This window comes from Cinclus cinclus, chromosome 5, assembly GCF_963662255.1.
Source record: "Cinclus cinclus chromosome 5, bCinCin1.1, whole genome shotgun sequence".
NCBI lineage: Eukaryota > Metazoa > Chordata > Aves > Passeriformes > Cinclidae > Cinclus > Cinclus cinclus.
In genome coordinates this window covers 48537078-48609166 of record NC_085050.1, presented here as the reverse complement: position 1 = coordinate 48609166, position 72089 = coordinate 48537078, and positions in this window count along the sequence as shown.

The following is a 72089-nucleotide window of genomic DNA, read 5'->3' as shown; positions in this document are numbered from 1 at the left end:
GTGTTACAGAGAGGGTGAGAAGACAATGCCAGTTGCTCTGACAATTCCTTTACAAGCATGTTGATGCTGGGTGTAGAAGCAATATGTAGCTAAGGAAAGCTCTTAAAGGGTTTTATAGAGTAATTGTGCCCAACTATATCAAAGCCAGCAGAGTGCTAGAAATAGTGATGTAAGCTCTAAAATAAAAACTGTTGGCACAGAAATTAAAAACTCAGGTTTTACAGCAATGAGAATATTCTTCTGGAATGGGACCTACCCTTGGGTGGAGTAAAGGAACATATAAAATTATTGGCTAAAAAAGAAGTGGGTAAAAAAATGTGTGTGGACAGGCTTGAGTACTGAAATTTTGAGAAGTACCAAGTGGATAATGGAAAATGGTATTTGGGTGCATAAAATTGTTTATGCTGAACAGAACTTTCATCACAGGTGATAAACCAAAGTGTTGAACAGTATCTAATGGATGTGTTGCCTCTATGTGGTTTCATAATCACTGGCTTAAGTTTTATCAAGATATCTGACTGGTTATGGATTACCTCAGTTTTGCAAATAGGTAAAATAAATTGTTTTCTTATTAAACAGTTTCTCTTGCTGAATAAATAAAAGATTGACCGATCCAAAATGGCTTGGGCTTTGGTTTTTGCTTGAATAGCCACCATTCTGTCTTGGTATTTCTTTTCAGTGTTAGCAAAATGGGAATTTCTAAGGTGTTAAATATCAAAAGAATAAATGTTTGTTAAAGTAGTAGGGTAAATTCTGGATAATGTTTGTGGATGTAGATAAACTGTATAAAGGAATTGGTCCTTGCAGTGGAGAAAATTGAAAAACAGTGTTGTGTGATGTGTAAGTGATGGTAAATTTGCTTAGGAACCAGAGGTGAGGATCCTGACATGAAGCAAACCAGAAATTTCTATCAGATACATTTAAAAGATGCTTCTCATCAAGGAGGATGCTGTTATGTACTGCAGTCCCATACTGCAACTCCTTTTAGTGCCAGGAGAAAGAAAACTGACCCTCCTAAAATAGCTTCCCAAGGAGGTCACTGTCCTTATGGCATGGCTTTGAGAGAGCTGAACCTCAAAAAACAGCACCAGAAGAGGATGAGGATATTTACAACAGGGTAGTAATGCTGCTTCAGATGTAATGAGGTCTGCCGTTCTAATCTTGCTTCTAGTCTGGCTGCTAGGTAAAGAATAAGGAAACCCTAGCTTCTTCATGAAGGAGTTCACAGCCTGCACCTGGGAAGTGCCCAGGCTAAACTCAATGATCCCTGAAATCCAGGGCAAACCATCAATGAAACTTGGGAATTAATGGAGAGGGCTGAACAGTAAGCATTATAAACACCCTTGTTCATTTTGATCCCTTAGTGTTCTTTTTTAATACATTATGAAATATAGTTGCTTTCTTGATACAACACAACAATGGTTTTAAAACAAGTAAGAAAAAGCTTGTATTCTGGTAATGTCTTGGCTTGCCTGTCACATAATCAGCACGGTGCATGTTGCCTTGAAATGCTTGCAGTGCCTCCTGTGTTTCTTGTGATAAGTGGGAGTTGATACAAGAACAAGACAAATAGTTCAGAAAAATAGCAAGTCATGAACTCACCTCAGTAACATTTTCTGTGAGCATTTATGTAAGTGTTTGTGTTTGCAAGAAAGTCCATGTGGAGTGGCGTATCCCTGGATGTATGCAAGGGTTCATGCCATAAACCTTTGCAATACAATCTGGACTTCCCTACTTCTGTTTATAAAAGATTCAGTCAATCGATCAAGGAACAATAGTGTGTGTCTTAGGTGAAGAGTTAGCTGCCAAACAGCACACAGCAAACAGGGCTGCAGGTCTGCCTCACAAGGCAGCGTCAGTCTTTGGTTACATTGGGTTGGATTATCAGGGCATGGGCTTGGGCAACACAGAAGAACAGATCAGAGCGTTGTTCAAGTGAAAGATTTGTCAGAGTTGGGTTAGTGTTGTTCAAGTATGGAAAACTCCAGGTTAATCGATTCTGAGGTTTCTTTTCTTCTGCCCAAGGAGCAAGATTTTTTTAATTTCTTTTACTTTTTTTCCAAAGGGGCTGCTTTTCACATTCTGATAAAATTATGCCCTCTAATACAGAACTCAGCTGACTTTGAGATGAACCCTGAGCTGTGTAATCATCAAAGACAGGTACTTCAGAGACTGCTCACTTTCTTGATCCATCTGAAACCACTTACAGGACTTAGATACTTTTAATTGACTCACAATGAGTCGGTTCTTCTGATCTGAAGTAGTGCCCCATCATGTCTTGGGGAAGGAAAAGAAGAGAGTAGGAGGGAAGGAGGTTAAGTTCTACAAATGTTTCTGCTGATCTAGTAGAGCTAATTCTGTCTTTGGCACAGAAATGTACTTGATTCCCTGCAAGAGCCACCAGTGCCATCCAGTGCAATCACTTTATTGGTGGTATGAAAACCAGTTCTTTAAAAAAAGTAATACATGGCACAGGAGTTGTTTAGACATTCTGTAGGCCTGACTTATGGGCCCTGCTTGAGTATTAAGAACACCCGAGTTAAACAAGTAGTTACAGATCACAGTTAGTTCTGTAATACTTCATTTCTTTCATGGAATTGGCTCCAACCATGCAAAACTTGATATTCCAAACATTATGAACATCAAATCAATTTACACTTGCACTTTCTTTTGGACAAGTAAGTATTGAATACTGCAGTATTTCAGTGTGGATAGACACAGTTACTGATGGCTAATAGGACTATAATGAGCTATAAGCCTAGTGTCGTATCCATCCAGCAGAGGAGGATGCTGATAGCTGCAAATCCTACATCTTGTTGGGCAGCCTCATGGACAGGTAGCCATTATGGCCCTATTTATGAAACCTCTATATTCAACAGTACAAAGTTAGCTCCTTGGAGACCCAAGTTAGGGCTGATGTAAAGGTCAGCTCTGGGTGCCTGTTTCATAGTGCTCACTCAGTAACATATTTGCTCCGTAAGGCTGCTGGCACAATTTTGATTACATTAAAGCTCAAGGACTGCCATGGAACAAAGTCGGCCTGTAACTACATTTGCACACATACCATCGCCTCACTGTATTCCCTCTACCAGCTGCAGCTCAGAACGTGCCAGATACTTTTTAGTGCAGAAGTCTGAGTAAGGGCAGAAGCACAATGTTTGGGAGATGCTGTAGTGCAAGTGTACAGGCAGTATATAGGGGAAATGGTGGCAGTGGGAGGTATCAGGATAGACTTCTCTGTATTCTTGCTGCCTATGGCTGTAGTGATGCTTTTACAAGCATCCTTACAGTAGCGCTGAGCATTTTTGATAAGTACCTGGGATTTTTGTTCCCCGTTGCTATACTGAGAGATGTTTGCTTGATGCATGTATTTACAGCGGATGTAATATCCGCTGTATAAGAGAAATATGTGTGCTGTAGGAAGAGTATATGTTTAAATACAATTCTGTGAGCACTGTATGAGATATACATAGTCCAATTCAAGTTTGTTAGTGTTGTGGGTTTAGTGGCATCATTAATACTTATTAACTAAACAAAACTGTATTCTGATACTCATTTTCTCCTATAAATATTAGAAGCTGTTAGTAACTTAGCTCATGGTAGCTTTTGGAGATTGCAATATAACATCACTTTTCTTTGTTTTTGTCAAATGAGACAGAAGCCATCCAGCCTCAGTTAAGTAGAAATATTTGTTGTCACAGATTGAGTACTACTTGTGCTAAAGCGTTTTCATGTCACTGGCCTGAAAAAACTATTCAAATTAATGCCTGTTTGAACTTGCCCTGAAGCTGCTGAAGGTGACAGGCCTCAATTTCTGTAGCTGCCATCTGATAGCAAGTGCCCATCACTAAAAATTTAACAGGTCATTCAATGCTAGTCAACAAAAGACCCATGAAGCCTCATTTCACACCAATTACTACTTAGCATATGTACACAAATTGATTTAAAGTATTCTCAGCGACTTCTTTATTCTATAATCTGGACACACATTCCCCTATAGCCTGGAGTCGGCTCTGAGAGCATCCCTCCTTAGCCGGTCCCATCCCTTGAAGAAACAGTGCCCCTGTGCTCTGCCATCAGACCAGGTCTGCCCTAGCGCTGCTTACACGCTCTGTTTCCAAAGGAGCACTTTGGTTTTCTGGCTGAAAAACCTTGGATTTGCAAAGCAGGTTCCTGGCCAAACTCCAGCTGGGTCACACATCTGGGGACTACTCTGTTCCTCCTGTTACCATCCTCACCCATTCAAAAGATATGGCCCCCTCCTTCTTTATTGTTCAGCTTATTTGGATGCTTTGTTAGATTTCATAGCATTTCTTGCCACGTTCCTGAATGAACTGTTATGGTAGTTTGTTGAGCATCTCAGGTATTTTCTTTGCAGTAGGAGAATAGGCTTTTATTATTTGTTGCTAGTGGTTTACGTAAATGTTAAGTTCCAATTTTAAGGCTGTAAACTTCCATCTAAACTATTTTTTCATTCTCTAGTTTTCACAGATAATTTGTAGAGAGCAAATTTGTTTAAAGCAATTTTTTTTTCTAATCAGTAGAAATAAACAAAAAAAACCCACTCAAGATAAAAGAATGTCATGAAATCATGTTCTTTTAGACCAGTGGCGTAATTTTTTAGAAGATCTCTGGAAAATCAGGACAACTGCAGGGTGCAAATAATGCTTTGTTCTTACACAGGGAGAGTCTGTGCTTTTTTCTTGGGTCGTTTTTTTCCATTTCTAAATTGCCATGAAAGTAAAGTTGCCTGCAGCAACTAGTGGGCTAAGTATTCCCCATCCATCTCCTAAGTGTCACCTGCTAAGGTGAAGAGCCTGAAAAAGCCTGGACACATTATGTATGGGTGGCCTTTTGTTTATGACAGACAAAAGCAAAATCCTCTGGATTACTGGAAGATATCATGTAACACACAAGATGGAGTTACTATTATTCTTTTCTAAGGCATGTTGTGTTTCCCTTGGGCAGAGAAAAGAAAGTGCAGCCAATCCGGGAAGGGTAGCTCCTATTAAAGATTTATGCAAGCCTGAATTATTTGGCTTTAAACTTTTTTCTCTTTTTAATAAGAGGGATGCGTTCTTTAGGCACAGCATACTGAAGGAGATGGAATCACTGGTAATCCTTGTCTTAGGCACAGAGCACCTAAATTGTTTGAATTAGGTAGATGATGAGACTTTGCTTTCTTTTTTCCTTGCCCTTTATTTTTTTATTTCTACATTTAAGGTTTCACCACAAAATTTCCCACTGAAGCAGCAATTTGTTGGGTTTTTGCCCCCTGCCTTTAAGTCTTTTTTTAGGTTGATTCATTCAGTGAAACAGCTTTGAAGCTGTTGAACTGTGTAAATGTTATATTAACATTTTCATTTGCAATTATAGACATTTACTTGCTCTTGTTGAAATAGTCCCTTCAAGGGGAAGGGAAGAAAGCAGGAAATGAAAGTACATGAAGAAATGGAAAAGTAGCCATGAGCTTGATTTCGTTTTTAAAATAAATAATTTCAGCTTTTAGTTTACACTTCTCTAAGATAGTATTTAAGGATAGAAAAACAAAGAATACCGAAATAAATAATTTCATTTTGTTCCTTTGTTACATTAGATCACTTAACTTTTGCCTGCTTGGTCTGTGTATGGGGATTTGTCCAGTAAGTTCCACTTTCTAAATTTAAGCAACACTGAGGAAATCTCTGGGAGGTTCATGTTCATCAGCCTGCAATTCACAAATTACAAAATGGCAAGCATTTCCCCGAAATAAAGATGACAAATAATGTGGATTAGGTATTAGTTCAGAGGGTTTCCAGCTCCTGTGGCTTGATTAAATTAAGTCTACTGTGCTTAACTCAAAGTGGCAATTGATCCTTTAGGAAAAAACCCTGCATAATCTAATAAATATAATGATTCTTTTAATGGGTTATTTAAAATATCCAATACACTTACTAGAATTTTTTTTTTTTTTTTGCATTTTACTGTGTTATAATTTCTAGGTAATGTAGTAACTTCTGTGGACAACTTCCACAGAACTCAAATTAATCTCTCTTCATTTATTCTCACACTTTATTGCATGTTTTTCATACCAGTGATATTTGTCCTCTGAATACACTTCGCCATGGGATAATTGTATCTGTAGCAGGATTTCTGATGGAAAGTACAGCTAATATTTCAGCCTTAAGTTTGTGTGATGTGACTCCTTCTCTCTTCCATCAGTGGTTATTATTTCAGCAGATTATTTTTTTTCTGCTGCCAAGCCAATGCCAGGAGCATATTTGTGTTGTTACTGTTGCTCAGCAACTGTGATTTCTTCACTAGGTCTGACAGTTGCTTTTTCTCCAGGAGAGCAGAGATGCAAGAAGGACAGATGCATTGATCCTCAACACATTATCAGATCTTGTCACACACTCACTTTGAAAAGCTGATAGCATCTAATAATGTTACTCAAGGCTCATTTTACACATCATTGGGCTTTTACAGTTAAACTTAGAAAAATGTATTGTCTCGGTCTGTCAAGGCAGGGAGGTCAAAAATTAGGCCACTTTCCATCAAAAAACCCCAACCAGACTGTATCCTTTTGAAGAACGTTGGTCCATATAAAATGGTATTTTATCACATTTAAAGCTGCAGATACATTAATCTCTCCATCAGTCCTCACCAATGATCTACATCTTGAATCAAAGAGAACTTTGTGTGGTGGAGCTTCTGCTTAACAGTATAAGCATGGTATCAATCAGAAAATGAGTCATATTCTTGTATTTTAATCCAGGATAACTAGGAACAGTAACTGTACTATTCTCACAGGAATGTATTACAGGTTAAAAGGCACTCCTCAAATTGTAGAAGGAATGTCCAAAAGAGAAAAAATAGCCTTACTTAGATAAAATCAAAATACTATCCTGCAGTCTAATAGGTGAAGATTAAAAAACAAATGGCTGAATATTGTTGATAATAAGTTGCTCAAACCAAATGATACACAGAACAGCAGAATTGTCTAAGCCTGGTGAATAACTGAAGAGGAAAAAAAGCTTTTAGGAGTGTGAGGGCCATAATGAAAGTGATTAAAGTCAAGCTGATGATCTTTCAGCAAGGAGGACTTGCTCTGGAGGCACTTTGTGATGCTCTGACCATGAAGACTTGTGGCTTTGGCGACACATGAGGGTACGCGTCAAGTCAAGGTTCCAGAAAAAGATATTTTGGATCAAATCTATAAAATGGATGCTACAAATTGACAGGGCCACACACAACTTACCCTGAGTTTAAAGGGACTCTGCAGAAACTTTAAGCTGTGTACAGTGGCTTCAGGCTGGCTTTGCAAGCAGGGGATGGGAAGGGGGTAAACACAGCCTGGCCCTTCTGCGAAAGGTTCAGGTACTACCCACAAGGGTGGCAGGTGTTTAAGTATGACTGACTGCAAAAATAATCTGGCATGATTATAATAAGGAAACTTATGAACACCTTGAACGTGAGATGTTAGTCAGCATTGTTCCTTCACAGGAGGAAGACAACGAACTACAACTCCCTGTAGGATTTTTGGAAACTGCCAGCCATGGAGGCTGCTACAGACTGTACTGGCATGTTCATCTCTTAGCGATCCAGGCTGGAGATTATCCTTGCTAGTCTCCAGACCCTAGAGTTGAGCTCCTTTTCATGGAAGGCAAATGCAAGCACCAACATTGCCAGGATCAGAGGTCACCTACCTTCAGGAACAAGATAACTGATCTTAAGTCATTTAAGCACTGTTCTAATTACTGAATACTGGGAGGAGGCCTTCTGATCCAGTCACTGGATGGGGAGGAAATAAAACCACAAAGAAAGCCCAAAAAACACTGAAGGAAGATAAGTTGTCATAGAACCAATAGGAAAATACTTTCATGAAATGGGAAAGAAAGCAAAGGAAGATGAGACTAAATGATGAGAAGGATAGGAGAATTTCTGAAGAGACTTAGCTAATATTAATTTTTCAATTTAAAAGATACAAACTGGGAAGGCTGTTCACAGAAGACTGTTATTGATTATGAGGGAGATAAGAATAAAAGCAGTGGTATTGCCTGCAATGCATGAATTAGGGTGTACTACTAAAAGTAGCCACTAAGCAAAAGTATATGTGTGGATATATACATACGTGTGTGTGTATGTATATAGCCATTTAAATGCAGTAAGGTTATCATGGTCCTCTGGAAGCAAAGAGGGTATGTGGTAATCCTCCAGTTATGTTTGGGTGACTCAAGGGGGAAAGAGTATCTGGAGGAAGCCAACGGGTCACTGCAGCAAAATCACATCTCAGTTCAATGCCTGTATGTGTTCCTGTATGTCTTAATTTACTTTATATATATTTGGTTAGAGATGATGACATTTTGCAAAAAAATCCTTTTCTCTCTTTGGGATGTGTTGGCCATTTATTGCACACAGATAAAAAGCAAACACATTTGATAGCCAAACATAAAACAGCGCATGTTAGATGGAACCTGGTGTTTAAAGCAGATTTGCAAATTATCAATGCTATTTCATGGACCTCTGTCAATCTGATACCATAGACACTAAGAGAGAGGGTCTTTTCCTGAACTAGTGTACAGCACAGCTAGAGAAGCAGCAGCAGTTCTTTACAGTCTCTTTCCAAAGTCAAACCCAGAACTGAAATGTCTAGAAACAGCTGTTAATTGGAGAATGGGTAAATTTTTTTGTTTTCATTAATAAAATCTAAATATTGTATTAACATTAAATTATGGGAAGATACGGAGCTACTTTGGTGGCAAAGCCCTTCTGTGTGAAGCACAGTTCTCTAATATGTCTAAAATCTCATGTTACGTTTTGGAGGGCTGTTTTAATCCTGTCATCTTTAACCATACTGTGGCTTGTGCAACATGGCTAATATTTGTGGCATCTAATTAATTCTGTACATCCTGGGGATGTTCTGAAATGTTTCTGAAGTCGGAGGAGAAAACTTAAAACATTCAGGGTCCTTTGTTGTTTCAGCAACTCATTCAGCAGATTATTTCACTTTTCTTGTTTATGTCATTTCCTTGTGATGAGACAGGAGCAGTCCCACACCACCAGCTCATGGGGAGATCACATGTTCATGTGCAATACTTACAAAGAAATCTAAAGTGAAAAATACTAGTCTCAGTTTTATCTATGAAACAAAACTGTGAGGTCTTCTGGGCTTAATTTGCTGTTTTTCTTTAGAGTTCATTGGTAGCGGGATAAGGCAGCCCCTTCCTCCACTAGCATAAGAAAGGATGGGCTGTCAACTGGAAGGAGAGCATGGGTGAATAAAAGTGGACTCCATCCATGGGTAGTCTTGCTTAAGGTTTTTTCATTGTCACTGAGGCAGACGGGGAGGATTAGAAAGAAAACAGTGGTTTAGAGATGCAGGGATGACCCTCATTGGAAGTTCATGGAAGCAAAATGAAATAAATATGAATTTCCCTGCCTGGGAAAACAAGGTGACTTTCAGTCTCGCCAAAGCCGAGAAGCTGGCTGGAAATGAACTTAAAAGGGAATTTTTGCAAATAACTGACTCTTAAGTCTTTGTGTAAAAACCTTTAAGAAGTAATTCAGAGTGATTGAAAGTGTGATGGTCTCAGTGCTTATCTGGGCCAACATGGTAAGTATTTCCAACAGGCATGGAAATTAATAGATGAGAAAACATCCCTTACGTGTTGCACCAAACGTATATAACACTACTCGCTGAGTTTGTGTTTAAGACTCTTCAGTTCCTAGAGTTCAGATGACAGCCCTGAAAAGAAATAACTTTTAACTGGACATGCCTGGTTTTTTGCTACTTTTCCTTATTTTATCTTTAGCTCTTACTACTCAGCCAGTTTTGGATCTGTTGAGTCACTTTATACAGAAGCCTGCACTGGCCCAGATCCATTCTTTACCATTGCATTAGTAAAGATGAAAGGGCACCAGTGACCTCTTCTCCTCTCCTATGGATGTATCATACCTATTTTTTTAATCAATCTAGCCTACAGTGATGTTTGTTATGCAAGATGGCAACTTCCTTGCAGACTTTACAAAGCAGGAAACACTTTTCTTAAGTGAACATTATTGTGGAAGCTATTAGATAAGAATCCTTACTTTGACATCAAGGGCAGAACTGCTCAATCCCACCTTTGCATTGCTTTGTAACGGCTTTGCACATCGCCAAAAGGCTTTAAAGCTCAAGGGAACCAAATTTCTGAATACACAGAATTATTTTAATAGCACTGGCATTCCTTACGAAACACTGAAAGCTATGCGCGTTCCTATTCAGGATATCTGCGTTCCTATTCCTATTCAATAATAATGTGTGATGATTGTCAGTATTCTGTTTCTTGATTGGTTATATATGTCTCAAGTCTCCTACATCAATATAAAAATATGCAGGGTAGGTTAAAACCAGCAAAAAGCAAACAAATAAACAAAAAAGTAGAATGCTGGCTTGTGTAAACTACAACTTTTTTGTTGGGACATCTGTAAGGCTATGCCTGAAATCCCTGCTGTCTGCCTTGTTCCAGACAAGGAATATTTTGTTTATTACAATTTAAGCAATGATAAAGTAGTCCATGATTGAGCTCTGGTGTTTGTTTATCTGTGTTATAATTTGAGGCATGATGTCATTAGGCTTAAAGGCTATGCTTGATCTGTGTTTATTCTTCTTATGACTTGATGTATCACTCAATACCTCAGTGTATTGCTAGCTGATCTTAATAGACCTTTTCATTATTGTTCGAGCTTTTTCATGTTACAGGTGACTTGCCTGCGTTTCACGCACGGCATCTACTGTACTGCAGAAGGTGCTTTTAATTCATTGAAAGTATATGTGGAAAACCTTGTGGAATATTTTATAAAATAGACATCTAAATTGTATCACAGGAATGCTAATTGGAGATAAATCTGAAAATCCCATGTTGTTGGGATTTTAGTTTTGGTTTGTTTTGTTGAGGGAGTTTTAAAGTTAAGAGACTGGGTGACAAAAATGAGTAAAAACATACCTTGAAAAATTGTGGCACATTACAGTAAGATCCTCAAAGCATTCAAACCGAATCTCTATGCTCAGAAACTTTCATCTAAAAGCATATATATTTTTTTAATCACATGTGAAGGGGGTAACAAAGAAAAGCTTCTGTATACAATATACTATGTATTTTAATCCGTAACTATCCCTGATGCCTAATAGAGAAAGGTACTGGACTACTGAAGCAGCTGTGCTCTTTCACATCACTGTGAAAAGGCCAATTTATGTGAAATCCAGATATAGCTATGTATCTAACCCTTAACCGTTTCCCTATATTCATTTCAGTCTCTAGCTGTATTTCCTAAACTTCTTGCAAATCATGTAGAGGGTGATTCTACATTTTTTTTCCAATTCATAATTACATGTTTCCCTATTTTAGTGTACTTGTCAATGATATTTGTAATATTCCTCCCTATCTTCTGGCCCACACAGTCTAATAATATTTCTGTACACTAATTCCTTTCAAGGAAACAAATATTTTGACAGCTGAGCGAGCCTTTTTATATATTATAGACAAAATTTTCCCCCAACTGTTTGAATCTTGCATACCTTATTTTGGATAGGAGATGGAGAGCAAAACTACTGAAAATTAGGCTTTTATAGCTTGTAGTAAAGCTAGAAATGAAGAGAAAGGGGTTTTTTTGTTTTCACCAACCAGTGTGGATCACATCTCCTGGGCCAAAATCGACAGGAGCCAAGATACCGTTTCCTTCCTTCCCACTGCTGTGTCTTCCCATGTATTTAATTTCTTTGAAACCTGTGAAACCCTAGAGAGGGTTACAAATACCTTCAGAGCACCAAGGATTTCTTCTTATAGGGCAAAGTTTTGTGGTAGTGTTGGGCTCTGACAATCCATTCCGGCTAAAGTCTTTATTTCCTGTAATGCAGGGGGCAGTATTGAGAATTTCTAGTCAAAATAGTCAAAATCTGGAAAAAACATAGTAAAAAATAAATATTGCTAAAAATCTTTAAAAAAAGGTGATGCTGATCAGTAATCTTAAATGAGCCAAATAATGGCATACTGATATTTATCAGTTACTTGTTTTCTTGGTATAGTTATGTGAATCCCACAGAGCTGTCCCCTTAATTGCAAACAGGTACCAAAGTTGTGCTGAGATTAAACAGGATCCTGTTATAAAGGAACCATAAAGTAATGGGTGGGTTAGTCTGTTACAGTCCTTTCCTTTTTAATACCATATTGACTTTAAGACATTTGCCAGTGCAACACAAAAAGGTTGTTTTCAAGTAAAAAATCTTGACACAGCAAATCACAAGTAAGATTGGCTGGTTGATAGCTGGGTCCCTAAAACTTTGGGATTGTGTTAGTTCACTGCAAATAATCATCAGCATACAGATGTCTTGGATATCCATGGAGGTGATGAAGGCACAACATTCTTGTGTGAGTAAATGCATATTGACCACCTACAGCTATGTGCATGTACATTTACAATGTGAATGAATTCTTGTAAATTTTATTGTTATAAATGTTAGTGCTAGCTATCTAGTTTTTTATCAGATGTGTATAGTAAGAGCAAGTTATTCATAAACAGAGTATTTTTCCCAATCATTGTGTGGTCTTTTTAAGGGTGGTTTTGGTCCTTCGAAGCAGTCGCTGTTTTTTCTTGCACATAATTGTATAATAAAAATTAACTTCTATATACAAAAAAACCAGCTATTTACTCATTCAACTTTTACACTTTCAGCTACTTGTCTGAGGTCATTAGTTGGGCTGTGGTTCCCTCTTTAGTGCCAAACACACTAAAATCAGAAAATAATTAAGGAAAAGAAAATAAATAAAGGAAATTACAAAATAATTAATTCACTGAAATTAAGCAGTTCTTAATTTATATTCATAGTGGTATTTACACATCTGTACAAAAATATTGGTCTCGTGGCATAGTTTTAATGCAAATTTCCTGCCATTTTAAATATCTGTCTAACCTAGGTGTTTCTTGCACAGAAGAAAGGCTTTTTTACCAGGAGCTCCAGTAAGGGATGAAAGGCATGCACAGAAAATGCTTATCTGCCACCTTACATCACTGAGATCTCATTTGTGTATTTCTCTGGTTCTAGCCTCACAATAAAACACCCTTTCCTGCATTGTATTTCCACTGAAAAAAACCTGATTATATGACTGTGCACCTCTCAGTCCAATTTCAAAGGTCCTCCTTAGCCTTCTCAGAAGATCAGAGCATGTAGTCCAGAAAAGGTGGTCTTTGGTTTGATGCAAAGTGTGGAGTCACTCCTGTGACTGAGAAGTTTCTCCCTGAATTTAACCTTTCTACATGGTAATTTTACCAGTACCTATAATCTTGCTACATTTTCAAAGCTGCATGGGGCTGCCTGACTTTACTGAAAGATGAGTGAAACATTTGAAATACTGAGACTACTGCTGGGGTTTGGAGGTGACAGTGGGCTCTGTGGTAGGCACTAGTGACACTCCTGTATTATCACCAGCCTGGAGCATGGGGAGGAGACCTGTTGGAAAAATTCCAGTAGATCTTAAGTAGGTGTCACGAGGTTTTGGTTGGGCATATACCAAAGCCATTGATTATGAAGAGATTTACTGTTCAAGGCTCTTTATTTACAGTATAATTGAAGTCAACTATTGCAGTCCTAAAGCAAGGACTGTGATTTTTAGAGGGGTTTTTGTAGAGTCTTCCATGGAGTCTCAAGCATAAACTTTGAAATTACATTGGATAAGAAAGGCAATATCCTTTCCTTTCCACATATTTGTTGTGTTGCATCCTGCTCTCTATTGCACATGGAATAAATCTGGAGTTAGCTCTGGGATGTTCAAAGCACTGATCCCCCATATATACCAGTGTACCCAACAGCAGAAATGGGGTTAAGCAATTTATTAAACTCTTCAGATGTTTAAACTGTCCTATCCACTGCCCTTTTTCAAAGTTACCTTATTATTGTCTAGTTTCAGCAGAGCCTCACATATCATTTTCAGTACAATCTTTGCTCATTTTTTTCTCTAAAAGTCTATTTTCATTTTGTAGACTGAAAGTAGATTTTGTAACACCAAACACCAGAAAAATGCACTTGATTTTTTTGGACTGATGCTAGGGAGGAAGACAATGTTACTCTGCAAACATGGCACTTATCCTTCTGATGCTACTAAAATATGTAAATTCATATCACTGGTTCTTTCAGTTTGTACTCCATATTTTTTGATGAGGAGGGTTAGTAAGGTGGGAAGATATGTGATTTAAACAACCAGGTAAAGGGGCTGTTCTAAAGTAGTATCACTGGAAGGTAATGTACCAATGAACTGAAAGCTGGCTTCAACATCCTCTAACCTTACCAGGGAAGCCAGATCATGACCAAATGGTCAAAAATGCATAGCAAAAGAACAAAACAACCCCAAGAACCAACTGAATGAAATAATTCATGTGTATTCAGGGATATTTCTGTCATCAAATAAGGTGCTAATCATATTTTGAAATCATATTTGTGTTTCTATATGTTTGGGACATTTTTGTAAGTTCACACATTGTTTGAAGGAATTTCAATAGTATCAGTATAATTTCTTGGTTAGATTGACTGCCATGAGAGCCCTTTTTTTTCCTTTTTATTTTTGATGCACAAAATATTCATAGTTAATGGGTTTTGGTCTGTACTTCATCTCCCTGACATGCCAGAATTGACTAGTGTGGAAAGATGTCTGTAAAGCACACAGCAGCTTCTGCAGACTTCTTCTTCTGTGGTTTTGCACACAGAAGAATACTACCAGGTATAGGTGCTCCTACCTTAAATACTTCCAATATTTCCCTACCGCAGTATTAGCAATTGGTGGTTTACCAGTAGGGCTTTCATGCCCAAGCTGTCAAGATGAAGTGCCTGAGTTTATTTTTTGCTGAGACTTTTACTATTATTTCATGTGCTTAATTACCTAAATCCTTTGATGGAAAACATCTTTAACAGTCATTTATGTACAAATGCATATTACATAGTCGATCATACAGACTAGAACAGAAAGTACAAACACTGTTGTGAGACGTCCCTTCCCATTGATATTTGTATTTGAAATACTTTAATTAAAATACTCTACCCTGAGATTAACTGAGCAGTTAATTATCAGGTAACTGCTAATTTTATTTCACTCCAGTTTAAAATTAGCAGTGAATGCTAAACCAAACACTGTAGACTTGGGCCTTAGCAGCAAATAAAAGTTTCTGATACCAAGTCAGGTGTGTGTATAAATGCTCTTCCCACAAAAACAGACTTCTTGTTATATTTATGACCATTTTGGTAATGATGGCTGTGCATGATGTGGTGGCAGTACAAGGTGTTATCTGTGTCTACAGTTTATTATTTAGGTCACATCTGATTTGTTACACTCTAGAAAAAAAATCTGAAACTGTACTGAGGAGGAGGAATGGGTTGTCAATTTTGAGCAAAATGGAATTTTTCAGCTCTCAAAAGCTGAATTATTTTTCCAAATGTGTACCTCTTCATGGTATTAGCCCTCTTTGTTAACTGGTCTCAGTAAGGGGGAAAAAAACCTTCTTTTTATCTTTTTTAGAGGTTATTTGGGTCAGTTCACTGGTGACAATTTATTTTTGGTCTAGTTAGATACTCAACCTCATCCTGTTGTAAGTGAGGAATTTAATCTATTTTTGAAAGTCCTTTGTCCTCCTTAAAGTAGGACTTCAAAAGCCCTACTGTAGGGTACAGCAGAACACAGCAGAGTTACTGGCAAAACCCTGGGATCTCCTGGTCAACAGCAAAGTACTAGTTGCTTTCAGAGTGCCAGGAATGCATGTCACAGGCTGACGATTGGCTAAGGAAATCTGAAGTAACCTTTCAACCCTAGAAGTTTCCTTGCAGGAGAGAGAAATCAAAGGTATTTTGGAGTAACAGTTTGGGATGTCTTGCACTGCTGCCACCTTTTATGGTCTATAAATGAAGCCTTTGTGGTATTCTCTCTCTTTGTTTTCTCTCAAAATAAGAAAGCTTTCTTCTCCCCACTGAGCATACAACAAAGTAGAGAACAAATTGTACTATTGGTGGAAATGACAATATGTAGTCATTCTGCATTCACTGTAGTTTTTGATGACGGTCCACAAAAAATTAAGAACTAGGCCAACAGGAATGATGAAAGCTTTCTGCTGTGGTGTGCTTCTAATCATCCTCATGGTAATCATTGATGGTAGAGACAGTTAAAACACTGTCTTTTCAAAGCTGATGCAAAGCTCATTAACCATATATTCTCCTGTGGTTACGCATGACCAGTAGGTTCCTGCACAACTTGAAACTTCAAAAGAAGAAACAGGTCCTTTTCCCCTGTGACTTAAGGAAGCAAAAATCGTTTAGGTAAAAAGAAAACCAAAAATATAGCTTGATTTCAAAAAAAAAACCTGTAACAGCTGCTAAGAGGAGTCCTTCTACTCTAGTGAACACCAGAGTATATATTTTAGTACCTATTATGGTATCATCATGTGCTAAAATATATTCTTTCACTGTGATTATTAAAAATTTAAAGCTCTTTACTTGCACAAGTATGAATACTGTTCCCTGCCAAGGTTTGAGAAATAAATAGTCCTTTTCTCAATTGTTAGTCAATTATTTATCAACATTTTTAGATCACAAGTAGTCATATATATGAGAGTTGCAATATGCTGCTTCAGACTTGACTAATGAATGAAATATTAAGCATGCCTAATGATTTCTATTTCAATTTCTTCTCTGTAAATTGGTATTGAGTTTCTGGCAACTTACATTAAAACAAGAGCTAATTTTTATAATAAATTAAGTCTAACTGATTTGAGAAGAGAGGATTTGTTTCCCAAAATGAGTAAATAAGAACTGTCTGAAAAACACTGGGAGAGGGGAAAGAAAGTGTTTAATTTTTTAAAAAAAATCAGGTACAGAAAAGGGATGGGACTACTTAATGGACAACAGTAATAAGTTGAGAAACAACTTGGAAACACTGAAAATGAAAAGAGAAGAGAATTTCTGGTAAGCTCAAGCAGCTTAGTTCTGGTAATGCAGCCTGGCCATAAACTCAGTTTCAACACTCCAAGCAAGTCAGGCTTGCAGCTGCTTTACATCATCTGAGTGTTGCAAAGAGTTGCAGCAAGCCAGTTGCGGCAGAGCCCTGAGTTGAGGCTCTTGGTTATTCAGATAATGTTCTTCCCACACAATGAAAGGGCAGTCTTAATACAAATGTGCAAATGACAGCTTGAGGAATGAGAGCAGTTGTCTCACCTTTTCATAAACTGTGCATGTTTCTGCTGCATTAAACAGGGCGCGAATGCTCTTGTGCATTGCGCTTTTATTGGGATCTTTCTCTCTCTCTCTGTCCTTCCAGTGAAGCTTTTTCTTTCTCTCTGTAAAGACTGGCATGTAAACACATGTCAAACTGTATGGGGTAGTTGTGTTATAGGCAAATATCCAAGGAGCATCACAACTAGATCATCACATTGCTCTTGTTGTGAAGGTTTTTTTTTCTTTGCTTTTTTTTTCTTTTTTTTGGTTTGTTTTGTTGGGGTTTTTTTGTTTTTTTTTTTTTTTTGGGGGGGGGTGGTGGTGGTGTTTGTTTTTTTGGATTTTTTTGTTTTGTTGCTTTTGTTTTCACATTTTTTCCAGTTTTCACGCTCCAGCCCATTTTGATGCAAACTGACAACAGCTGAAGAATGGAGAGATGATGCTTGCACAAGCTTTATCAAAGAAACAAAACGCAAAAAACCACCTGCCCAAGTCCCAACACGCATGTTGCTCACCCATTTGATAGCTGCAGCTTTTGAAAGGGAAGAAGCATTAGGGGACAAAGCTTAGGTAGGAATCACTGATTATGTAGAACATGTTTGAAGGAAACCAGGCTATGCCAGTATTGTAAGTCATGTAACAGTTGACTTTCCTCAATTAGAAAGATTAACTGTAATGACTCCAGATATGTAGGCATTACCCTCCCTACCTCTTGATTATTTCTGTGATTTCAAATTTTAGATTATGCTGCTCATTGCCAAGCTCAGCGATGCAGGGCCAGCTCTTCCATATGAAATGACTACAGCACACTTTCCCAAAAGTATTGGTAAGAAAGTGGCCCCTTGTTCTTTGTGAAGGGCAAGATTGTGTATTTCAGTGTATAAGCACAGTGCTTGATAAATCATCCTCAGAGCAGTATAGCTGTAAGCAACCTTCAGATTCACTGCTGCATCTGGGGCAAAAACTGTGGACACTGTCATTGCCACATCTGGCTTCTCTAAAGCAGCAGAGAGTTGGTGTATTGGTGTTACTGCATACAACATTCTGACCTGTGTGTGTAACATCTAGGAGAAAAAAGTACTGCTACTATGGTCTGTTAGTAAAACATCTATTATGGTATTTTAAATCAAATTGAAGATTGTACTTGAGCATCCTCATTATGTATTTATCCTGAAATGCACTTTCATTCACTTAAATACTTGCTCTTTCTGAACACTTAAATGTCCTTATCTGTAGCATCTAATGTGTTACCCTTAAATGATGTGTTTTCCCTTTAGTTTGTGTTTGAATTGGGAGCACGAAGATCATTACCATCAGTGGTACAAGCTGACCAGAGACTACAAAGGTGTCTGCTGTGGATACTTTTGAAATGGGAGAGTTTTTTTTTCTTCTCAGCACAGACATACCTGTGTAGATGTTGCTGGCAGAGGAAACCCCACGGTCTCCTGTAAACACCTGGGACAGTAGAACATACGCCAGGCCGAAAGGGCAGGAGTGATTACGACAGTATGTAATTTGACTGTCCTCACCTGGTAATTGGTCTCTAGAGAAGGATACACAGTTTTCTTTACCCTGAAGTGGTGCTGAGCCGGTGTCAAGAGTGGACAGATGTTACTGGCACAGTGACAAACCTCTGCACCTCCTACAAACAACCCATGGAACTTGGATGTGCTCTGTGCTACACCTCTATAACACTGCTGCGCTTAGGTTATCTCATGTGAGCTTTAAAAACTGCCGATAAAGAAAACTGTAACAATTGTGTACAAACTCCAGTGAGCTGGGACTGTGAAGGAAAAGCTGCGGAAGCATGAAGAATCATTAATTTTTCCCATGGTGTTTGACTTGGCATGTGATCTTTTGGCCAGGAAAATACTTGAGGCAGCGCAGTTAGTAACACTTCTCCCAGAGGCTGTCATAACCATGCTTTAGACACTGAGTCACAGATGTTTACTCAATCATCATTGCACACCCTGGTTTCTAAGAATTACACAGACATAGGTTCAGCAAGACTCATTTTGTGAATGGCCCTGAAAACAGGCACCCCGTGTATAAATTCTCCCCATACATTTTCCTGCAGTTCAAATTACAGTGCTTGATTAATTGATTTGACTGAAGAAAATGCACCAAGTAAAGTTCAAATGGAAAGAGTAAGCAGCTGGACACATGTTCACTTTCTTTCACAGTCTTATTAGTTAATTTTGGCTGATGATTTCATGCAAACTCTGGTACTAAATACTATTCACAGTGTTATCTCACTGAATATAGATAAAGTTCCTGAGCTGTTGAAAGTGTGAAATACATTTTGTAGAGGGCCAATTCTAGTCCTGCTGATATCTGTGGGAGAATTGCTGTGCTTTCAGGGGATCAGTATTTGGCCCTTGATGTCATCTTGGAAAGTTGTTGACTTGAGGCTGTCAATTTTTAGTATTATTTTTTACTAGAAATGGGTATTTGGAAGATATCTAGGACATCAGAAACATTTTGTTGTTGCACATATGAAATTCCTGTCAACAGCCTGATTTTAGAAAGCTTGTTCAATGAGTTTTCTAAGTCATTCAGACAGAGCACTTGCTTTAAAAGTGTGGCTTATGCTCTTTAAAGGAAGTTGATATCATCAAATTTCAAAGGAGTAGGAGATTTGCTGCCTTTTTGTACTATAAGCAAGCTTCCTTCTAGAAGTCCCAAACCTAAAGCTTGCAAAGCCTGTGATATATCCTCAATAGCTCTGTGGTTTGAGCTTTTATTGTGTGCCATCAATAGGCAGAAGCAGGTCTTACTGATTCAGAATCCTGACTAGTCTTGAAGTCCTAGGGTGGTATTTTGTATCCTTCTCCCAGAAAAATTTTGCATTCATTGCAACTTACTAGTAAACGAAAATAATTTTCTGTATCAGGGAAGATTTTGACATTGTATAATTATTGTTTCCATACATGTGAGAATGACACCGGTGCAGTACCAGCCCACAGCCCTGTTTCCTGGGTCTCTGCTGACCACTGCCTAAAGAGAACAGCAGTTTTAGGAACTGTGAGAGCATGCAGTGGCTGCCAGGGACACCCAGTCTTTCACACTGCTGCTGCTTTGCTTGCAGATGTGAGACGGACACATGTGGAAAACCTCTAGGCTCTTCCTTATGTGGATTGCACAAAACCTGTGTGAAACTAGATCAGTATTAATTGCTAATCTCAAGCAAAATTACAAGGTCTGAGTAGAGAAGAGTTTTAAAGAGCAAAGAAAAAAAATCAGTAAGGTCTGGAAAAGCAGCTATGGGTCTCCTTCATGCTCTGAAACTACTAACCTACCCCTCAGACGTATGAAATTATTTTTCCTTCCAGTCTCACCACATTTTCCTTCACTGTCAGACTGTATTCCTTTCTGGGAATGTTCTTTCCTGGGAAAGAAGGACAGTTTTGCCCTGAAAGCAGAACACAGAAGTTAAGGTTCGTCTTTAGAAATGAGTTGTGGTGAGAGATGGATAATAGACCACACCTGCTCTAAATTAATGGCTAAGAGTTTTCCTTGGTGAAATTTTAGCAAGTATCATATTTCGTTAGGACTCTCTCTCTCTGCCTCCCCCTCTCTTCACCACCCCCCCCCCCCCCCCCCACCAGGCTGGTCTTTGATGATAATATGACTATCACTTGGGTTTTTAGATCAGCAAATCAGTTTAATAAAATGTTTTTTTTATTTTTCTAAATGATTGTGAGATACTATGTAACAATGTGAGGGAATTGCAACACAGCCGAGTGATAGTTGCTTGGACAGGATCTTCCTGAAGCCATTTTCCCCTCTTTATTACACTTTTATGTTTTTTGAGAGAAATGGTCAATGATGATGGGAGAGTTTAGATTTCACTATCACATACTCACTTTGGTTGCAACAGAGGAAAAGCTCCAGCTTCTGAAAGGGTAAAAATTTAATAAACTCTTCTCAGTGTTAATTTTGGAGGCATAAAAATAGCTGATGAAGCAATTTTATAAAAGTCCTCCTTCTGTACTGTTATCACTGCAGCTACACCTGAACTTCACTGTGGACTTCAGCCAGCCCCTCTCTGAGTAATAGGGAGTCTTAAAGTTGTAAAGATTTGGTAGAGGGAGGTCATCTTTAGGGTGCCGCTGGCTCCTTTCCTATAAGGTGACTTCAGAAAGTAATTCATTGCACTTAGGACACACATTAAGTAAGTTTTCCTCTCTGCTTCATAAATTAAAGAAGTGTGAAAAAATAGGTAAGAGTCAAACCCCATAGGATTTTTGCCAAAATGGTCTCTGATGTGTTCGTAGCTGGGCTGATGCACGTGGAGATGTGGTTGCTGTGAAGCTGCAGGATTGACAGCAGCCCAAGGCTGAACCTGGTCTAATCTGCAATAGAAAAGTGTAATACTTTAAGACAAATTAAGGTAATCAGGAATTTGTACCCCATGTAACACATTACATCAGATTTCACTCCTAAGCTGGCTTTCAAAAATCATTGAGCACTTTTAGTGGTGCTGGAGGAGTATGTGTGGGGTACAGGCAGTGGGTCAGCTGTTCCTCCCCCAGAGTGCAACAGACTGGCAGCAACAAAAAAGGTGTTGTCAACCTGGACAGATTGATACAAGGGATTTGACCTCTTTAAGTGCTGGAAGAGGGAAGCCAAAACTCAAATATAGCATGCTTGTTAGTCTTTGTGTCAGATCAAATAATATGTTGCTTTATAGAATGAAGTATATTAATGGAAGCGTGTGGTTAAGAAGAAAAAAAAGAAAGATGACTAGAATATGTATATGTAGCTTGACAGTATATTTTCTTTTAGGAAAATCTGGAATAAAAGCAACATTTATGCACACTAAGCAGATGTTTATGATTAGTTCTTATTTAACATCACCCAGCTGGCCATGGATGGCTTTATGGTGGGTAGAACATTTGAGAATGTCACATGTTTATATTAATTGAGAACATGGCAGTCATGATACTGGGGCAAAAGTGCTACATTTCCCATTTTAGGTAACTCTTTCAAATCATATCACAGGACAATCAAGCAGACTGTTGTCATCGAATGTTTTAAATTTCCTATAATGACATAATGTATCTCCGTGCATTAAATCTCATTCTGTGGATTAGACAGACATGTATTTCACATTAAGTCTGTAAATATCTTTTGTCAGATTGGAAGAAATCACTAGATGAAACATTTGAGGTGTTCTTCTAATTAGTTTAGAAAATACATCATTTCAAATACACTGTCTTGGATATAATCTACTATTAATAATGTAATTATTTTTTAAAATATTTTCTGTGTGGGTTAGGAGATGGACTATGATATTTTTGGAATGTGAAATGTTCATCAGAACCTTTAAACTGTCATGGAAAATATGCCTTTACAGGAAGATTAGCTACTGATTGCATGGGCACCCTCTTGATATGGGAATATAAATAATAGTTTTTTGCACAATATATTTTCCATATCCCTAGTCATAAAGTTATGAATTATGAAATATCTGCAGAAATACATGGAAAGCATTTAGCTCCTATTTATGAAAAATATCAAGACAAAAGTGATCTTACTGGATGAGAAGGGTGAAAAGATAAATAAAACTGTTCCACTTCTTTCTTGATGAAATTTTGTTCTTTGTTCAAAAGAATTTTGTAAATTTTTACTCTGTCCTAAACACACAAATGTTGTCAATGCCTATTCCAGCCCATAAAAAAAGCACCTCTTGTTTGTCAGTTTCTTTAGAGAAAATTTGGAGGAGAGCACTCATCCACAAAACAGAATCAAAGCTATTTAACTTCTTCCATGACGAATCTTGGCTGTAGCATTTGAAAGTTTTTCCATTCTGACGTGTCTTTCTACGTGCTAGTATGAAACATATTTCAAAAATATTCAAAGAAGTTATGTGGTTCTTATTTAAATAAAACACTTTGAAAATTTTCTTTGTAGAATTGACCCTTAAAAATCAGAGAAAAAAGGTAAGAGCCAATGTTTTCCTTTATTAAGTAATTTGCTTCATTTTTTTGGTGTCTGGTTTCCATTCCTTAAACGTCATGGACACTCAATCACTTTCCCATGCCTTGTTTTACAAACTTGGGTGCAGAACTGAAGCAGAGGGGCTTTGGAAGAGGAGACCGTTCTGGGAAGACAAATCCAGTGACCAGCCACAGTGTTTCTCAGAGCCCTTGCTTGGCATTGCTGCTCTGAGCACAGGACTGTGTGGGGGCAGGGCCAGTGAGAGCTGCTCAGGAAACCCCTCAGGGGGCAAAGAAATGGCCTTACAGGGACATGGAGCTCAGACCCAGCTGCACTGTGCCCAGTGCTGGTAACTATGATATGGCTGCTGCTGCCTGATTGTCCTGTAGTGTGATGCTGAATTTCCTTTGCCCTTGTGTTTACCAGGAAGGTGATTCCAGTTCAAAGGTATTTCACAGCAACCCTCTCAGCAAGCAGTGACATGAACGAGACATAAAGACAGGTTTCCTGTCCTCATAGGTGAGAGGGCTGTGTCACCTTCAGCCTTCTGAAAGCATGGTGTGTCTAGGCCCACAAATGGGGAACCTGTGCGTGGTTGGAGAGGCAGCTGCCACAATCAGCAACAGCTCTGCACCTGCGTGTCCTGCTAACAGTCAGGGAAATTTAAGTATTCTTTGGGGTTTTATCATTCTTCAGTGTGTTTGAAGTGGTTTGAGTATGGTGCAGTCCAGTAACATCCTCAAGTAAAATCTTCAGTATAAGTGTTCCCTTCTTTAAATTGCTGTGCTAGAATGATGTGCTCACCTGAACATTATGCAGGACCATTGGGCTGCAGAGCTGCCCAGTGTGTGAGTAGTGCCAGAGCTCTTCTGTAGAGATGCTGCTGGGACCCTGGAAGAAGTTCTGCTGGGTGAAACCAGCAAAGCACTCATTTTGCTTTTAGCTACTCTACTATTGTTCAGTGTGAATCAAAAGCTGCCTGTAAGCACTAACCTCTTTTCCAAGGCAAAAAATTAACACATAAAGGTTCAGTACTCAGTTCTCCAGGTGAAATAAAGTTAGACACAAATATTGCTGTCTAAAGATAATAATAAAAATAATAGACCCTTTTGTCTGGCTTCATAACAATATATTAATTTTCATTCTTTCATATTTCATGGATTATATAGCTGTATATCTAGTAACTTCCAGGAAACTGGTTTTAACTTCTATGTGGTTCTAAAGGCATGGAAATGATGCAAACAAAACCTCAGAATTTGAGCTATGCACATTTTTGTAATGTTGTGTGAGTTGCAATTAAACCATGCCATGTACATGCATTTTGTGCTATGTGGAAAGGCAGTTCTAAATTGTGTTACTGCTATTTAGTGTAGCACATGTTAACTTGTTCTTCCAGACAGCTTATTTTGTGGTCATTAAGAGAAAATTAATTTCCAGAATGATAGGTTGTCTTTTTCTGGTCTTATTCTGCTAGCATTTCTTATGTAAAAGATTATCAATCACACACTTCCATATGCAGACATGAATGCAGCTTTGAAGGATGAGGATGATGATGTTTCCTGAGCAATTACTATAATTAAATCTGACAATAAAGGAACAATTCCAGAAAGGAGTTAATGCTTCCTTCTATAGTTCAAGCAGTTCATCTCAAAACTGGCTACGGAAGAATGCAATTCACTCTCTGGTCTGCAAAATTGTATAATGGATAGATATGCTCTTATATCTGACCTTGGCAAAAGCTGTAAGGATACTATGCTTGACAAATTGTTTAGTTACCTGTACTTAAAAACACAGTAAATTAAAGCAGGTGTTTCAAAATCTGTAAATTTTGGTGAGTGTAGAATTGAAAGAATGAATGTAATACAATAATCTGAATGGAAAAATAAATTTACACTGGCTTCTGCTGACTTTCAAAACCTATGAAAATATTTAAAATATGTTTTTTAAAAACTATTTCACTGAAAATTGCAACTTACTTCTCTAAGGTTCAGAAGTTCATAAATTTTAAATTTAGTTGGCTGATTTTGTATATAAAATTTTAAAAAACCCACAGAATGACCTTTTGACTGTCAGGTATATTATGTTCAGCTGATTTTTGCCAGGTGTTATTTGTTTGTTTTTTTTTCTTCTTAGTCAATCTCATGTCCTCCCTTCTGTTGAAATGTTGGAGAGTTTTGGATATGGATTTCAGTGGTGGCAGGACCAGACTTCTCATTATTGATGCTTTCTTTAGGCATTCAGAAAGAAAAATGTTTGAAATGCTCAGATTCTGTTGGAGATACAACCTTTGGAAAAGTTAGCCTCCATCATAAATATTAATTGCAGTGCAGTAGTTGGTCCATAATGTTGAGCAGATGGGATTTAATGGATGGAAGGAGTCTGCTGGTATCAGTTATGAATGACTGATTGCTGCCCACATTAGAATATTTACTTTGGTTTATGGTAATTACGTTTTAATACTCTAGCATAAGAGGTCCTGCGGTGTATTTACACTCAGTAGAAGTTTTGCCATTGCCATGATGGAGTTCAGCCTGGCTGCTGCCAGCACATCAATGCCTGTGTGTTGAGTGTCCCTACAGTGGGAACCTGATTTCTTCCTTTGCCTCTGCAGGCCACGTTCCTGGAAGGCCATCTACCTGGAAGCATTGTCAGCAGCTTGGTGAAGGGTTCTCACAATAGGCCCTGGGCCATGTGGTCTTGAAAACCCCTCCCGCTCTGTTCAGTGAACAGCAAACACCTGAGAAGCTCGAGTCTCCGTTCAGAGAGAAACCTGTTCCTTCCCCTGGTGTTCTCAGCCAGGAGCCAGGACAACTTTCCTCAAGGGTGCTTCTGCCAAGAGTTCTTGACAGACTAGCTTACATTTAGTTCAGCAGTGCTAGCAGCTGATCCTGATCCAGTAGAAAACATGATGTAGAAAGAAACTTATTTTTTAGAAAGATTTACATGCTACTTTTCTATTTTTCTTTTTTTTTTTAATCTCTACATGATAGCAGTGAGTAATTTAGCTTGAAGACCAGACTTTATCCCCTATATCAGCAGATATGGGAATTGCATCTTCTCCAACGCTGTGTGAAACTCCGGAACGTATGAATGTGTTTGACTGTAAAAATAATTTCATATGAGGTCAGGAAGCTCCATGTGTAAGTTCAGTATCCTAGTCTGTTTAATTGCTAGTCCAGTATGTTTAGCAATGGCTCTGTTTCTGTCTTGGGCCAGCGGTTCGCATCTCAATACAGGTGAGTCAAATCTATCAGAAAAAAGTGACAAATCCAGGAGTTTGCTTCAAAATACACACTCTGGCAATCAGTCTGCAATGGATTTTTCTTAGAATGTTAACATATGATTTCACACTACCTTTGCTAATTAATTTCTAATTAATTTGCTAGTTAATTTCTTTTCATTACCTTTGTGGGTGTGTATGTGTATATATACACGTGTGTGAGGTACATATCAGCAGACAGCTCTAGCCAAAATAGTAACAGCCCTCAGTGCCAACAGTTTTAAAAGATTCATCACCTCAACAAGGAGATTTTCAAGTCACAGAATGCTTTCAAAATCAGCTCTTGAGATATAAGAAGCTCTAGTTCTTCCTACTGGCCCCTGTGTTTGTAGGGAGAATGAACTATCTGGAACAAACCAGTCAGAGTATAAAGTACACAGGAATATAATACTGTGCTACTTTAGTTTTAGACAAGCTATAAGAATGAAATTTGTTTAGATGCTCAAAATTCAGTTATGCAAACCTAATGCTCTAGGTTTGGGAACCATTTAATAGATATATATTTTTATATCACTAATAGAGTTCTTTCCACAATGCCTAACGCACTAGCTGCAGTGTCACAGGCATGGCAATAGAGAGACAAGCTGAAATGAGAAATCAGAATTGTTTAAATGCGAGCCCTTGTTACATGCTATTGAACTATGTTAGCAAAGAGGAGATTTCAGTTCAATAACATGCTAGATGCACTTTTTCACATGAGCCAGGTTATGCCTCTGGGACTCACATTCTTTGAAAAAGTAGCTGCACGGATGGTTTGCAAACTTTAAGTACTTGGCTGCAACAAAATTCTCCATGGTTTTTGTGCTTCTGTTTCTTCCCCAAATATTTTAACATGCTATGATGTATTTACATAATTGATGTCATTTCCATCAGGATGCACCCCAGAAAAGTGGTGAAAGCTTCAAATTCAGAGTCATTTAAATCAAGGTTGGTGGAGTTCAGTATAAAAAAAAACAAAACAAAAAAAAAACAACCAACCAAACAAAAAAAAACAGTTAATGTTTCACTTTGATGTTCAGGCTTAGCATCCTCCTGCTTCTGCTACATTCTGTGATTGTGCCACAAGGAATTGCACTGCCCTCAAAATGAACATAAGAAATTGTATGACCATTAAATAGACAGGCCCTCTGTCCTTGGCTGGAGGAGTAACAAGGGGTTCAAATTTTTAATATTCCTCTGGAATACACATTCCTTAGGATAAAGCTCCACTGAATGCCTGGGAATAACCTCATTAATTTTAAAGTGAGAAATGGGTCTACACAGCTTCATAAACTGTATCTGGGGGCAATTTATAATGATTGTTAATCAGCTTCCTTTGGGTGCTACAGCTGCTGCAAAACACTTTCCCAAACAGCTTTATATTTCTGTTTAAATACGAATAAATATAATACATTTTTTAACCTTATATTTGCAATAATTCCTTTGAACCTTTGGATTCCCAGAGAAACATCCCAAATCAAGATAAGTTTTCTTCCTAAATTTTGTAAAGAGAAGAGGGATCTTTTCACACCATGCTGCACTTAACCTTACCATGTACAGGGAAGAAATATTTTGTCTGGGTCAGTGAATATCTGCAGTGTCAGGAAGTTATTGGAGAGATTACTATCTTCTGGAAGTTAATGTCCTGAGTTTGATGTTTCTTAGGGTATATTTTTTTAAAATAGCTCTGACTCAGAAATTGTTATGGAAGTCATACTGAATGGTCACAGAGGAAAAGTGCATTATTTTTGATGCAGATTCTCAATCCTGGACCAAACGGGGTCATAACTTACTCTTAAATACAAAAAACCTTGAGTATTCCTTCTTCTGTTCTCTAGAGGTTACTTCAAGCTTTAAAGTAAGGCATGTGATACACACCATTTTCTAAGCTAAATGTATGGCAGTTTTAAATTCTTCATGTTAAATTTGTTTTAAAATTCTTGATCAAATAATTCATAGGAAATCACAGTAAGGAATTCATTTCCTGCTCTCTAGAGAAAATCCTTTCATAATTGGGATATATGTCTGTGGGTTGTCTGTGCAGAGACACTAACATAAAGCTTGAGAGTATTGGTAAGAAATAAGTAAAAGGCTTCTCAAAGAACTTTTGCAGGATCTCATGTCACAATGGCAAGCCCTCTCTGCCATTCCAGCTTTTTGGAAGACATTGCCACACCAAGACACTGTAATGTGTCAGGCCCTTTGGTAGCTCAATGCAAAGTGTGTGGGTGCTTGCTTGACACTTGTCTGCTGCTAAAGAATTATCTTATTCATGATTGGAGCAGTGCTTGAACGTCTACAGTCAGTTTCTGGCTCTACTGACATCATTGAGACTTTGCTGTGGACTTCAGCAGTACCAGGGTTTCACCTCAGGTCTCCAGATGTGAAAGGTTAATGCATTAACCCACTGCAGCATTTAGCTTCCTGGGCTTGATACCTATTTCAATATACTTTAGTGCAAGTCTGTAAATATGACATTCAGAGGTAGTTCCCAAGAGAACTGGGTACATCAGAAATGGTGCTAGTGTGAATAATGTGTATCACAAGGATTTGTAAGACTGCCAAAGGGGAGATATGACTTACCCAGAGCTTGTGTTTGAGGCAGTACTCTAGAAATTGTAAGTAGATAGAGCCTCTAAGAATTTCCATATGCATAAACATAGATTATCCAGACCCCACTGTGCCAGGCACTGTACATATACCATCTTTCTTCACTAAACTGGCAGTGTAGGCACAGAAGATGTGTAAAATGTTGGATAAAGACTTGTTATCCTTCTTTTACAAACTTGGAACCAGAGCCTAGCAAAGTTTAGTGTTTTGCCCAGGAACTCAAAGGATTTCTGTGATAGAACTGTGGTTTGAATCCAGAGTAGCAACTCACTTGACAAATTACTTAATGAAATAAGTGCTTAATAAGGCATAACGAAAACTAGACTTATCTAAAAACATCTCCTGACAGCAGAAGGAAAATGAATCTGAAAGTCTTTCCAATAGCAATATATCTGCAACCTGAAATTATAGACTTGTTCTTATTCCTGCTTTTATAACTCCAGGTTTTGTTGGAAAAAAGGATGTTTTTCCCATTAAGCTTAACAGAAGTTATGATACTCCTTATTTCATTGATTGGTTATCCCACAAGTGCTTGAGTTCTCTAGCACACACAGTACTATGCTAATGAAGTGGGAATGTGTAAAATCTGATGTGCGTTCAAGTGATGCATATCTAAACCAGAAAAAAATGAGGCTTCAGCTTAGACTCACCTGTTCAGTGAACTATTTTCACTAGAGTGTGTATTTTATATGGTAAATTGTACCTTCTTTGCACATCATAGTTAGCTCTTTTTCAGAGCTTGGGAAGCTGCAGCGCTTCAGGGATGGAACTTTTCTTTGTAAGATTGTTAAATCCTTGGATCTAGTTTCTAATCTCTCCAGTGTCCTGTTGTTGCCTTATTTTCCAAGGTGAACAAAAAAGGAGACATTATTAACTCTTCCACTGCCTTCTGTCAGTGTAAATCATGGAAACAGGTCCAGACTTACTCAACTTTCACAGCTACTGTCAAGATGAAAAAACTATACTTTCCAGTGAAATTTTTTATCCATTAACATTTCAATAACATCAGAGGTTTTTAAAGAAGCTTTTGCAGCCAAGAGAATGTGGATCTAATTTTTAGATTGACTTTGCTTATTTAAACCTTTTCCTTTTCCCAAATAATTTCAGTTCCAAGTTTCCTTCTATTTTTTTTCTGTGAAAAAGACCATGCAAAGGAAAAATTTGAAAGACATTTTTAAATAGGAAAAAGTTGGCCACAAAATCATGAGGAGCACCTGGCCCATTTTAAAAGTCTGAAACTATCTTTTTCAGTTTCATTAAATGCTCTAGATCTCGGGGTAACAAATTTATGCAACAGAAGTAATTGACAATTATTTGGCCTTGTAGCTAAAAATAACTAACCAATGAGAGCTGAGAGGCTGAACACATCATCTTAGTTCATCACAAAATTCAAAACAGCTGACAAAAATAAGTTTACAGGAGGATCCAGTTTTGCAAATTTTAGTATTTATCTTTAAAATCACTCCAGCAAAACCAATGACTTATGGCTAATAAGCAGAGAAAGCTATGGACTAATGGAATCGTCAAGAAGACAATTTGCCTTTCATCAATAGTGGAATACCACCTAAAAAATGTCTAGAGACAGCTGAAATTCAGAATATAAATTTTGAGGTGCTTTAAGAAGTTCAAACTTTAGTAATAAAATGAACTGTACCTTGGCAAAACTACGAGAGATGTAAAAATCTCTTTTTTAAAATATTTTCGACTTAGCTGTTTTGTGATGCTAATACTTAAGGAAGAAATTTAGTTAACAAGTTTATACTGTTTTATAAATTGTAGTAATACAGAATTTACATTCACTTTTGTCAGAATTTTGGGACTACAAGTGCAAACACACACAGACATAGGGAAATTATTCATGTAAAATTCAATTCAAATACCAAAAGATTACTTCAGTAATTGTCTGTGAAACTGTCTCACACATTGGACTTCCAGCTTTCAGCTGCCACTTTCTTTGTTCACTAGACAATGACAAAAAAAGCACAGACATATATCAGGTGAAGTCCTGGCCTGAAAAATCAAGTCATTCTACAAATTATGTTCCCTTGCTCCAGAAACCTGATTGCTGTGTAGATAGCTATACCTGACTCCTGTGAGAAAATCAATTCTTACTACCCTTTAATCCTGCTCACTCTGCAAAGCCACAACAGTGATTTGAAAGGGAGTTCAGACTTTCTGTATCATTCATGCAGTTTTCTTATTTCTATCTGTCCATGCCAGCCATGAGTGGCAATAAAATTATAAAGAGGTTAACTATGGCCTTGCTCAGCCTTTGAAATACCGACTAGCAGTAGCAATAAAAATAAACAGCAAACATTCAGGGAAATCTGCAGAGCTGAGAAGGGAACGGACATTTTCTATTGAGTAGGCAATGACTTAAACCTGGAAATAAAAAAAGACGGTGCACTTGGATCCTGCAACCCCACTTTTACAGAGCTCTGCTTTGTGAGTTGCTTAAGGTGAGAGAGGAAATATCTGGGAGAACAATACCCAGGCAACCATTGAGGTAACTTTTTGGTTATCTTCTCTGAACTGTACTTTTCTACTGGAAAGGAAAACTGTTTCTTTAAAGGGTGTCTAACTTGGTTCTTTTGGTAAGGGTGCAAATTTCTAGGTGTCTTACCTTCTTTCCAAATCCAGGAAAGAAACTGGCAGTTTCTCTTTTTGTAATCTCAAGAGATGAATTATATTTAAAGGAGATCCTCAGGAGTGTTTAAGAGAAAATGTGCAGAAGTGAACGTGGATAGGAATTTGAACTGTTTTGAGAAACCTGATGCAATGCTTTGTGAAATCCAGATGTAAAATTCAGATTGAAACCTTTTTCTCAGAATCAGTGAATCACACCTCTGAAAATTTGACACTAGGCTAAAGTAGATGGAAGCTTTTTTAGGATGCTTACAGTTGCATAACAGTCTTTTGACTTACTGTCTTGAAACTTGTAACCATATGTCTTGTTTTAGTGAAGGATTGATATTTGATGATTAGTAAGTCCAGGAGATATCAACACAGTTTGCAAATGAAGTTCACAGTGCATTTACCGTTTGACTGCCAAAAAAAGATAATTCAAGTGTGTGGTTCTATTCTCTCAGATGAAAAGAAAATGGCCAGGGTTACTGGCTGACTCTATTCAGCATGTGGAGTACTGTAGTTTTACTGTGTGATAATAATTGCTTCAGAACCTGTTTTCAATTACTAGCAAGTCCAAAGTGCTGCTGACTGTCCCAGATGTACAGTGTTTAGCATGATTTGGAGCATTGCATAATACAGAATAGAAGGTAAACCAAGCTCTCTGAAAAGACAATTTCCCAAGAACTATTAGTCTTCTAATCTGTGAGAAAATTCTCTTATTCTGAGAATTTAAGTGTTGAGACTCTGTCCAACTTGAAGTCATTAGGCTCTATTTTATTAATTTGGCCTCTGTGATGCTGATCTCTACCATTTGTTTTCCTTAATTTATGTGCATTAAAGCATTGCCCAGGGGCTTGAGACACAGTAGAGAGTGCTTTCAGAAGAACAGAACATCAGTGCTTATCAGTGAATGAAATACCTAATAGGAGCAAGAGTTCATACCTTGCCTTAAATGGGCAACCGAACAATCTCCAAACAGCATAAATGAAAAAGGAGCTGGCTATGGAGAAAGGAAGGTAATAATGACTGTGAGAAGTTAGAATGAGAGAAGTAGCTGAGAAAGAAATGTAAAAATGTGGAGACTGACTTAATAATTATCAGAAGACGCATATATATGTGTGTGTGTGTGTGTGTGTATGTATGTATTCTTTTAATTTTTTTTTTCTCCTAAATGACTGTTGTGCAGATTGAGAGTCTGAAGCACAATTCAGTTATTAAGGCTTCCCTATTCTACTGTGAGCAGCTCTCCATGCAGCTGCTCTACCCCTGCTGTGACAAGATCATTACTAAAAGATAAGCTATGTTATGTTGCAGTTATAGAATCATAAAGGATTGGAAGGGATATTAAAAACCATCTAATTCCCACCCTGCTGCCAAGGACAGGGACATCCTCCATCAGACGAGGCTGTTCAAAGCTGCATCCAACCTAGCTTTGAATACTTGCAGGGATGGACAGTACTGATGTGGACAAAGGGTTCACAAGTGGCTTGTTATTACAGGTCAGCTGCTGCTACTTGTTTTCATCACTGCAACCTAGACAAGCCAAGCCCTAATGGGCAAATAGAGTCAGAACTCATTGGTATGGATGAGAGAGGTTTCTGGAAAGGAATACTAGTTTTGCATGTTCTCATTTTCCTACATGTCTAATACTGCTGTTCATTCTGATATTACAAATCTGAACCCTTCCTAGGCAAACAGATCTTATTCTGTGCTGTACGACAAGGGCTTTTTTGTTTGTGCAACCTCCAAATTCCTATTTTTAATTAGGTCTTCCTCTGTAAGAACTGTGTGGGTCTAGGGTGGAAGGAGCATTCTGGCTGGGGCCATCCCACTGATCATGCCAGAATGTATGCTGCCAATAATTAATATAATAATATATCTAAGAATTATATGGCTGGTATTGCTAACGTAAGTATTTCTACCTTTTCTTCTGGATAGCTTTGTATTTAGGAGTCCTCAAGCTTTGACAAATTCTGGCAACAGCTATAAATCAACTTCACTTAATACCCAGTATTCCCCTAAGACATTTTCTTTCAAAGGCTCTTAGTCTTCTTTCTGTACTTTTGGTAAATTTCCAACTTTTATGTTCTTGCAATAAAATGGAAATAACACAGTTGGGTCTACATAAATGGCCATATAATAATAATAATATATCAACGGAAACTTTGTGAGGAGAGGACACTGTAAAATGTAGTTGTAACAGAGCTCACAGGCAGGAATGTACCAGACAGATCAAACAAGTAGAATGAGACCAAGAATATTCTTCATTTCAGATGTGAATGCTGGCAACTGGATCCAGTCTACTTTTACACAAACCAACTGAAGCAGTTGAAAAATTATATACACACAGCCCTCATACTAAGCTAAAATCAGATTTATAGTGTATTGCACAGCATCCCAGAGCAGGTTAGAGAGAATGTAGAGTGATTTAAATGGCAACAGGGGACAGTGGGATGCAACCATACAAAAATATTTAATGTTTCCTGGAAGAATCAGAGGCTGGCTGTGGCAGGCAGTAAGCTGATTACCAGGCATCCCAGTACTGGCACATGGCAACACAAATCTCTGAGCCAGTAGGCTTACTGTCATAATTGTGATGAGAGTTCAAGTAAAACCAACAAACAAAAAAATTCAGCACTCTCCCTTTTTTGGGGGATTAGAGTTAGTTATTTTGGAACTAATAGGATATTAGACAAGTATGAACACACTATAATTGATTCAGTTATTTCCAACTGACTCTTTGTCAAGAACTTCTAAAACAAAAGTATACCCATAAAATTACCTTCAGGAAACACTGGTGTAATTTAACCATTAAAATAATTAATCATCTTTTTTTAAACTCAAGTCTTAAGAAAAAGCAACCACTAAGAAACTTCTAGCATCTGAAAAATATGACTGATGGTTTCCATTTGCAGAACAAAAATAATGACCAAAAATGTGTTTGTTTAAAATCAAAATTAATATAGCCTACTTAAACCATATCTATACATAGTAATTATTCAGCCTTTGAATAAGATAGTGTTTTTTATAAAAATGGAGTAAATTACTTGGTCAAATAGATTTTTTTTCCGCAGTCTAAACTGGAATTTGCCATCAATGTAAGACTTAGGCAGTGAATAAAATAATGTTTCTATGCACCAGGTTATTTTTAATTTATTTAGATGAATCATGGCCATAGAAGTTCAGAGCAAAAAGTTTAGGAGTGGCTATGAAGCTGTGCTTGTACAGGGTCAGAGGAGATCCTATCTTTGAGGTCTCTTCAACCAAAATGATTCTATAATTTCTCATATTGAATTATGGTTGTAATCTCTTATGTATTTTTTCTGGGGGGGAAGGCAACTGGTTCAGTGTTTTTGACCCTTCTCTGAAGTACAATGTGACTAGGCTCCTACAGAAGTCTGCCTATCATGACTTCTACCTAAATACTCAGGTTAAAAGAGGTTTGACCAAGATTTGAGTTCTTATCCAATCTGAAAAAAAAAATCCCCATTTATGGAATTTCATGTTTCAGGCTCACTTGCAGCCAAAATTAAGCATAGTTTATCCTGCTCTCTCCCTTGGAAAATGGTGTTGCAGTTCACCTTGAGCATCCTGGCCAGGCCAAATATGCAGCATTAACAGTTATTCCTTCTGTACAGTGAAACATTCATCATGGAAGGACAAAACACAAATAAATTTTGTATATATTCTTACGAATACATCATGATGATTTGCTATCAGGGTTAAAAGCCAACTGATTTCATCATTTCCAGATGCAGTGAATCGAGGAATATTACATCAATATTTATGTAAGCAGAGCCTAGAGACTTTCATTGTCAGTTACTTTAAAAAGGCAGATTCTGAGATACCACATTTAAAAGGAAAATCTGAAAAAGAAGCACTTGGTATATGCATTCTTTGGGTCCCTTACACGGCAAGCTAAGAAATTTGAACAAAGCAGGTGTCCTTCTAGCTCAGTCCATTAGTATTCATACTTTCATCCCATTTCTCTTGAGGTCAGGGGTGTTTCTGTAGTTGCATTTTTTAGATTTTCTTTTTTTCCTGTTACTGCTGTTACGTTCAATGTTCACATGACTGAGCCTCTGGTTTTTTGCTTGCTTGTTTTTTTTTTTGTAGGACTCAGTAAAACTGCAAGTGTCTTGTTCATTAAAAGTTGTATATTATTCAAGCAACATCTAACAATTGCTTTTACCTTCAAAAATGTGTTTGGATATGTCCAGACAGGGTTTGTAGTTCATTTAATAACACTTCCCTTATGTAAAAGTGAGAACATCTTCATCATTCAGAAAACGTGTCATTCTAGAAAGAATTGGATAAAACGAAGCATTGAAGTGCAAGACAGGCATATTGATAATTTTTGAAGAGATACAACCCTTTTTTTTTTTTTTCTTGAACAAACATAAGAGCAAAAACTGAAAAACAAGATTGGGAATAAACTGCACATAAGCAAATAGCAAGATTCATGAATTAATTTGCTTAGCAACTGAAATAAGATCTACTAAATTTGTCTTACTTTTATGTTAGCCTATACTAGATGCTCTGGAAGAAAGTTCAAACAATACATCTCCAATTCTGTAAATATGTTCTATATTGAGGAGGAGCTCCACTCTTCCAAGCATTCCTCACAAGCATGTAATGTAAAACTGGTGTAGGTAAACTACTTCAGTCCTGTGAATGTTTATATTCTTCTCCATGATGTGAGACGGGGATAACTGTACTGAAATAATCTTGTGCTGGTACAATTTCAGTCAAGGTGGCATTGAGAATAATTAAATTCCATCATGAAAAAGCTGTGGAAACCATTGGAACATTTAATACCGACCATGACTGATACTGCTCCCACCCTGTCAGTGCTTGGCCTTATATCAGTCTTTGTAAGAGCTTAAGGTTTTCTTCAGACTGGTTTACAGGATATCCAAAACTTTTGTAGTTGCTTCAGACTGACCTCTGATTTGAGCACAGGAAAGAATGCTGCCAAAACCAGTGAGATGCACAGAATCCACGAGGTCAGGGAGAACTCTCCACTCCTGTGGATATCAGGGAGGATATTGTCATAGAATGGCCGGGGTTGGAAAGGACCTTAAAGATCTAGCTCCAACCCCCTGCCATGGACAGGGACACTAGACCAGGCTGGTTAGAGTTCCATTGAAACTGGCCTTAAACACTTGCAGGGCATGAGGCATCCACAATATCTGTGGGCAGACTGTTCACTGCCTCACTACCTGCACAGTTGAGAAATGTTTCCTAATATCTAATCTAAACCTACTCTCTTTCATGTTCTGCACAGAGGTAGGAATCTCAGTTGTGTGCAGTATTTTGCAATAATAGTTTGACATAATAGTAAATGGGCTTCTTTAAATCCCTAAAAATATTTGACTTACGAGATACACCTTGAGTAAATTTTCTTGTTTCTTAAAACCCATGTTTTTCATAGTGAACGTGACTAGTATAAAAATTAATTCACAGAGAAAGACTTATTTGCAGTGTATCCTCTCTTCATTGTAACTTCTGGTGCAAAATCTTAATTTCTCTGGATCATACTCTTACAATATTTAAATTTTGCATGAAAAATTATGAATCAAGTCTAGGTAATCTCTGTGGTTAAGAATTTAGCAATCTCCAAATGCTAAGAGATACTGAGACAGTTTCATCTGTTTTGATGTCAGCATATTTAAAATGGTGTTGAAAAACTGGAGAGGGCAAAAAGGATATAAAAATGAATTAGGAACAAAAGGAGAGAATGTGCTGTGGTGAGGGAATTAAGGAGCATTAATTTACAGAAAAAAACACAGATATTTAATTGCTAATGTCTTTATGTGAAGACATTAACAAAAAGTTAGATATAGTATGTCAGTAACAAATAGTTAGTGTAATAGTATTAATTATAAATAATTGGTATCAAATAGTAAGACAATGTTAAATGTCTTTATGTGAAGAAGAAGGCTAGAAAATAAAAAGGTTTTTCAATCTAGTTGAGAAACATGAAATCATGTCCTAATTAAAAATGAACTAAAGAGGTTTGAGAGACAATGACCAAGTAGGAGGGGAAACTTTGGTAACAACAAAGGAGTCAAATTTCCATCTTTTACATTATATTTAAGAAGAAATACATTTCCAGAACAAATCCTGTACTTAAAAAGTGACTTCTGGATTGAATGTAGGCACACTTCAGTTGCTTTTACTGCTTTTCTAGCGAAGTGTAAAAGACTGATATTTTCTAGATCATTAAAATTTTGTGAGTTTGTGGTAGTTTTTGCTGGTCAGGGATTTGTGTTGTTTTCATTTTGCTTTGATTTTTTTATTCATAAAATAAAGCTAAAACTATGGGATGCCTTATATGCCTACCGAGTTTTTAGGTACCTCTAGTAGACTTCATTAATATCTTGGACCGCTAACAGTAATCTTACATAATCTTAGAGATTTTCCAAACTGTTTAAATAATCTGTTTTGAATCTCTATGTTGGTTACAGGTCCTATTTTTTAGAGTTAACATATGGTAGGCATTACCTTTTTCTGTCCCATATTTCTTGCAGAAAGAGATGTTTAGGTGAAAAACTAAACAACAGCTTGTTGTTCATCTTTTATCCCAAAGCTTAATAGGTTTTTTTGTTTGTTGTTGTTGTTTTTGTGGGGGATTTTTTGGTCCTGAAATCTGCCTAAAGGTTGTACAGTCTCTAACATTGTTCTTCCAGTATGCCTAAAAGGTATATTTAGATGAGGTGCACAGCTGGTGCTCAAATTGAGATTTTTGGCTGCTTCATGGAAAACTCCATTCCTCCCTGAAGTAGCTTTTTCTTACCCTTCACTCATTCAGCATGGCATGAGAAACAGAGAAAGCTGAGTGTATCTGTGGTTCTCTACAGCCCCTTTTCTAGAGAGTGCGCAAAGCAGCACAGTGGCTCCTAACAACAGCTGAGATAAGCCCAGTCCTTATGCACAAGAACACAGGCCAGTATGCTGGTACCAGAATTGCATAATGACCCTAATGCTGCTGAACTCTTGAGATAACAGGAGAGTTGGCCTTGACAGTGTCATGCAGGGGACAGTGGTTGTAGGCTTGTGTGTGTGATTCGCCATAATCAGTTTGTCCTTTTTGATAGGAAGAATTTCTCTGGCAGACTCATTTGTAATTGAAGCATCAGCACAATGCAATGTTGTGAGAATGAACCTGGCTTATTTTATTCAGAAAATAAGATATAGCATGAATTCCTGGTCTAGAGGGGTTTGTAGGTCATTCAATAGGATTAACACAACACAGTGACTGCAGAACAGGCTTTGGGGTCTAATGGAGTTCTCCATCTCTCTCTCTCTCTCTCTCTCTCTCCCCCCCCCATTTTTTTTTTTTTTTTGTTTTCTTCAGTCCTTCTTTTACCCTAGTACTTTGAGATCTACTACCCCAGTACAGTCCCCACTCTGAACAAAATGACCACTGTGAGCATGCCCCTTTCTTTTACCTTGTCTGGGCATTTTACTGGGGTATAGGATAGAGAAGTTGTAGCATGTCCTGATTCTGTAACTCTTGAATGTCTTGCTAGACCAAACGGGCAAGCAGAGTTTGGCAATAGGATAGGAGTCTGGACAGGATTTAAATAGAAAAATGGGAGGTTAATGACTGAGAAAGAAGCAGAGCAGGAAAGACTGGGCTGCATCAGGCTATGCATTTAGTGTAGAACAGGTAATAGTATTTATGTAATTTATAATTATGTCCTTTCAGCTCAATAAAAATTATATCAAGATCTGATGCAAAAAACCCCCCTAAAACAGACAACAATGTAAGACTCAGCAGAGATGCTCTACTAAATAAGGATTTCCTTGCAGCTATTCACTCCTGCTAAAACTGGATGCACAGTTCTTGTAAAGGATCTATAGGTGCAGTGTAAAGCATATGTGAAAACATGGCAAGGCTAAGTGACATCATTACGGCCTGACAAAACACAGGTGTACCAAACGCTGGCTGGCTTTTAGGTGTTTTGATGGCTTGTGTCACACCAGAAGTCCAGGTTTTCTTCTAGTTTTGGCCAAATAACTTCATTTGAAGTAGAAGGGTTATTGATGGGGCTGTGTTTCAGTAAATAATTTATACATCTGTACTTATATTTTGGGAAAGTCTAGAGAACTGTAATTAATTCTTATGCACATTCACTTTCTTAACCCCAAAGAGTCAATAGATAAAATCATTCTATAGCATGTTTTTCCTGAAAAGCTACTACTACTTGTTTTAAAGCATATACTGAGAGAAGCTTTTTTAAATTTAAAAATTTTAAAATGTGCAGTTATTTCAGCATTTTTTTAATATAAATGCCAAAATGCATTTCTTAAATTTTTCTCAGATTTTTAATCAGAAACTTTTCAGATCAAAATGTACATAGAATTAATTACCTACAAAAATAACACACAAATTATATTTTATGATAATACTATATACTTAACAGGGATCTTAAGGATTAAAATTGTTTGTTCCCATAGAAGTTTCATGAAGTAAAAGAGCCCCTGATCAGTTTAGGCTCTAGTGGAAATAGCACCACCAACAAGGATACAGAAAAGCATGCACCTTTTTCAATTATGCTTAAATGCTTAGATATTCCTTACCTCTCCAAAATGCTTTAAAAATGGCCTGGGTATTGCAATAGTCATACATAGCCATAGTCATTGACTGCTGAACAACATTATTGATTAGTTTTAAGAAATCGCTATTTAGCATAGTATCACTTACTTAAAAAAAAAAAAGGCATAGAAATATATGCAGTCACACCAGAGTGCAAGGTTTAATTCCATTAACCATCACTGAGAGCATATCGTGACAGTCTGTATGGCCATGTAGCTACAGCACTCGTTTTCATCAGCACTGGAGGCTGGAGGCAGAAGGGAGGGGAGAGAGAGAGAGAGAGAGGGTCTGGGAATTATAATGCCTCATCTGCTCAGGTCATTCAGTGCCTTGCAAGTTTAATCAGGCTGTCTTCATCCTCCATTACACTCATTAGGTCCTGTTAGGTTAGTGCTCAATGTTGATCTGTATCTTGGTCGAGACAATTGTTGCCGATTAACTGTAATTACCAGTAATGGTCCCGACCTGCTTTCAAGCAAACTGCTGCTGTCATCTTGTCCGGGGCCCTTGCTCTGTGATGAGCAGTCCAAATCTGCCAACTGTTTGCTTACTTGCTGTTTGAGCCAACAAGTTACTTCTTGTGTGGGCTCATCCCCCCACGCCTGTATCTGCCATCTGTAAACATCCCAACTCCGCTTGAGCTATGCAAAAATGTATAGGTAAGGAAAACAGGAATGACTGGTATGGGAAGGGCAAAACAGCAGAAGCAAAAAATTAAAAATTAAATATAAAACAGGACAACTGAGGGCTTAAAAGGTTATAAAGCTCAATAATAACAAAGAAATCAAGTATTTTGTGATTTGCTGTCTAAAGTAATGAATTACAAACTAGGACCCAATTTCGAACTCTGTTCTTGTGTGAACAATTTTCGTTTGAGTCTTCTCTCCTATGTATTTCCATCAGATTATTTTGGGAATAGCTGTCCTTAGGATCAGAGGATCAGATCTTCTGTATTGCAAATATTCCTTAAGGCAATTTTAAGTTGTGGATGATTTTCTGGTTAGCCTTGTGAAAGCCTCTATATGCTTACACTTCAAAAAGATGATAAATAAACATGAGTTGAGTCAGAATTTATAGATAATTGTGATGTGAATGCCAAGGTCATGTAAATGTTTATGTTCCCAATTCATATTTACAAATAAGGCTTGCTAATTTCCAACAGACTGTAAGTACAAATAATTTGGGAAATGAAACTGAACCCTAGTTATTTATGCTTCTTTCTGCAGGCATCAAAATAATTATTATCTTTAAAATTGCAACAAAAAGCATTGCCAGAGTTTGGGCACAAGAGCAGAGTGTGATGGTACCCTGGGCTGTAAGCATGATGGGTTCACTTTCAAAACACTGAGCATGTATCCACGTTCACAACATCCAGATTTCAAGCGTGCACCTAATAGTGCATTTGTGAGGCAAATTCAGTAATTGTACTGAGAGGGTAGAGTCCCACAGAGATTCCCTGTGGCTAAAACTCTCTTGTGTTTCTGTAGACAAGCCTGATAATTCTCACGACGAGATGAGCAGTGTGGATGGCGTAAGCATGAGCTCCCCCAGCCTAAGCTGTAACAAGCTACCATGGTCACATAACTTCCAGGCAGAATCTGGCTCTTGCCTGGCCAGCTTGCAGTGGGAAGGCACAGCGCGTGTTCACTGGCATGTGTGTGTGTACCTGGCTGATCTGACATAGTCAAGAACCGGGGATACTGGAATCTGATAGAGACTCTAGTGTGTGTACTTCCAAATTATGCTCCAGACTGTGGACTTAGTGTGATAGTCAAAAATTTAAGGCAAGAAACTTATGAGGAGGAAGGATACAGTGAAGAAGTCACAATATTTACATATTTACATATTTACTCAATGTGTGTATCAAAAATTCCCCTTGATAAAGATAAAAGAAGGCCACTAAGGTTGTAAAGTCAAAGTCTTAAATGTTGCATCTATTTATCCAGCATTAATTGCATTAGGAGTGGATCTTACTCAAAGCACTGAATAAGGTGAAGGAAATTAATATTTTCAAGTAATGAGACTATCTAGTAACTGGTTTTTTTTATATACATAGAATTATTTTCTAGCATATTCAGCATTTAGTATGCTACATCTAAAGAGAAGAAAAAATTATTTCTGCTGCTTTAGCAGCTCTTACTATGGGTACAGTTTTATTGAAGTTTCTAAGCCACCCAATGTTATTGATACCAGAATGCATTCAGAAGAACTGCCATTTTTAAAGACAACTGTGTGCCTACCATTGCATGTTTCTTCTTTATATGTGGTAAGATGTTATGGCAATCAATGCTGCTTTATAACTGTTCTACGTCTCTGCAAGAGATTGGTATCTTTCAGTGCAGCAAAATACAAGAACAAGTTTGGTTTTAATTAAACATCTGCAAAAAATTGTTTTTCTCTAGTACATACAGTGGTTGTAAAAGGGATTTGACAAATTGGAATAGGACCTGTTCAGTCCTGAGATGAGCTAGACTGCTATTTTCCATGTAGTTTTCCTTGAAACATGCGCATCTCAAATTTCATCATAATCTTTTATATCACAGTAAAGCACCTTCCGTGTATAATACACATGAGGCTTATCTACATTTATGTACTCTAATCATACTTGTATAAACAAATACACACTGTATAAATGTGTGTGTTCCACTTCTGGGAGCATTTATGGTCCTAATGCATATGTGCTTTCAGAATCTGCACATTTATGTACTTCAATATTTATGCCTGACATGTATCTGTTTTATAGATGCAGACATAAAATACACACTCTGTGTAGTGTAATTTTTCTGTGAGGTGTTTTAAGTCCTCATTGAAGTGAATATTTGGGCTTTAAAATTCAGTCAATTTCTAGGCAAGAAAAAAAAATTTAGCATAAAGAAATTTAATAGGCACAATATATAGTAAATATATTCACATTGTGACTGCCAAATTGCATTTCATTGAGACCACTGAGACTGGCCAACTTTTTTAAAACACTGGCAATAGCTTTAAAGATGATTTTTTTTTAATATACATTATCTGTATCTATATATTGGTGTATGTATATACACATTTAATGGAATGTGTATCTAGAGAGATATGTATTAGAGAGGGTTGGTTTTTTTTGTTTTTTTTAATCCCGAAATCACTAACTCTCTGTCATTTTCAGAAGGAAATGGAGCCTGCTAGCCAGGAAATCACATCCCATAAAAGATCACGTTCTTGTGACAATTCATCATGGAAAAAGCCGTGTCTTTCAATTGAGATGTAAAGCTGTGGTCTTGCAGTTTGTGGTCAATGAAGATGCTGGGGGATTTTTTTGCTATCTCTTGCAAGAAAAGCATTATTAGCCCCTGAAGTCTTGGTTGCATTCCAATTTTAATAACTATATTTTGCCTACATAATTCCCACTGTAGCTTCAGGTGGATTGTGGAATTTTCTTCACTTCCTGTCATAAACTGTTCTGTAGTGTTGCTGTGTGCTGTGTAACAGCTGCTGTGCTCCTCTGCTACTGTTCAGTGCTTCTCCCCAAACTTCTGACCCTCTTTATTTAATCTTGCATCATCTTTTGCTGGGTTTGTACCAGTATTTCAAACAGCATGTATTCAAACCATTACCGAATGGGGGTTGGTATGAAAGCTTAGTGTACTATTTTCCAGTTGGATCTTTTAGATCTGCTTTACACTCTATGCATGGTCTATTAAGGACTTAAAAAAAAAACATTAAAAGCAAATACAGATTTTGGGGGGCCCCACCTGCTCAGGGAGACTCATCTATTAATTAGTGATAAATAGGAATTAAAGATCAATCAAATGCAGACAGACTGAACCCATGTAGTGTTATTAGGACTCTTCCTGAACATGTAACTCACTTGCAGAAGAAGCTGAGGGATCAGGGCAAAAGGAGGGTGTTAGCTGATTTTAATTTTTTCTCCCCACCCAACCAACAAAATAATAATATTTTTATTCGAATTTTGGTCAAAAGATATTTAGGATGTTTGTTCTTTTCTGTTCTAGTTTTAGGGATTGTGTTGCAGGAAAAAAAATGTTTATTATTTATACTTTTTCTCCAATAATCTATTTCATTATTAACTTGAGGTTTTTATAATTTTTTGCTGGTTTTCATTGGAACTTCTTAATTCATAGATGTTCTTGCTTTTATTTAATAGGCAGAGCAGTGTCTTTTTTCTGTTTAGAGTTGAACAACACTGGCTAAGAGCTAGGGTCAAACCACAGACCGAGACACTGTACAGACTGTACATCCTCAGAGTCTGCCAGCAGACCGTTCCTTGCAAAATATTACCAAGTCTAACTATGAATTCTGGAATAACACTTTCTTGGCTACTTGTAAAGACAGCGTGGAGTTAGTAAGTTTACATTTCTTGCCAGAAAAGCATAATCCGATGCTTGCATTGATACATGAAAATCCTTTGCTGTGATTATTTGTCATCATTTGCTGTGCATGTAAGAACAGTGTGCTTCCATTCATCAGCATACTCTGCACTTCTACATCCTCTGGGCCTCATTGCTCCCAGTTTGATGAAGCAGGGAAATCACAGCACCTTCCAGCAGTGTGCATTCCTCACTGTGGCAGTGAGTGGATGCTGCTTTCTAGGTGGATTCCTTCTTGCTTTGTGCTTCCTTCTAATAGCACCTGCGTGAGTTGTACCTGCACCAGATGGGATTCCAGTGATTGTCCCCTGGATGGGCAGTAATCTGAAGCAAAGGCATGAAAATTAGTGGGTTCTGCCTACAGCTGTTTTTTGCAGGGAGTGCAAGCAGAGCTTGGCAGAGCTGCAGTGAGATCATGGGCTTGATTAGTGCTCAGGCCATGCCCCTGCCATGCCTCTGGAAGGACAGGGTGGCAGCAGCTGAGAGAGCCCCTTACTTGCATGGTATCTCACCAATTGTAGTGCTTGCAACAAATGTTTGCAGGACACTTGTATGTAAAGTTGCATGTAAAAAAAATTTTCACATAAATTATTTTCGTACCTTTTTTAAGCAGAGCAGAGATGGAAAACTGTGGACTGGTAACTATTTGTGCTAGTTGTGTTGCTTTATGTCATATTAAATCTGCAAAATTAACTAGACCAAACTATACACAAACTGTGAACGAACTTAATTACTTGGTAAGAACTCTCATTTGTTTATTATCATCATCATGATCATCCCTAAATAAATATTATTGAGACTGGCTTTTAGTTATCATTTTGAAGGACTTCATTGCTGCTGTTTGATATTGCAAATAAGTTGCAAGAAAGAAGATATTTGTGAAAAATATATGGCCCCACTTTGCATTCAACCCTAATGCTAGTGGGGTCAGTGGAGAACATCCCATCTACTCCCCTGGCAGAAGGTGATACTTAAATATGTTATCTCTGTCTGAAAGGGTAGACTTGACGTTATTTCTGTCAGTTTTGCTGTGGTCATTTTGTCTCCAGTCTGCGTCTCACTGTGGTTAGGGGGGTGTAATTTTTTTATGTTAATTGCGTTATTACTCCGGCACGGCACAGCTGCGGGTGGTGTCGCAGCCGCGCAGGTCCCGCGATCCTGCTGCGATCTCCAGCCGGGACCTGAGCTCCGGGCTGTGCCCGCTCCCGGTGCCTGTTCCCCTCCATTCCGCAAGCGGGTGCTGCCATCTCGTGCCTGGGCCGGGAATGGGCCGAGCTGGGAATGCGCCAGGCCGGCGGCCGCCAGTCGCCGCCGAAGCCCGGCCGGGCGCAGTGCCTTGGGCAGCGGCCGATGCTCGGGCACTCGGAGCCCCCGCCCCGCATTCGTCCCGCAGCCGCCCGGGCCTCTCCGGCAGCGGGGCCGCCTCCCCGAGGGACTCGCGGCCGGGAAAGCGGCGCCGTGCCCGGGATCCCTCACGGGCAGCGCTCGCTCCCCCCTCACGGCTCTCCGGGAAAGCTCTCCCGCTGTACGAGGTTCTGCTGATCCGGTTTTGTTTCGGCAGCGTGGCCGTGGCTTATTTGTGCCTTGGATTGACACGTTGCAAGATGCTTTTAATTTTAAAAAGCTTCTGGTATGTGGTACCCGTCTGACACTCGGGTATTTTTAAAAACAAAATCGGCTTAAAAAACCTGGCATAGGTAGATGTTTTGTAATTTGCTTTCTAGTGCAGAGAAGTGGAGGTTTGATTTTAATTCTGTTTACAATTTTTCTGCAGTTTTCTCAAGCTAAATCCTGAACCAGGATGGTCCCAGCAATGACAACCATAAACTTAGCATAACCAAACAAAAAAGAGAAATGTTTTCCTCTTAGTTAGAGTGAATGACATAAACAAAGGTGAATGAGAACTGAAGAGCTTCAGCATTAGTTATTTATCTATGCCTTCAGAATGCGATTCCTGAGAAATAAGTGTATCATGCCAGTTTTTACACGTAGGTAGTTGACATCACACTATCTGTTGATGAAGCTGCAAGCATGCTTAACATGAAAGTGCTGCATCTTAACTTTGCAACAACACTTTTGCCTGGCTAAGTGCCTCTGGTCACCATGGGCCAGCTCTGAAACAAGAAAAAAATTTTCTCAGATCTGTGCAGCAGCAATTGTCTCTGAATCTGAATGAGATTCCCTGAATCTCCAATGAGAAGAGAGTGAACAGTTTTTACACTTCATATCTAAAGCAAAAAAACATTCTTTCCATCCTAAGCGCTGAAGAACATTTTCTCCCTTCTGTGCAGCTGGATTTTGGATCTGGGAAATATGTGATACTTTGAATAATTCGTAGCATGGCTTTTTGAGGCTTGAGAAGTCAGTTTTGGGAGGCTCATTTTAAGTCTTCTTCATTGAAATCTAATGTGGGATGCTTTTGTGAAATTTCAGGAATAATACTCTGATCTTATTTTGATCTCTCTTTTTCAGCTCAGATGCTGCAGAGCTGATAGGCAAAAAAATCTGGTGGACGGTCAAAGAAGATGATTTTGGAGAAGAGGCATCACCTGTGGTAAGTGAGGAGCAATGTTGGGGGAAGGATGAAATGAGTCAGCATGACACAGTTGGGTCCACTTGGAAGCCACAGCAAGATCTTCCCACTGCACTGTGTGAGCCTCTTTAAAGCAAAATCCAGACAAAGTCTGTTTCTCTATAAATCTTTCCCTCCTTTCCATTACTAGTTGGGTATTGTTGGCTTTAAGCCATCTGATTTTACTATGATTTATTAACTGCTATGCATTATATATGAGATTCAGGTTTACTGAAGAGTTACCCTTATGGTCAATGTTGCATACAAATCAGCTACTGTTAGAGAGGTTTATTGCATCTTTTTATGCAGCTAGGAGTTTTGTTAGGCAGTGTTAGAATTTTTGATTTGTAGCACAATACATTAAAAAAATCCTTATCTGAATTTCACATGGTGTATGCATTGCACAGAATTCATCATATAGTGCCATTTGGATTATGATCATTCTTTAAAACCTGAGTATTTGGGAGTGGGAAGATTGGATGGAACAGACTGGCATTTCACAAAATGCCTAATTTGCACATAAAGTTACATAAATTACTGTTTGGTACCAAAAGAGAAAAATGTACTATTATATGGAAATATTACTTGCAAAAGTATCTGTGATTTACATGCTAATATAGCACATTTGAGAGATGCTGCTGCCTGAAAAAGTTGCACTGTTATTAATTGCTCACTGAGTTTCTTTCTTACATGACTTGGTGGAAGCCCTGCAGAAGAGTTTGGCCTTTGGTCATACCCTGTAGGTGATTATTCCAAGGATGACCACTGTCTCTGTTTCAACACCAAGTATTGCTTTATGGCTTCTTTGCTTTTTCATTTTCTGCATGCAGATTAGATGTGATCTAAGGATGAGTAAGTAAATCTAGGGGCGGCAGGCAGGAATAATAGAAGTTTAATTTTAAACTCACTATAAAATAATTTTAAAGTGCAAGCATTTTTTCATCAATTTGGGAATTTAGTGCAAAGGGTTGGGGGAAGGGCAGGAAGAAGAAAGAGCTTATGCCTTTTTGAATTAAATAGTACAGCAAGCTGAAGAAGCAGAAATTACTGTAGGGATGCCAAAAGGACACTGTCAGGATAAAAGATAGAATACAGAGTCTCACCATGCTTGATATTTTGCAGTTATATTCAAACCATAAGCAGTCCAACATTTTTTGGACTGATAAGTGTTATAAAGTGTTAGTGAGGGAAGGAATTATTGGTTGGTAAAAGCATTTTGTACTACAACAGAGTTAAACAAATAATCCTGATATTATTTCCTTCTGACAGATACTCCCAACAAACTACATAAATATTTATAGACATGATCTTTTTATGTAAGTTTTCCTTAGGTTTTATATTACACTCTGTTATTTTAAATTCAGTAGTGGAAAAAATTGAAAGAATTAGTGACTTAAATTAAGTTTCTACCAAATTATGTTGCAAATGTAGATGCTGTTCCTAGAAGGTAGTTTGTAGAGAGCCATGTTGTGAGGATATGAATTACAGGAAAAAGATTCTTACTTCTCAGGATATTAATTTGGTATCTTGTCATGTGTTCCAGATACAAATAGCCTGAAAGCTTCAGGCAACATAGAACTGACTCTCCTAACACTATTTACTTATGGTTATATTGTTTCATTGGTTTTGTTTTGGTTTTCCAAAAGAATGAAATAGGCTGTTGGAAGAGAAAACTTTTGGGGGGTTCTGCAGTAATGATATTGCATTAAAGATATTTAACCAAGCAGAGATCACCCAGGAAAGATTTCAGATTATCTTTTAAAACTTCTTTTGAGATGTTTCATTTAAGGGATTTTATAAATAATACAAGCTTCTGCTTTTAAAATATATTTGAACATATAAACACTGTTTTCAGAAGCCTCATTATTTTTTATACAGATGAAATGGAAGATATATTAAAAAAAAAAAACAAACCAGATTGTGTTTGTCTATATGCAGGGCTAATTTTGAAATACGTTTTGCTCCTCTTTCACTGACACTTGTAACTGACCCAAAGTCCTCTATCCTTGGTGAAGCAGACACTGTTCTATAGGAAAAAGCCTGATTAGACTGAGTGCTATCTGTGGCAAGGACATCTAGGAATTCACAGAGTTCAAGCAAAGAAAACAAAGCATTGGTTTTCAGATCTGGTCTCGATAACATACTGAGCAGTATTTTTTTTTCCTGACTTTTTTTTTTGGAAGAGTGTATTATGAGAACTGTGGTTGTATGAGAAGGCAGAAATGGGGCAATCTTTAATAGCAGCAAATATTCACATTGTATGTAATTGTTTCTGTTTCTTCTCCATATGTTCTTTAAAATAATACTCTCGTAAGGGAAAGTTGGTGCAGAGAAATTAGATAAATAAAAGTGAAACATTTAACAGATGAAAATGTTATTAGCTACTGAACTGATATATCTTGATGAAATCATAACACTGAAGCAATATTTTGACTGACTTTTTCAGTTTTCTGTGTGAGTGACACAGCAAAAATGTCATGGCTTCTTACATTGGCATTTCAAATACTCCTTGTCAAGGTTAATGGAAACATAGCATCCCCTTATGTCCTTGCCATCTGAGTATAAAAGGCAAGGCAACTCACCAGTTCATCTCTAACCTGCTTGCAGTCCTCATCTACTCATTTGTATGTTTTCCTCCTTTATCAGTGCCAAATAGTAAAAAATTATCCCCACTGACACAGAGTGAAAAGAACATTTTGAGGGCAGCACTAACATCACAAGAAACCTCCTACCTATGATGGGAGGGTTGAAATAGATATCTGTGTTTCATGAATGCATTTTACAGTCATTAGTGTGTTATTGACTGAACGAGACAAAAAAAGGAATGCATGGGTAAATGTTGTGATATTGATCACAACACTATCTGATTATAATCATGATGAGTATAAAATTTTCGGCTCAAAACATAATTGTGAAGTGCTCCAAGATAACCTGAAGTCATGGTACTTTTTAAAGGCAAAGATAATGACATCTGATATGGTGATCTTGTGCCATATTGTCATGAGAGAGGTTACTATGTAGCAACAATTCAATATCATCCTTTGGACTTTTCTGATAGACCACTTAACTATCTCAGCTTTTCCAGTGATCATCTCATTTATCTAGGATTATTGCAGTGAATTTACTGTTTGGTTTTCTTCCAGAACTGAAATGTCAAGTTCGGTGTCATGTATGCAGTAGCTTTGTGCTGTGAGAGCTCAACAGATCCACCAAAAGCTGCTAGTAGTTGATCTTTGGCTAGAGCTAGAAATAAATAAATCCTCTTTAGCAGATCAATATTCATCCCATTTAATGCTTGATGTGAAACTTGTGGATTTGAAGTAGTAATGCTGATGTACAGCTAATCGTTGAAATGGGCATTAGGGCTTTTATAGCATGGCAACATATTGTCAGACAGGAAGGAGGAAGGTGTTGAGTGCATCCTAAGGTGGGAGAAAAACACTCTAACAATATTTAACTTAATGCATGTTCATAATCCACACAATGGCCTACATTGTGATGATTTTCTAGGTTGCAGATGAATACTATACATCCAGTGTTTATTCCAGGAGTTTACGTAGTAAAGCAGATGTTCCCCCATCAGTGGATCTTTCAAAGTCTAAATATAATCACCCAGTCATATTTCAAGACTTAATTTTCCACTTTAGTACTCTCCACTCAACTAGTGGCTTATCTATCCATCTATATAACTACATGGAATGTGTGCTTCCCATAGCACAGAATATATAAGTAATAAAGTATCTCATAATGAATTTGTGTGTACAATTTTTTTTTGAGACATGCTTTGAGGAGGTTTTTCTTCCCCTTTAGTCTGCCTTTGTAATTAAATATTTGAGGCCTTCATCTTCTTTCTTGAAATTAATAAATAAAAGCCTTGTTCAGTGAATAATTGTACTAAACCAGATATTGGAAAACATAAAGAAAGTTGAGTGTTTTTTCTGTGCCAAAACTATGCTCTGATCTTTATTTTCATATGTGTCACTGTAAATAGCTTTCTTGTATTTTGCCACAGTGAGATCTGGCATTCCATTTTGGCTGCAAAGTTTCCAGATGCTGTGCTGACCAGTATATACCTTGGTGGATCATTCCTATAAGATGATGCAAGCAAAATGAGCCTCCTTGGCAGACCTCAGTCCTTTGATGATTGTAGGAAACAGCCCATTCCTTTTTCATCAGAGAAAAAAAACATTCCACAGCATTGAAAAATCTCATTATCTTTAATGGTGAAGCAAAAATTGCGATTGTTTAATTCTCCCCTTACACTAGAGATTCTGGTATAAAACACTTATTTATGAATGTTATGTAAAATGAAAGAATATGTGTGTACCACAATTATTTGCCAATATCATTAGCTGTTTTGCGAAGGAATATTTTAATCTTAAACCTTCAAGAAACATACAGAGCAATACATGCTCATGCAATGCGTAGTGAGCTTCCACCCTTCTGAATACAACTTAAGGGGCAGTAGGGCTGTTACATTCCTTTTAAATAGCAAATATATACTCCTTTTAATAAGTCTTTCCTGGGTCCAAGTTTTTGCAAAAAAATTTAAAAAAAATAAAAAAATTAAAATGTGGGAAGCAGTGAGGAGGATTAAATTTATCTACAGAACAGTAAATCACTGGGAAGGAAAGAAATGCCTAGTTACATTTCATATCATAGGAGGGAGATGGTTTGGAAGGCATAGGTAGTGGCAGAGTGGGAACTTTCTCGGTTATTCTATCTCTTTCAGTGAAGATTAAATAGTCTGGTTAAGCACTCTTCTAATCCTGCTTCAGTGCCCATGATGAAAAGTGGTATGGACAGTAAGTGTTTCTTGTGTTTTGAGAAAGGAATACTGATACGATTTTCTCATATTCACCAGCGTGGTTTCTTCTGCTTTCTTCTTGCATTACTTGCAGTACTATTGCTTGTTGTTTGTTATTAAGAAAATGTAATCAAAATAAAAGCTATTCTATCTATAAGCTTACTTCTGTAAGCTTAAAAAAACTTCAAAACATGGCAAGAATAATTGTTTTGCCCTTCTGTCATGAAAAATAAAAAAGGTCAGGAAAATGTGCGTCTGCTTTTTTCTCAAAGAATAATGAGGGAAGCTTTATGCTGCTCTGGGAGCTAAATAGTTTAGGAAGCAGAAGTATGTCTTCGCACTATTAAACACAGACCAGAACAAATGCACACACAGTCAAATTTAAAAATACCCAAAACAAACAGCAAAAAAGCCAACCTCATCAACAACAACAAAACCCACAAACAAACAAAAAACAAAACCTCCTTTATTGTTGACGCACAATATATTGATATAAAGGGAGCATTTACAACTTATTGTGTGTGGAAATGTAAGGTCTGGTCAATTCCTTACTGTTTTGTTCTCTTTTTGTAAGTGGGAAAAGGGTGCAAGCTAATAACAGAAGTTCTGTTGGAAAGTTAGCATTGACATTACATGGACATTAGTGACTTCTGAGGCACTGAGAGAGTTTTCTTAATTGCTTTTACTCTGGAGTGGGGAGATAGCCATGCTATGACAAGGTTGGCCTGATCAGTGTGTGTGGGTAGAGCATAAATTCAGTGGGAGAGAGACCTTCTGGACTCTCCATTGTAGGAGGGTGCTTCACAGGAGAGCTCACCCAGTGACAGCTATTTGATCACATCTACGTAAGGCCTTCTTACCTAAACACAGTGTGTGACCTATAGAGGTCTGTTGAATGCTTTGAAGACTTTTGCATTTGTCATTTATATTTGCATGTAACAGTCCAAAGTTAAAATAGGAGTCAAGATGGAGGTATAGGTTCACGCATCCTTCCTTACTCCGCTGCCCGTATGTACAGATGATCTCTATGAGTTGGAATTTGCAAACATGAGGTTCTCCACTGTGTGTAAGAGGTGGTCCATCTGGTCCTAGATTTTGATCTGTAATTAAATATTTTCCTACTAAATGTGGTTCTCACATATATTAGTCACTATTGTTGTGTTCAAATACTGAGAAAAAAATAATATTTTTAAAATAACTTACCGGTAATTTTAACTAAGCGATAAAAATTAGCTTTTTGCTTTATTTTCTGGATTTCTAAATCAGCTCTTGCTCATATGGAAAAATAACCAGGTCATTAGCCTTGCTACAGTGAAGTTGTTTTAACTCTGATGACACAAACCCTGCCGTTTCTTCCCAATGCTATACAGAGATTGAGGGTTCAAATCTGACCCTAGAAAAACCTTGACACCATGTGATGAAGCCAAGGAATAACCAGGATTCTGCACTGTTCATTTGGGGAGGGGCGGGGAACGGAGGGGGGGATGGAGTTTAAGCATTCTTTGAAGTTTGACCTACATAGCAAAAGTTTTGGTATTTTTTTTAAATGGCTGTTTGCCAAATTTTTGAGTTTTTTTTCATTCTGCTTTCAGAACACATAGGCGGGTTGAGACAGGAAGCACAGCCTGAAAGGCTCGACCAGATCCGGAGGGATTAGTTGCAGCAAAAGGCTGCTCTGTGATCCTGAGTTACTTTCTTAGTAGTATGGCAGAAAAAGAAAATGCACACATTCTTGTGTGTGTCCAGATCTTCATAAAAAGCAAATCCAGCAGACAGATGGAAAATTAAGTCACCTTGATAAGGCATTTAGGAACATTCTTGTCAATATAAAGGCTGATGGTGGTGTCCTTTTCTTTTGGGCTTTAAAAACCTGGTGATTTTTATGAAACAAAGTCAAGTTTCTATTTAACTGTAGTTTCCAATGATGGCACAGCAATTATGTTTTTCTACTCTGGCTTTTGGAAAAGCTTTACGTTTAAAGGGGAAATTAATACTTTTACTTACTTAAGGTAGAAGTTTTCATATAATTGAAGATGTGTTAAAAATGGATAGGACATGTATCTCTTTTTTTTTTTTTTCTCTTGCTTTTTTTTCATTTTCTTTGGTGGCCAGTGAAAGAAATTTGTCAAACGTGCAAAGACTTTTGTGCCTAGGTACTTAAGTGTGAAAAGGAAGTCCTGATACTCTCTTTACATTAACACTTGGTGTTTTTTTAGTGTTTTGTACCTCCTTACAATGAGTGTAGAGAAGTCCTTCAGGTAATTTTCTATATGCACTAAAGAGTGAAAAAGATTCTAGGTTTGTGTTCTTGCAGGCAAATGTTTCCTACCCATTTTATCTAAACTTTAAATAAAAATAGCAAAGAAAGACAAAAATTTTTAGAAGATGGCTTTCGATGGCCAATAAAACACCTTTCAACAAGAATAAGGAGAAAGCTTTGGTTATTTTGGGGAATGGGGAGTGCTACTGCTGTGCTGCTCTTGTTTTTTCCATTACTAAAAATAGAGCAGTATTTGTTGCATTCTGTCAGTGTGAAATGTGGCTTCTTTGTACTCTGCAAGTTGTATGAAGGAGGTATGAAGGAAACATCCAGAGACTTTCACAATTAGCACTGATTGTAAAAGCTTTATTCCCTGCAGCAAGCTACCCAAATGTCATTCTTAGTAAAACCTGTAAAAATAAGGTATGATTTGAAATCACCAGCTCATGAAGAATATTAGCTGACTGTTTTTTCTGTTGAAGTTGCTGCAGTTGGCATAGACAAGTGATTTTATTTCTTTTGTTTTCACAGTCCAAATAAGACATCTGCTATGTAAACACTTGTATATTAATATCATATATTTGTCTCAAATAATGATCTTGTATTCGGAGGTCAAATATTGAGGCCAACAGACTAAAAGCTGGTACAGAGGAGCAGGGAAGATAATTTGCGATACACTGGAAGAATGTCGAAAGTTTCTTTCCCCTCTTCCTCCTCTGCAAAAGGAAAGTGGTGTTTCGGTTTGGTTTGTTTTGGGTTGGTTTTTGGGGTTTTTTTTTCCGCTTTTATAGGTCTGAAAACAAAAGAAACAGCAGAGGTCGCCCCTGCATGGCGTAACTCGCAGGGCTGGAGGAGCGCGGCGGCAGCGCTGGCAGAGGGTGACGCGCCTTGGCCGCCCCGTCCCAAGCCTCCCGCCCCACCCGGCACCGGGCGGTGCTGCCGTGCCGGACACACGGCAGCATCACCGCGCCTCGGGGCTCTTGCGCATCACTAGGCCATTTGTTTAATTAGCCCTGGAAGTAGATCTGGAATTAGGAGTGGGCTGCCCGCTGAGATGGTAGAGTAACCGTCCCTGAAGGTGTTTAAGGAAAGACTGGGGGGGGGGGGGGGGGAGGGCACTTGGTGCCGTGGTCTGGTTGACAAGGTGGTGTTTCAGTCATAGGTTGGACTCAGTGATCTCAAAGGTCGTTTCCGACCTCTGAGATTGATTCTGTGAATTGATTGTGTTGTATACTAAGTAAGCATTTTTCACTGATACAGATTGTATATTTTTATATGTAATGTGCTAAGAAAATATTACCCTATGTATATCAATACATAAAATCCTGTCTTTTAGATATCTGTCTTCTGTCAGCATAATTTGCAGAGTTATTGAATATCTTCCATTAGCATTACGTTGCACAGGATATTCACCTTTGGTTGCACTGGTTGCTTCACCTTTGGCTGATTTTTGTAAGCTTCTGGTTGAGCGTGACAGACAGTGCTAATGCAAACCTGAGAGGCAGATCTGGCATGAAAGTGTCCCAGATTCTCAGCCTTTAAAGATGTGTTGGAGTAGCCTTAATTTTTTAATGCTAGTTCATAAAAAAAACCCACAGTGTGCTGTTCAAAAGACAGTGATACACTTGAGACTGGTCACTTATTACTTGATAAAGCTTTTCTATTGCAGAATGACTCATCAGCCTGTATACTTATCTGAATGTATTTATTTTGAGATGATTCATAATATATGTTCTGTTTAGTGTTAGTCACCTGAAAACAGCAAGTTTCTAAGATAGGGTCCCATATGTTTAAAACAGAAACAATCCAAATATGCCAACAAATAGCACAGGACTAGCTGTTTGGTCTTTACCTTTCCTCCTCCTAACATTTTTGAGAGGACTTGACTTAATCTTGCTGTAGGGAACATCATTAAAGTATGAAAAATTTTCTAATATGAGAATACTACTGCTTTTCCCATGAATATGTAGTGATAATGAAAGTTCCTATGCAACCAGCCACCAGTATTGCCTCTCTGTTAATCAGGGTGAAAAACATGGGGATCTCAAAGGCCATAAAAGAGTTAGGTTCCAGAATATGATGAGATTCCTACACTCGTACCTGCATTTAGTATCTGTTAGGACAGAAACATAGGAGAATTTTTTGTGTGTACAGGTGATCTTGTTATTTATGCAGAGCAATATGTCTGTGCAGATCACCCTCCGGGCTGTTCCCTGCAGGCAGGTGCATACCTCCACCAAGCTCCACAAGTCTTGCTACATCTTTCCGTTTAACAGTTTTCATTGCTATGTGAGCACAGGATTTGCCAGGATCAGAGGTTACTAGCACACTGCCTTTACTGCTATTTCACTATGGCCTGAGTGAGCCAGTCTTGATATCTGTCTTTTCTTTCTCTTTGGTGTTATTATTGGTGGGAGATTTAGTTCTGTCCTGTTCCTGCTGTTGTTATTTTATATAAGCTCTTGCTGGTCTTCTTTGTTGTTTTCACCTTCAGGTCAGTTTAAGTTCTATGTCTCTAAATTGTCCTTGCTTCAAATATAAGATTGTCCCCCTCTACATCTGTCCTAAAACTGTAATTACATCAGAGAAATTGTGTAATAATGTAACAAGCATCAGTTGGAGACAGAGCTGTCCAATGTCCTTATTTTTCTTTTATTGTTACTAGCTTAATTTGGTGGTGTTCCAACCCCTTCTACCTCTTTTCCCTCTGATGGATTTAGTAGTAGAAATGTATTGTAAGAGTCCAAAATTGCCCACTCATCTTTACTTTTCCATCAGTCATTTGTCTGGTTTTGCTTCAAAATTTGCCTGACTGTTGATTGATTTAAGGCATCTCATTAATCTTTGTATGTTGTAATTTGTACTTTTTATTGAGTAATACATGTTGTCTAAGGAATGCTGATTCCCAAACTTAGCTGATAGTCCATTATTGAGTCTTATTTAATGCAAGGGCCTGTTCCTTCAGAAGGTCTGGGAATTAAACCTGTCTGAGCTTGTTGTAGTGCTGAATCAGCACTCAGCAGGTCACAGCAGCATCCCTCTCAACTCTACCCTGTAATGAGGCAGACACTCTCTGTCTATCCCTATACCACACAGTCAGGTGTCCTGTAGAGATCTAAAGAAACAGGTTTCTGTATTTTGTATAATACTATCTGATCCAATTCTAGCTTAGCCCTCAGGTGTGCTACAGCCATACTACATGAATCTAATGTACCATGTTTCTGTCCTTCATTGAAAGCATCATCAGCTGGGAGCAAAACCACACAGAGATCTTGTGTTGATTTTGGACATTTGTAAGATGATAGGTATTTGTGCATGTGCTTAGGTTTTGGGATATGAGTAGTTCCACTGAAGCCAATGTAACTCTTCATGAGTCTGACTTTAAGCATGTTTGAAAGATCAGATGCCTGGTGGCCAATTCTGTTCCTGATGAACAAGCAGAAACACAATGCAGCCTTCATGTCAGAGCTGCAGGACTAGTTAAATGCATATTTTTTCACTGAAGTTAGTACACTTTATAGCTTGGAGTGATTTTTTTTTTTTTTAAAGTACCTTTTATGCAGACCAGATTTACGAGTAGGTTTAAATATTAAGTTAATTTACACAACAATTGTGGACTTATAGGTGGAAATATTAAATCAAGTTACAAGTCCTGAAACTTCTCAGCTATATGGTTTAATTTCTAAAGCTTTGTCAATCCATTCACTTCTGTCTATGGAAGCACTGAGAAGAATAAAAAAATTTAAATGCCTGTGGATTAATATAATGCATTTTCATATCTCATAAGAGAGAAGTTAACCAAATTGGTTTTCAGGTATGTATTTCCTTACAGTTAATTCCTTTTTGTTTGGTTTTCTGTTTGGTAAATTTCTACTATGCTTTAGATGTATTTTATGGTGCTCAATGCTCTTTGTTTCCTGGTGTGTGTTTTTTTGTTGGTTGTTGTTGTCTTTTGTTTGGTTGGTTTTTTTTTCCTAATAGCCACTTTACTTTCTGTGTGAATGTGGCAGCTGTGAGTAATTAATTTATTTTATGAACCTTCTGGCAAAATGCTTCTGGTTTATCACAAGAAGTGTATATGAGGATCTGTGAAGAGATGTATCTGTTCATAAGAACCTGAATGGCAGTTATAGTTAGGTGGAGGTCATCTCTTTTCCCAAGGAAAAAGCAGCAGGACAAGAGGAAATGGCCTCGAGTTGTGCCATTAGTTGTGAACATTGAGATTGAATATTAGGGAAAATTTCTTCCCAGAAAAGATTGTCAAGCTTTGGAGCAGGCTGGCTGGGGAATCAGTGGTGTGGCCATCGCTGAAAATTTTCAGAAAACTAGTAGATATGGTGCTTGGAAACATGGCTTAGTGGTGGACTTGGCAGCTCTGGGTTAATTACTGAACTCACTGATCTTGGAGATATTTTCCAGCCTTTAGTGATCTATGATGGTATGAAAAAGTTATTGACAAAACTTGTCTATTTAAACAACAATGGCATAGCTTTTCTTAAGCCACAGACATCAGAATATAAATTATGCAAGTTCGCGCTGGAAGCATATGAAGTTGATATGTCATCTTAATGAGTTGGATTTTTTCTTTTTAAATTTCTTAAAAATTTGTAGTGCATGTGAGCCATAATGTTTTTGTGCGAACATTCCTTTGCTATTTGATGACAGATCAGCACAACTCTATGCACGACGTACCATGTAACATCTCCAAAGTTAAAATTAATGTTTTTCTGATCATCTTCTGTACAGAGAATGCATTGATGATGACTTGATCAATACACCTCATCATGTTATATTATTTTCATTTCCTTATCAGTAAGCTTTACAGTTTGCACATCTGTCTCATTTGAGCATAAAGAGCAAATGTATAAAATGCCCTTGTCCTAGCTCAAGGGTAAAATGGAAATTAGTTGTTCCAGCTACTGACCTGTTGGTTGTATGTCTCATTTCATGTCTTGTCTTGCTAGCTTTGTATTAATAGGTATATAAATTATGAATAATGTAAATGTATTCATAGTTATTCCTTGGGGATAACAAAACAATTACTTGTATTGATATTTCTGACATATATACACTGGGAATGTGGAAAGTTCGGTTTCATGCTGCAACAGTGGAAGTTTTCTCAAAAATTGCGGTCAGCAAAAATGTGACGAAGTGTTTTTCTCTATAAAGAATGAATATGTGGAGATCCATGTTTCTCTCAAAGCATATTCCACAGTCAAAATACCAAGTTCATAAATAAACCAGTATTTTATTTTCTAACTGCTGGTTTTAAGGGTTCAGTTGCTTTTCTGTCCCGTAATATCACTAGTAACAATGATTCACCAAGGCAAACTGTCTTTGCCTGAATCCATGCAACCTTGATTTTATTCTGCATCCGCCCTGTAAGAGTCCATTTCTCTGCCCCAATGGCTGAAAGATGAGATATAAAATATTAGAAATAAAGGCATGACTTTCTCAATACCCAGCAGCTCTATAGTTTTCAGGAAATATTAAGTAATACATCAGAAGAACTCCTGGGGCAAGAGTTCTGGTCACAGAAACCCATATAAGGTTGTTCTAACTCATATTTACTCATCTTTTTCTATCTCTGTCACAATTCCAGAAACAACAAAATTGCAACCAAGCCAAGCCTGTGTTGTTGTGTGCAGTTTTGGTCACCACAATATAAGAAAGATATTAAAATATTAGAGAGCATCCAAAGGAGGGTAGTGAAGGTGGTGAAGGGCCTCGAGGGGAAGCCATGTGAGGAGTGGCTGAGGTTATTTGGTCTGTTCAGCCTGGAGGAGAGGAGTCTGGGGAGACTGCTCATTGCAGTCTACAACCTCCTTCATGAGGGAAAGAGGAGGGGCAGGCACTGACCTCCTCTTTGTGGTGGCCAGTGACAAGACCTGAGGGAATGACCTGAAGCTGTGACAGGAAGGTTTAAGCTGGATATTAGAAAAAGGTTTTTCACCCATAGGGTGGTTGGGGACTGGAACAGGCTGCCTAGGGAAGAGGTCACACCACCAAGGCTGAGAGACTTCATGAAGTGTTTGGAGAATGCTCTCGGGCACATGGTGTGGCTCTTGGAGTATCTTGTGTGGGGAGGATAGGTGGACTCAATTATCCTTGTGGGTGCCTTGCAGCTCAGCATATTCTGTGATTCTGTAGTGAATACATGCTTTGAAGGCAAGGCAAAATTAATCCACATGAGCTGGTCTCATGGGACTTAAAGCCAGCACAGTTCTGAGAATATGCTTTTGTCTTAGCTGAGTGTGTAAAAATGGTTTGGTACTCTGAAATGAAAGTTCAAAAGTGCTGCCATTTGTTTTGGTTACATTTCATATGTTGTACTACCTTTTCCCAGAAACAAAAGTCCCATTTAATTTTTTTCCACTAGTTTAGCTCTATTATGGAAAACATTCTATTTAATAAATGTACTGATTATAATTTATTGAGCTGAGATTAAATTTTATCAAGCTAAACTACCACTAAAAAACTCAGAAATAATCATTTAAGCTGAAGCCTTTGCATTACTACATTTGTGGCTGAAAGTCCGATGTGATGTATAAGTGAAAGTTTGGATTTCTGCATCTTGTCTGCTACATCAGGAAACATAATCTGAATCTTAGCTGTGAAAATATGAAGCTTTAGAAAAAACAAAAACCCCCCACAAAACATTAGAGGGGGTCTGAGATCTCTATTTTGCATTATAGCTACTTTTATTTGTTTGAGTTTTTCACTAGAAAAAAATGCTATTCATATACACTTTGTAACCACTATAAAATACATACCACAGTTTTCAAGTGCTTATATTTTTCCTCTTAGATCTAAGAACTGATAAGAACTTTTCCCAGGCTTTCTTGGCAAAAAATGTTTACTTGAGGCCCAGTGTCAAGATACCTCTTGATATATGTATATTGACAGCCAGAGAGCTAAGGCCAGTAAGCTGTGAAATTCTCAGAACCCCTTGATTTCATTTTGATCGCAAAAGATCTGTCCTCATGCCTGCTGCAGTGCAAACTGGATCAATGTACATGTTGTTTCTCACCATTTCTTGTGTAAACATAAACTGCTTAGTTCATTGAAAGATGCTTTGTAGAGTTATGAAAACATCCCTGTTCTGTTTCTAGATAGGGTAACAAAATTCCTGGTTTATTCCAAATTTCAAGATTTTTTAAACTCTTATTCGAACTCATTTGCCATTTGACTCATTGTCATTTTCTAGGACAAGGTCAGCTAGGTGACTTTGAAAGCTGCTATAAATTGCTTAGATTCTAATATTATTTTTATTGCTTTGCATAATCTCTTCAATATTGGCAGGGGAAAAAATGAAAACACCAGGTTGTAACTCTCATTTGTGCCTTTCTTTCTTTCTTGCCAGATACTCTAATGGAAGCCACAGTTCTTCAGATACTGATACTAAACTGGGATGTAATAAAAAACCAAATAGATATTATTTTTTAATTTTGCCATTGGTCTGTGTTATGCATACTTTGTCTGTACATATTTATTCCATATTTCCCTTTCCTTCTCTGAATCACTGATGGCCTACCATCAACAGTAGTGCTTCTGTAAATCACTGCAGCTGAACAGATCTATTCGTGGCACAGGTGGTGTCAAAGCATTCTTCCTGATAGGCTGAATTTTAGTTTAATTCCATCATCGTATATTTCCAAGTTATTACTGTCTGGGTTGAATGTATGTGAAGCTCAGTTTAATTGTGTAGAGCCTGATTAGCAAGAGAGGTTAGCAAATGTGACACTGATCTATAAGAAGGGCTGGATGGACAGTCTGGGAAACTACAGGCCTGTCAGTTTGACGTCAGTTCTGGGGAAGGAGTAGATCATCTTGAATGCCATCACATAGCACATGCAGCACCACCAGGGGATCAGGCCCAGGCCACACGGATTCATGAAAGACAGGGCCTGCTTGACCTGCCAGATCTGCTTCTATGGCAAGGTGTCTGTTGGTTGGTGGATGAGGGATAATCTGTGGATGAGTCCACCTGGACAGCAGTAAAGGCTTTGAAAGTTTCCTACAGCATTTTCCCAAATAAACTGGCTGCTCAAGGCTTGGATGCCTGAACTATTTGCTGGATAAAAAAGTGGCTGGGTGAGCAGGCCCAGAGTTGGTGAATGGAGTTAAACCCAAATGGTGGCCAGTCACTATTGGGGTTCCCCAGAGCTTGGTGCTGGAACCAGTTGTGTTTAATATCTTTATTGATCATCTGGATGAGGCGATCAAGTGCACCCTTACTGAGTTCGCACATGGCACTAAGTTGGTTGGGAGTGTTGACCTGTTGAAGGGTAGGAAGGGTCAGCAGAGGGATCTGGACAGGCTGGATCTGTGGGCCATGGATCTAGCCTTATGAGGTTCAGTAAGGCAAGGTACCTTAGATTTGCTTAGGTACTTTTGGAGTGCTGGCTGCTGTGGTAGTACTCAGTAATGACCCAGTCCTCCCACATTGTCCAGCTTTTTGGACAGAATAGCAAGGTGTCTGCCAGCCAGAATCTACATTTGCTTTGCCTTTTAGTAAAGGTATGCTTTATATATGAAATACCCCTCTCTGAGATGAGCTTATTCTGGTTTAGGAATGTACAACTTACCTCTGAGGGTATGTTTGTCCCCATTAAAATTTGATTATGGCCCTAATCCCTCACCGTCAGATGACATGCTCTCACTCAAGTCCTTTAAGGTTTTTTTTTACAAACTACATCTGCAGACTTGCAGTTGTCCTCTTTTACGAAAGCAAAAATATGAGTTTAGAGAAAAGGGAAGTGCCCTTTTTTTGCCTTTCTAAGAAGCAATTTAAAAGTCTAGAACAGAAGGTGGACTTCATCCAATAGAGTGATGAAGTGCCTACCCTGATTTGAGCTTCACATCAGTGCTGCTAATGACAGCAAATTGATTGATCTTTCCAAGCATGCACACTTGGAAAAATTAAAAATGTCTCATTTTGGTGTAATCCACTAAAAAAGTCAGTCATGCAAGTACAATTTCTGTCTGATCAGTAGACAGAAAAGACCTGTGGACAAGCTTTTTAAACTCGTTAATTAATTATTTTCTTATTTAAATCATTATATTTAATGGAATTACCACCTCATTTGTATTCCCAGAAAGAGTGATGTTTATTGCTGCCCTCAATCTCTGTGATGAAAAATAATCCTGTTTTAAATCAAACACTTGTTTATATGATCAAATAGAAAACACCAGGCTCTATATCAAATTCAAATGGAAAACAGATGTACTAAATGACTGTAAGAATGAATTTGTCACAGCTATAAATGCTTATTGAGATATATGTTTATATACATATGTGTGTGTACATATATAATTCCCTCTTTTTTGAGGCTTGATGGAGAGGACAGGAAAAGAACATTCCTTTAGAGAACATCACCAGAGGGACATAGTGTAATTGCTTCAGATTTAAAATTATCTGTTAAGAGAGTATGGAAACAGAAATTAGGCACATATGGAGTTTAAATTTAAGGATTTGAAGATCTAATTTCAGAGTTTGAGAGTTTTAATTCTTTTAAGTTGTCCAAAATGTGTTATGCAAATTTTTTCAACTTGCAAAGAATGTGGTAAGCCAAATGTTCTTGTGGAAAAATATTGCATTGAACTGATACAAGTAAAACCATTTTGAGGAAGAAGCATCTCACAAGGCTTCATAGCTGTGAAATAGCTATGTTTTATTGTAGGTGACCCAAAACTGGCAGTGGATCCACTTGCAATGGATGTAAGTCTTCATTTCCACACCCACCTTTCCTTCATGAATACAGTCTTAAAAACAGGTCTCAAATGCTTTACACACTTCTAAATGTAACTGTCAAATTAATCCAGATATGTCCTTTCCTGTCCTGTGTCAGGTTCCAGCTCAGTCTTCTAGTATCAGCAGATTTCATTTCACTGTCCACTGTGCAATGCAATTTGATCACCTTTGAAAAACCTGGAGCATGCTGCAAGTTTCTTCCACTCCTTCAAAGATTCAGATAGCTTCTTTTTGATTTGCCATACCTAGAATTTTTTCTCTTCTTTTCAGAGCACATTTGACATTATGCAGCAGGTTGACTAAAGGTTTTAAAACCTGTTTTGCCCAACATAGGATACAACTCAGGTGACAGAGGGTGTGTGAATAGTGCCTCTAATTTCTAAGCCCCCACAATGCAGGTCTTAGGAATCCTGGAAAAGGTGAAGCTTCCTCATGTAAAACTTTTCACTAGGGGAGCTACCCAGCAGCATCTGAGCCTTAGAGTTGCTTCTTCACCTGTCTTTACTCAGCCATAAATTCAGCTAGTTCTGCTGCAGTGCCCATAAAGATTCAGCTATTGATTTTCACTCGCTGCCACCCATACGGATTTACAGAGGAACATCTGTTAGTCATGGGTGGTCATCTGTTATATATATCATCAAAACCGCATTTCCCTGATGCTGATTTTCATCATTTAGTCTTTTCCTGGGTCATTATGAGCTGCAATGCAGGCTCTTTTGTTAAGAAACCTAGAATTATGTTCTAAATTTCATGTCCTTCTTAATGTTTAAAATTTTGGGAGGCAGAGGATTATGCACAGTGTGAGCACTGAGGTAAGTATCACTAGTGATTTACAAAATGCATATTGGAGAATATGGTTCACCCTAAGATTATTGATTATATAGCTGGACAATGTTGATATTTTAGCAGTACATGAAGAGAGATTGTGTAGTGGCAGTTACGTAATCAGTTCTAAAATCCCTGAATCTCCATCTTTTTAGGGGACCATTACTTTTTTAGAAATTCATCTGCATATCCAGTGCTAATCATAGGTCCATGATTAACTACATAACTACATATGGAGCACTTTTTTTTTTCCTGAGGATGGCCTAGTGAAAAAGTAGTGACACACTCTCCTGAATTGGAAAAGAACAGAGACACTCCTGCACAAACATACATGACAGCAGCTTCCTGATTTGTCCACAGTCTTTTTCTCCTGTTTCTTGAGGGAGTTCATCTTAGATACTAAGTGGGCACTTTGACAAAACTTTGAATATTGTGGTTGCATGCTCAGTACATACTGACACTGAAATCTGAATCATTAGTCCTAAATCCAAATGCTGAATACTGCCCTTATAATGTATCTTTCATAAGGAAATGAAGGCATGTAAAGTGGTGTGCCCAAGGATGCAGACAGGGTCATGAAGGAAGTGCAGGAGACTGATTCCTGACCCCTTATGTTAAAACACAAGTAGCAGACAATGAATTACAAACACATGAGCCACTGCACAATATCCTTTTAGACTGATATTTAAAATAATAATGCAAAAGAAAAATTCCAGACATCTTTCCTGTCTGCCGATTATACTCCCTCACTTCCTCTAAATCCTAGCACTCTCTTCTTGTCGATTTTGTTTCAGCATATACTATCTATTTCTCTGATCTGATCTTCTTTCTTGATTAGCTTTATTTCATCTCCATTAGCTTCAGTGTACTACATCCTGTTACAGCTTTCTCACTGCTTTCCTTCATGATCCTGGTTATGATGGGATGTTGATGACCCTTTGGCATATTTAAAAATTTAGCATATGAGGAATAGGTAAATAAGGAGTGAGGAGGAGGGGAGGTGAGACCATCACAGCACCAGCCTGACGGACTTCAAGAAATGTTTGGACAATGCTCAGGCACGTGGTGTGATTCTTGGCTTTTTTTCTCTGTTGGGCCAGGAACTGAACTTTGATGATCCTTGTGGACCCCTTCCAACTCAGGATATTCCAAGATTATATTATTTTAATACTATGACCTTGAATATCTTCTAACAATTCTTATTGTACAACATTATAAACCAACTAACAGATTTTTGTCACCTTGGACTTTGTTTCCCTGCCTCCTTGATCTACACCATGCTGTTACCTTTAATGTAGATTAGCCCTCTATATGTGTTCCAGGTTTAGGCTCCCAGTGCATTTAATAGTAACAAATACTAATAGATAATAGTAATAATATATATAATATAGTAGCAAATAACACTAATCACTCATAACTAATACTAATTAAGCATAGTAGCAATGTCATGACTACGTGCAGATGGATAAGGAACACAGAGATTGTGAACTTCTCTTGATTTTTAACCTGGTTCTTATCCCCAGTTGGAAGCAGGCAGAAGAAAACATTCCCAACACAAATCCAGATGTGCACAGACAGAACATCTGTTTCAAGTACACATAACATGCATGCCTTTATTTAAGACCAGTTGACCACTCAAGATTTCTGTCTTTGGCTTATGTTTTATTATTTCTCCTTCTACAGATTTTGCAGGCAGCAAGCCTCTTCAAATAAAAGAATTCTTACATAGAAGGGAAATCATCCACAGAAAATAAAAAAAACATGGAGAAATTTGTGAAAGGGAGGGAGGTCTTTCCATAGTTGAACCAGTAAAAGACAACATGACTTAGAGTTGGAGCTTCATTTTAAGAGGAGTGTCTCACATGGATGTGTCAGTCCTAGTCTCTGTTGTACTTGAGCCTAATGACACCTTTTGAAAAAATTCGTGGAATAAAAGGGAATTTCTGTCTGTCAGAATCTCAACCATATTGTCTCTATAGACAAAGTTATTATTTAAAAGCAGTAGCGTAAAACAAATTGGGTGGAAGTTGATAACCAAGATCAATAATAATTTTCTGAAGTTATAAATCTGGAAACCATTGATCCCATTACACTACTGTTGCAAAAATCACTGAATGGTTTTAAATAATGGCATCAGCTTGTGTAAAGTTCAGCTGGCTCATTCATGTTCAACTCCTACACTGTCATAAAGTCACTACCCTTGCCCTCATATCAACAATTCTGCTATCAGAGCATATCTTTCACTTAGTAGTGCCAGTTACACTATTTGCTGTAGTTGTTATTTTAATTTTTATTACGCCTTTATCTATTACACTGGAAAACAGAGGCATGTTGCTACTCAGGAGGATCTTCTTTATGAGTCATATTGATAAAAAGGTGCACACATAACACAGCAGGTGTAAAGTTGATTGTTATCCTCCTTGGCTGGGCCATAGTATTAAAAAAAAACAACAAACAAAAAAACAAACACCCCCCCCCCCCCATCAAATAAATAAGTCTAGCTTTGAAAAGTTGCTAAAGCAGTGGATTTAGTTATAATATGTAGTGTTGTAATTTCAGGAAAGCCATAAATGTTCCCAATATATTCAGATTTTTTCCCCCTGCTAATATATTATAGAAAAACTTTCAAAGTCATCTCTCAGGAAAGGAAACGGGTATTGCTAATTATTGGGCCAACTCATGAATGTGACAATATATGAACACAGAACTTTGAATTATTGACAGGATTTCATAGTTTATTTTCTGTTCACATCATTAAATTCAAAACATGGGAAAACTCTGTGGGAAAAAAATAAAGATGGATTTGTGTTTATCTTGTCATATTTTTAATATGTTGATACTAAGTGAGGTAGTTATAAATTACTATGTGTATTGAATTTGTAGTTGTGTAGTTCTATTTTAGCTATTGTATGTATCTCTTAGGTATATTTTATGTTTGGTTTTCAACAAGGTGAAAATTATAGAAATTATTTTCTTAAACTCAGGTTTGTACTTAATTTTGAGTTGTGCCTATTACATTTGATTCATCAGTATTCAGTAAAATATAGTATTCATATAATTATTATGCTGCAGAGTACAAGAGAATATCTGTCTTTTAAAGAGCACAAGTGATTTATGTTCGGCTTATCAAAGACAATTTGAACGAAAGATTAATCCTAATGTTTCCATTCTTAAACTTCACTTTTCAGATTATGCTATTTTAGCAATAGAGTACTTAGCACTGCCTATTTAATTTCCAGAAATTGCATAAACTCATGTTTTAACAAATAAACAGGAGTTTAAAAATAAAAATCCTCTAGGATCTTTCATTGTTTTGAAATCAGAAAGGCTCTATAGTCCTTTAAACCTGTAAACACTAACAGAGACCATTGTCACTAAATCAAATTCATCTTTGTAGAAACAGCATGTTGCAGAGTTCCTCATGGATAAGAAATGCTATTTAGTGACCCAGCCTTACTTCTGGTGTAGCTGCAGTACCCTAGTACTCCCATCAGTGATCAATTTAGCTATTATCTTAAAAATTATTAATGTTCATGAAACAGTGAGTTGAACACTTCCCAGCTCAACTTTGCTTCAATAGATTTTCTTTATCATTTCTCTAGACTGTTGCTTTGTTTAACATTTCAGGTTATGTTAGGTCAGTCCTTAATACAATAGCGTATTTGGCAAGAGTAGATGAGGATTAATTAGCAATGTTTGCAGAAGACTTTGAAAATATGAAGTGCTATAGGGACATAAATGAATGGCTTTTTTTCTCTAGTCTATGAATAAGTGCTGCCTGCCAAATGCTATTCTCACACTTGAAAAGAATTAGCTTTTCCTGGATCTTACCAATAGTAAACTCCGAGTTTTAAAGTTAAATACTTTTAATCAGTGATTCATAATTTTTCTGAAGCTATTTTTAAGTGGTGTCCAAAAATATGCAGATAAGTAGTTGGTTTACAGCAAGCTGCACATGTGAAATTCATAAAGGGGCTCAAATAGCCAGTGGAAATATGGTAAGGAGTCCTGAAATAAAGATCTGTGAATCCACTGGATATATCAGGGAGTTTGGCATTTATCAGAGGACATACAGGTCTTCAGAAGTACCAGATTATTTATGAAGCAGCTATCATGCAATTTATGAGTTTTCTCACACTGACTTGCAAATGTTGCATCTTCCCTGAAGAAATTTCCTGCTGTTCCTTCCTCCATTACAAGGCTTATTGTGACCAGCTGCGGTGCTGGTAAGGTAGGGGTAGGTGTCAGAATTGATATCTAAGGGAGCTGCAGAAAAGGCTTCAAGACATCATCTGTAGTACTTGAAGGGAACTGGACTTGCACTGCAGTTTCAAGGTGAAAGGTCATTGCGCCCAGCTCTCTCTCTTGGTAACTTTTGATCCCCCACACTTTTACCTTTTCCAAAATTTAGACTATATGTGGATATTTTCAGCAGTACTTCTCTGTACAAGATAATAAGTTTTCACATCAAAACACTCCTTTAAAAAGCAAATTATGGGACTGCACATTTGGACATTTTCCCATCTTCTTTTCATCTTCTTTTTTTCTCTTCTTTTTCCCTTCCCATTTGCTTTTCTAGCTTCAATCATTCTGGCTTGTAATTCTTGGAGATGAGATATGAGACTTCAGCTAGTGACAGCAACAGACAAAAATTTAGAAGCAGAGCAATTCCTTCAAACAGATGTTTCCCAGACCAACTGATAACACTTCAAGTTTCAAGTGACACCTCTTCTTAAAACCTCTCTAATTATAAGAAAAAAGGATACAATGTCATACAGTGTCAGGTGCGAAGTAAAACTTGATTCATCTTTAGCATTTGATTATTTCTCATTTTCAGCCTGTGTTTAAAAAAATATTATTTTTCCAACCCCCTCTGTTTTGACAAAATGTGTGGATGTCTCATATGTCTTCTCTGTTTTCTTTTTGTTTATTAATCCAACCATTTCCTTGAAATTTTTGGATTTTTCTTCCTAATATCTTTTGATATCTTACTATTTTCTGCATTCTTTAGAAGAAAACATACCCTGTTTTTGGGCTAGGACACCATTAAAATTTGCAGCTCCAGTTATATAAAGAATAAATTAGGTCTTTTTCTTTATTTTAAAGATTTAAAAAAAAAAATAACACGAAACAATTGTAGGGTGAGAGAAGTGTTAGGCACTTCACCCTCGTGATATTTCACAGTTAAAAAAAGCCTAAACAACTAAGGTGGAAAAGCATAACTTTAAACCACTTATGGATTTCTCAGAACAAGGAACTCCAATCATACCTATATATCCAATATTTTGTTGCTGTATGCAACAAATATCCTGTTAGTGGTAAAACAGCTAATTGGATGTTTCTTTCACCTTCCTTACTTCATTCTAGCAAGAAAGCCAAAGTAGGAGTATTCCCAGTTATTAGCTTTCCCACTTTTGTAAACCCAGTATCATTCTCTGTTAAATGCTTAGACACCAATATAATTATTGGTGTCTATAAAACTTATCCCACTTCAATTTTACCTGTAGCTTGTGGTCTTTTTTGTCCCAAAGTTTTAGATGATGTTGTACTTTTCGAGGTAAATGATTTTTTAAATTCTGTCTTCCCTCTGTGTAAGTGCCTTTTTGCAATTGCTCTTTGCTTATTTCTGCCTGTGCTTAATGCTAAATCTGTAATTTTGTTGCCTTTAAATCCTATGCTGCAATATAGTTATGCTAAACTGATGTAAAGGTGATAAGCTTTTCCAAGCCTACTTGGAGGATAAATGTTGATCTCAGGTTTTCATTGTCATTTTGGTAAAGGGCACACCTAACAAGGCAATCTTATTTTCATAATCCTACCAGTTCTGTATATTCTTTCCTATAACTGTATCATAGCCAGTCTATTTCTGCTTTTGTGGGTGTTATTTTGCACACGTATTTGTTTGTTATTATGTTCAACCTTTGTTCAGCTATTTGTTTGCATTTTTAAGAGATGGTTGTTGATCAGTAGAAGACCTTTTTTCCTAATCTCTGGTTCATTTCAGACAGGAGGATCAGTGTTTAGATTATTTTCAGAGAGGGGTAGCCCTTTCTGCAATGGCTGGAAAATGTCAAGGGGTCATCTGAGAGTGCATTCCCTGTTTGAGCCAAGCAGGAATGTGTTGAGTGGTTTTTGTTGGTTTTTGGTTTAGTTCTTTAAAACTTTTCTTTCATCAATATCATCACAATCTGTGAAAAATTAGTGTTGCAGAATGGTTAAAAATGGGTAAGACCCTTTACACTAAAATGTTTGTGAAGCTTAGTTCTGGATAAATTGGGAGCTACTTCACTTGATTCTTAAACTGAAATACTCCCAAGGCCAATAGCAAGCTTTTCCGAATTGCAGTCACTGTTCCTTTCTGATTTTGTATGTGATACAACTGACCCTACTGGTCAACTGCCTTGATCAGTGAAGTGGCAATCAGTATTTAAGTGAAGAGACATTGAGTAAAGGAGGTTGAGACTGTTTTTAAAGTGGTATTACCTAAAAATTCTTCCCCCCCCCCCCCTTTAATTGCAGTTGGTTATTCTTCAGTGGGATGGCACCATGGCAGTATTACACTTTATTCATAGCCTGACTGGTGAGGTGAAAGTGAAAATATATTTGCTTTCCAAAGCAAAAAGAGAACAGAGGAAGGAAAGCTGTGAACTTAGCTGATGCTTTTGATGCCTGCATACTTTGAGAACTGGAAGAGCCAGTATTTTCTGTGTAGTTTCAGATCACTGAAGCAGACAAATATTTTTTGAGTCTTGTTTAGTAAAGGGAAGGTCTCAAAACCTGAGAAACATGAAGTCAGTCAGCTGCAAATGCAGAATTGGCATGTTGTGCCCAGCTTTCTGGTGTGCCCAGGAGGTTTCAGGATCCCCCAGTGTAGAAAGAGGTGGTGATTAACACTGACAGCCTGAATGAAAGAATGCTGCTGCATGCTACTTCTTGTTCATAAAGGTCTTTGAATGCATATATATGCACATACAGAGCTTAAATTGCCATAGAGACTGTAAAGCTAGTATTGAAGACCACAGATATCCAAGTTGTAGAAATTGGTGTAACTCCATTGATATTATCATTCTAATATTTATCTCAATAGAGATAATTTCATACTAGCTGGAAAATTGATCACAAATCACTGTTACAGAATCCTGACAAGGTCACTTCCATATTTTAATATGTGTAATAAGTTACCTGTACAATATACCTTGTTTACAGAGTATAAAAAGGGAAGAAGTCGGCTATTCTAGCTTACACTTTGCACT